Source organism: Anabrus simplex, chromosome X, assembly GCF_040414725.1.
Source record: "Anabrus simplex isolate iqAnaSimp1 chromosome X, ASM4041472v1, whole genome shotgun sequence".
NCBI classification, from domain to species: domain Eukaryota; kingdom Metazoa; phylum Arthropoda; class Insecta; order Orthoptera; family Tettigoniidae; genus Anabrus; species Anabrus simplex.
In genome coordinates, this window is record NC_090279.1 from 7,290,822 (window position 1) to 7,362,910 (window position 72,089).

At 38.4% G+C, this 72,089-nt stretch overlaps 1 protein-coding gene across 1 annotated transcript; it reads left to right on the forward strand.

The window, feature by feature from the left end:
• The first annotated feature begins 7,463 nt into the window (after positions 1-7,463).
• Positions 7,464-60,251, forward strand: LOC137503159 (uncharacterized). Its single transcript, XM_068230634.1, has 4 exons — positions 7,464-7,520; positions 9,311-9,406; positions 16,188-16,283; positions 60,165-60,251. The coding sequence occupies exons 1-4, from the start codon at positions 7,464-7,466 to the stop codon at positions 60,249-60,251; spliced, it is 336 nt and encodes a 111-aa protein (XP_068086735.1).
• Positions 60,252-72,089: the final 11,838 nt, after the last annotated feature.

Sequence of the window (72,089 nt, forward strand, 5' to 3'; positions counted from 1 at the left end):
ATCCAGAAAAAAATACTGCGGGGGCAAGAAACCCTAGCTACCATAGGGGAGGGGATAACATATGATAATAAATAAGAACGACTGATATTAGTGTCGAATCCATTGTTTTTGTGGACGCTGAGAGGAACTGTAACACTCTGGATGCCGTTTAAGTCAAATTTCATTCCCAATCGGAATGTGGATTAGAAGGGGCGAAAAAGAAAATGTCAAAATGACAGAGATTACAGATGTAAGTGTGTATTGTGTCTGTTCCATCACAGCTCTCAACCAAACTTGGTACACATAAGACTTACTATCTGGAAAGAAAGTACTGTGGGGTAAGACACCCCAAGGGGCAGGGGAAGAAAGTGAGTGAAATATAAAAATAATAGAAAACGACCAATATTAATGTAGAATCCATGGTTATCGGGCTCGCTAAGATGAATATGAAACTTCGGATACCGGTATCACTTTAGTCCAAGTTCGGTCCCTATAGTTATGGGAGTGAGAAGGGGTGAAATTATAAATAAAATAATGTACTTCATACAATTTATTTAAAAACGATGTGTATTACTAAATTTACAAAATTAGTACGTGGTTCAAAAACATCTAACGGGTAAATTAATAAACGCAGGCGAAACCTCGGGTACGTGCTAGTAATAATAAAGTGAGGATGCTATTGGTTTTATGTCCCACTAACTACTTGCACGGTTTTCGGAGACGGCATTGACGGCAAGGTGCCCGAATTTTGTCCCGCAGAAGTTATTTTACGTGCCAGTAAATATACTGACACGAGGCTGACGTATTTGAGCACGGAGGTACTCAACACGGAGAGTTTTTTCTTTAAATAACAATTTAAGGAAACCGAATATTATCCGACAAAAATGAATCTCCACCAATGTAGGCCTATATAAAGAGAAACTGTGGATTTTAACAAGTTCATATAGCCTAGGCTACCCCAACTTATAATTTGATTTAATACATAGCATTTTACACATGCATCCTAAAGCAATAATTAGGATTAAAACTTAAACTAAATAGTACTAAGTAATATGTTTATCCGTAGTTATGAGTAAAAGACTTTGCCCATTCGTGACATTTCAAATTAACCTAAATTGTACTGTTTATTCGTTGTTATGAGTTAAAAGACGGGCCCATTCGTGACATTTTGCATATTAGCATCACCCCATAAACGCAGTAATTAAAACTGAGAGGACTTTTCCTATTTGTGAAACTCACAACTTGACTTTATTGATCGGGTTGTTGCATTTTCAGATTAAAGCTCGCAAATCGGCTGTTTTCAATCAGTAATGGCTACTATACCCCACTACATCCAATCCCTCCTTCAACGCCAATAACCGAACACTGCCGAACCTTACCCCCAACACTACCCCGTGTAAAGCGCACCAGGGAAAGGTCTGTATTGATAGTTAATAGTGTTACAGTGTGATTTATTACAATTATTGGAACTGGGTGATATAACAAGCCCATTCACATTTCAAGAGAATAAGAAGTGTCGCATACTCTGCCTTTGTCGCTAGTAATACATCCTTTCCTAAATTCAGCCTGTTTTACTGACTGTTACAAATCAAATTTGTTCTTCAAGAGTTTGTTTTAAGTGATTAAACAACATTCAAATACTTGGTTTTGTTTCGAAGTGGCTGGTATGTAGTTATACAAGGCGCATATTCGCCTATTCTACAGCTAATTCCGTTAAGTGAGTTACGGATTTTCTTCATTGAGGAATTGTGATTTCTATCATTTTACACTGTGTCCACAACCTGTAACATACTTTCGGTAATGTTCAAATTCAATAATTCAATTTTGTATAAATCGCAATATGAGAATATTAGAAGTTAATACTAATCTTTCTCAGTTTCAGCATTCTACATATTTATAATATTTAATGTTATTAATTTTCTTAACCTTTAGATACTCGCGCTCAGTTTTCCCCCTTTATTACTCGCGTGGGGTCTTTAAGGCCTCCGGGAGTGTATACATTGAAAAAATACCCTAATTACAATACAATTACATCTTATTTTACTGCAAATACTGCACCACATTATGAAGTATGTTTACAAGAAATCAATACGCATTAATTATCACAAAGTTCATGACAGTGTTCTTTTTTTCAGATTACACACAATTCTCACATATTCTCCTCGTCTGTTCTCCACAGACATGTTCCTTATATTTTTCAAATCTAATTTTTATTCTCCTGTCCTCTGACCTAGGACAAATCTCGCATCTCTTTCTTGAATTGTCTGGCTCCTCTATATCTTCCCTGTCACCATTATCTGTACGTAGTTTTTTCTTTAGATTCCTACGCTGGCTAGGTATAGCAGCACCCGCCAATAGCCATGGTTTCATGAGTTCTTTCGCCAGCTCTTTCAAAAATACTCTCCTTGGCATGTTTTTCTCGTGGCTGGAATTGAATTTCCATACAACGAAAGCATTGATACGAACCACATTGAAGAGATGATGGAAGACAACGAGTGTCCATCTGTTGGTTTGTCGTGCTACATTGTAAGTTTGGCATAACTTGTTATTTGTATCTACAGTACACCAGCTTTCGTGCTGTTATAAAAATGAACTATTTCCGATTTCTTCTTCTCATCCTCTTCATAGCTACCATGATGTATGCTGGAGATCAGTATTACTGCTTTATGATTGCTGAACATTTCACAGTCTGGATCAGAATCAGAAGCAACTGGGGCATCATCATCATCATCATCGATGTCTTCTTCTTCTACTTCTTCTTCTAAGAGCCACTGTTCAGTATCCTGTACGTGACGACTGTGCCTTCCAGCCATATTCATCTGCAAGCGGAATACAAATAGAAATAACCCAGAAATATGAGAGAAAATCGCTCTATTTGCTGCACTGTATCTCATGTCAAAGTAAAAGCGCCTTATACTGTAGGATATAGGCTTACCTTTGTATGTTAACAATTCCCAGACATCACAAGAGGTTCAGATGCTGGCCAAAATATGTGCATGACACGTTCACATAATCAAAACTAAATAAATAATTAGTTATGCGCAATATGTGCAAGAATATGAAAAGAGTTACCTTAGTTTATTTTCATACGTAATTACTCGCGTGGGGTCTTCCAGGCCTGGTTACTTCTCTCCACTGAGTACCTTAGTTGGCAACAGTGAGCCAACTACTGAACTGAGCTCCCCTTCCCACTACATGAAGCTATTGCATGTGTCAAGGTCACATGTAGTCACTTCGGGAAAATATAACAATTTAAAAAGGGAGTGGGGCCTCAAAGACCCCGCGCGAGTAATTAAAGGTTAAATTTGATTCTTAATTAAGCATGAAAAATGAATACGCATATAATTAGCTTGCTTTATAGAAAACTCCCAGCTTTTGCGTTGCAAGTGCCTGCAAGTTGTGTGTACTAGCCAGGGTGCGAAATCGCGCGCGTGCGCGGGGGGGGATGTCTCCCCCACCGATGATTTTATCTCAGAGGCTCCCCCAACTAAAATATTTCCCGGGGGGTTCCTTTCATTATAAAATAAACAGGAAAATGTAGAAGCCATAATTTATTACTGAAATTAATGATTTTTACTGGGCATATTTTCATAAAAACATCAGAAATAATTCAAATGACTGCCAGACCTAGAGCAATGAAACAACGCAGCAGTGGCAACTCCGCACCTGCAGCCTATTGTTGATGTTTCACGATGGCAAGTCCATCCTCCCTTGTCATTGCTATAAGTAGCTCGAGTTTACACCACTCTTGTACTTCTTGGAGTCGGTGTGTTTCCTATAGGTATCAATAGGACAATATTCACTTGAGCAGGGTACAAACTGACAAATTTGTTCAGTCAACACATAGCCCTGGTAGAGGAAAGTTCCATTGAAAAAGCAATAGACCATGGAAACTCACGCCTTGTCTGGCCTTTCTTAAGATAGCGAGTCTCTCATAAACTTCTCAGCTGATTGGAATAGCGTTCTAATGTTTATCATTCCTGTTATAACAGCAAAATTTGAACAAAAAGATCTCAAATTTACATTTTTCTGGGTGAGAGGGTAATTTAAATACAGGGGAATTTTATACCCCGCCCCCACCAGGTACTGCCTGAAAAAAAATTAGTAGTTAAGCCCTATGTTCCTTCTCCCCCCACCACCACTTCTTTCTGATTTCGCACCCTGTTAGTGGCAATATATCGTATATCTAAATTTAGTGGAATGAGGATTTTTTTTTCTGAAGAGCAACGCAGGTGAAGAAATGCGGATGGTAGTTTCAGAAAGAAATTGCGATATGTAGTGTGTAATTTTAATTATTATTTTGCTGTGTTATTTACCTTTGTGTGCAATTTTCTAGTGACGTTGTGAATGTTGAGTTGTTCTTTACTCTGTATGCTGCGACATATGGTAATAGGGTTAAAAATCTTGAGAGGTTCCCATTTAGGATATCTATATCTTGTTATATCAGTGTTGTTATGGAGATTTTTCTGTATCACATCATTACCCCACAGCAGCTATATCCGGTATTTATTCGTGATGATTTAGGTAACAGTTGGCTTCCTCTCTGATTTATTGGTGTGTAAAAGATTTTCAGGGGTGAGTGACGGTGAGTTTGCATGGGGTCGAATCCTAGGTTCTGCAGTCCTGAAAAGCGTTACCGTGGTATCCCCATTTTATCATTAATTAACCTTAATTAATGCTGCTGCATACCTAATCTTATCCCTTTCCCTTGGAGTTGTTAGTGCAGCATTAAACTGCTAGCAGGAATGGAAGAACAATCTTCAGGAATAAATTCTGGCTGTGGAAACTGTAAAAGGTAGTTGCTGGAAAGTAAAGCAAATAACATATTATTAGAATAACCTGTGATGGCCAGAACAAGTAAACACGGCACTCTTCAGTATTGTCCTCTCCGGTGAAATGTATAACATACAATTGATTGTAGTTACCTGAATAGATGTATGTTTACATAGAAATCTGTTCCCTGGCAATGCATAAGAATCAACTCAATTAGCCACAGGAACGAAGCTTGTATTACCTGTAGGAGAAATTTTAGTATTCATTGTTAGTGCAGTATGTTTACATTTACAGTAAAATATAACAAAGTGACTAGCGAACACTGCTGTTGGGTGAAATGAATTCTCTGAGACACTACTCGAGATATTGAACATAGACAATTTTTGTGCCACCTGGGGAACAATAAAAACTGCTAAACATTTAAACCACTCGTTTGACATGGAACTCCATACAAGGGGCACTCTGGTAAACACCACTCAGTTGTGTCATTAGACAAGACACGCATAGAAAAATAAAGAAAAGGTTGGTGGCATTGTTCAATGAAATGAGCTGATAGAAGTATTGTATAAATTTTTGTCTTTATTTCACCAGAATTTTCTTCATTTTCCATTTCCAGTCTTCTGGGTAGAAATGTGAATCAAGAACCTCCTCAGTTTTTCTCTCTCCACCACTCCATTCCTTCCTCGAATTTTTATTTTTTTCCTACTTTTACTCCACTCTTCTCTGTACTCTCCTTACCTTAGCCATTCACCCCTTTCTAGGCATTCCCCACTGTCTTTCTCCTATGACTTTCTCTGTAAATACTTACTGTGGAACTCTATCCTCTTCCATTCTCATCATTTGTCCATACCATTTCAGCGTATGTGTCTCTATTTTGCCTTTCAGTTCAGGGATTCCAATTCACTCCCTCATTTCTATGTTTCTGACTTTATTCCTTTATGCCCTCCCTATTATTTCTCTAAGGAATTTCATCTTGGTCTCTTGCATTCTGCGTTCATCATGTTTTTTTGTTGTCCATGTGCCTGGTGCATACGTCAAAATTTGTGTGTAATACATTGGGTGCAAAATTTTCCTGCATTCCGTTGGACGACCCAGTTACAGACTATACATCTCACACATTGGTTAAACTCATTGGCTTGTTCAAGTCTCTATCCAATTTCTTATTTTATTTACACATCTTCAATTATTCTCCCTGAATACTTGAAGCTTTCCACAACTTCTAATAGTCTTACAATTACTTCAATATTCCCACTTCCTTCTCTATTACCTCTTGTCACCACTATTATCGTACCCTTTTCCACACTTATTTTCATTCCATATTCCTCCATCTCCTGATTCCTTACATTATCTTGTTCTTGTGCTTCCATTTCATCTTCTCCACATATTATTGTCTCATCAGCCTTTGCCTCCTTGGTTCCCATTTTTGTAGTATACCGGTACTCTTACGGATTTCATCTATGATTGTAATGAAGATTGGAGGGGATAAAACACATCCTTTTTGAAGTCTTGTTTCTACTTTGAACCAGTTTGTTTGTCCTTTCGTAGTATTCATACTACTTACTCACTTTTCTTTCATGGCTTTTATAATTGGTTCTTCACCTCTCCCTGCATCCGAGACCACTTGCCATGGTACACTGACATATGCCTTCTCAATATCGATAAATATCACCACTGAATCCAGCTTAAATTCCCATCTGTTCTCCATCACATTCCTTAGGTTCAACAGATTGAAAACTTTTAAAATTATGTTTACACTAAGTAAGGAGTATGACACTGTATGGAAGTGAAACACAGATAATAACTGGTGCCAAGAAAAACAGAGTTGAAGCCTTTTAAATGCCGTGTTATCAGAAGTTCTTGAAGATCAGATCGATAGAACATGTCTCAAATAAAGAGATAGTGAATAAGCTTAATGAGAGGAGAATGGTTTGAGAGAATTTGATCCAGGGAAGGAAAATTTTGATAGAACATATCTCAAAGAACTGTGAACTTGTTCAGTTAGTTTTGAAGCTGATTGCAAAGGATAAAAGTGGTAGGAAGATTCCAGTATATGGACCCGGGTGATCAGAGTGATATGCAAACCGTACAGTCACTGAATTTTCAAGAAAGGTCATCTTGTTGTGGTTTCAGTTCCATATAAAACTGTATGTTAGATAGCTATTAATACGATATAAGGTGTCATGTAATACTAGGGGTCCTATGACTGTGATCTTGATATCGACAGATAAGTTAAATTATATTATGGAAGTGATCACTGTTTTAGAAATCATGTAAAACTGCAGGTCCTTAGCTTTGATCGAAGTATTAGTCATAGAAAACTTGAGGTCCTATATGTATGATCACAATATCAACAGTCATGTAAAATTTTGGGCTTTTGATATGATCATAATATTGAAGGTCATTTAAAATGAAAATGTTGTTGCTTAGTCTGTTAACAAACATCATAAGTATCAATGACATTAATAAGGTAATATATTTTTCTGGCTTATGTTTTAGTGTAAGGTCACTGGAAGTAATCAACCATTCCAGTACCTTCTAACTACTTCAGTTAGCAGTGCAAAATGGACCTGGAAGCAAAGATCAAAGAGGAACCAGACTGGATTGAAGGAAAAACAACTGCATCACTTGTAAGTCTCATTCCAGATAACTTTATAGGGGTCAGAAATTAACCCTTAATAGCTGAATAAGTTTGGCAGGGGCATAATTTTACTATGTGCTTCCTCAGTATTAACATCAGCAGTCACCAGTTGCTGAATGAGCAGCTATGCGTAGTACAACTCCGTTTTGTTTATTTGTCTGGGAATACACCACAATGCGCTACACAAATCTGCCAACTCTTAGGAACTTAAGGTTAGGCTTGGATTAGTCTGTACTTTTTACTGTCAGTATTAAAATTACTTTGGTTTAGGTTTTGCACCTGTTTTATTTTTCCCCTTTGATTATAATAGTTGATGGTTGGCCAATCTTACTTTAAAAAAACTAATATCCTCCTACACTACTGCACCATCATTAGCACCACATGTTATAATTTATTACTCCTACCATAATTAGTGTAGAAGAAGTTAAATCACAAATCTTTCATTAGTGTTTTTGAGTCTGGATACACCAGTCTGCTAAACGAAATGTCAACACAGGTGTGATTATTCTGGGTTACCCTCACATCCTCAATGTGCTGGAAGATATTATGTGTTTTAAGGAACGAGCAGATTTGCCTATGACATACGAGGTATGAAATAGCTCAAAATCTGAATGTACGTTCTCTCAAAATAAGTATTTTGCTCAGATGCTGAATTCTTCTACAAAGACAGAATAGTGATTGGCTCATTTTATTCCTCAAATACAGGTCAGATTCTATGATATATACAGTAGAGAACCATGTCTAAGGGCTCTAGAATATATGATTTCTGAGCATAATTTCTTTTATATACCGGTACCCCTTCTTAGTGGGCTCTGACACTTTAAGGACTTAAGGCACATTAAACAGAACTTTTCTTTCCTCTTTGTCATTATTTCCTTGTCCTTTTTGTGCATCCTTTTCATCCATTCCTTTGTTCAGCTACTGTTCTCTTCTGTATTGAATTTGTTAAGTTCGTATATTCTAGAACTTGATACTTTAATTCGCTTTTATTAGTTTCTTAACCTACATTAGAATATAAGCTTTTAATCACAGTCCCTCCCCCCTTTAATGCTGACAAGGTTTTATGAATCCAAGAGTGAAATTTAAATGTCTCGTAGTACTCTAGATCATAAAAGATCTTCTGAAACTGCAGATATGCACTCCAACACTGCTGATTCTCCACTGACGGTGTCCTCATCCCCTCAGTTCTTCACAGAACACTACATAACATGCTTATAGTAGTAAAATATTTCATTTCTAGTTGCTTTGACCTTGGGCTACATCACATCTTTCACTGTTATATGACTGTGATAAGTCAGCTTCTTTCATGTTTATGTTTTTTTATTTTACACTTGGAAGCATTGAAATATGCTGTTTGAAACAGAACTGTATTAATGTTTTATGTAGCCCCTGTGATCTCAGCAAAACCATAGTAGAGAATGTGATTCCATTATTTCAAGTAACTTTAATCTGTCTATAAACAAACTCTATGCTGAGAACAAAAAATCATTTAGAAATGTTGTAACGCTTCTAATTGGTTCAGACAACTTTTATGATTTGATTGATATGATTGAACATATGAAAACAGTTCATACAATTTAGTGTTTATGGCTGCTTCCTTCTAAATTCTATGCGAGATGGCCCCAATTCCATCCCTGGTATTATATCTTCTGATATGGCTAGAAAATATTTCGCATTTTATATTTTGTTGTCAGTCTCATCCTTTCTCTGACATAAGGAGTGAGCAAGAATAGTAACACCTTTCTCACCACAGCCTTTGGTTTTAACAATCCTCTGCTTGAAGAAATCTTCCTTAAACATTAGTGAAATTACGAAAGTAACTGTAATACTGGAAATTAATGAATTAACATGCTCATTTGTTAGTGACTGTTTTTGTAGACGTGTGTTATGAGCACACCTAATATATCTTATTTTCCACAGAAAAATTTCGAACATGTATCAGAAGTGATAGCTCTGAAAGAAGAAGTTAAATCAGAGTTAACCGAGCCAGAGTCATCGCAGGAAAACTCTCTTGAGGTAATGTACATAATTTGATAAGCCATCGTCAGATAATGGAAAAGTTTAGAAAGTGGCTCAACAGATACCGGGGTTTGATCCATCTTTTTAGTGCACATGATTGACAGTCCTGCTGATAATATACTTTTTTATGAGATGGCTGTTTACATACCTAGTTTTTACTTTTCCTTCAAGTTGTTCCACAATCTTGCGTTATGAATTGTGCAGCAGTTAGGATTATTCCAAAGACCTCTACTCTATGTCATTTGGTAGCTGGTATCATTTCTACTAATACTTTTGAATTTGTTAATTAGTTTTGAACACAAAGTAGCTGAAAGATACATTCTTTTGTTACTGTTACAGGATATTGTACTAGTTGTTTCCAAATGAAACACCTTTGTTATCTTATTGATTATAGTAATTATTGTTTCCTAAACAATACAGTAATTTGTTGATACAAGTTGCAGGTGATATGCTTATTTACTGTGTTTGCTTGTTTACTACACACATTGTAGCCATCTGTTGGCAAGTGAAAAATTTATTTTTCTCCCTAATCTTGTCTGTGATGTACTAGTCCAATGTGATTTATAATATTTGTACTGGGAGGTGCACCTCAACCCCGCACATTTAAGATGCGCCTTAGGGAACACTATCTATCGAACAAAACTTGAAACTGCTAATGCATAAAGTTGGGACATTGATCGGAAGACGTCACTTCTGAATAACTCAGTAATATGTTATTTTAAAGTTTCCTAAACTGACTGGATTTCTTTGTTTTGTTTTGGTGTACATCAAAAAGTTGGTATTTTTCTCCATAGATATCCCTACAAAAAGCGGAGGTAATGCACTCTGGTGCAAGGTGGAATAATTAATGATTTGAAGAATTTTTGGTTTATAAGTTTTCTCAACTAAATTGACTTTTATTTATTTCGATACTACAATGTTTTTGCAACACTTCCTTCTCATCCTGCCAGCTTTGAAGTCTGGCCAATCACAAATTTTCTGTATTTATTTTTCAGCTAATCATAAGCTTCTTGTAACTTTTTGAGTATCAAATAAAATGGGAGGGTGTGGGTTGATTTAGCCCAGAGCCTTCTTGAACCCTCCCCTTGGGTATAAAAGCCGCGGCCTTTTCTAGTTACCTTGTCTTATTCTCGTCAAATTTCTGAGTGTGTGTGTTAAGACAGGAGGTGGGGTGCCTAATTCTTTGGCAGGCAGAACGTCAGCCCAGGTAATGGCCACCAGTTTTCTATATCTGTAGCTGTCTCCGCAAACTCACAGCTGTTTTCAAAAATGTAAACATTCATTCTGCTAATGTAAAATTTGATACAGTCTTAAACTGTACATTGGGGATAGAGAGTGTGTTTCCCTCTCAAATTCCCCTTCAGTTTATCTTGAGGTAAGTACAATTTTGTAACTGTTTTCTCCTGTAAATCACTCATTAACTTCTCTTTTGCGTCACCTCAGTTGTGTAGAATTTGTCTCTGCATCAAGCCCAAGTAGTGTTTCAAAACTTGGTTTTCAAGGAGTGCAAGTTTATGACTGTATACATTTTGAGTCTGGGCCAGTAATATAACCTGTTGTTCTTTTCCATGAAGGCCCAGTAGTATGGGTAATAGATACCGCTGTGTAAAGGAATTGTAAATTGTAGGTTGTTCCGAGAGATGCCAGAAATTGTAAGGTTTTGTGTAATGTTTCCTTGAGTAGGCTGTAAGGAATTGGGAGCACAGCCTCCTTCGTTGAATTTAAAGAGCTTGTAAACTCTTGTCTGATATTGGTGTCTGATTTTGAGTGGGGCCTTCGGAAGGCTGTATGTGTAACCTTTGGAGCAAGGTGCTCTTGAACTGTGTCTTGGGAGATATCTCTCGTTATCTAACCAAACGCAACATTTATGATGATGTAAACTTGTAAATTGGAGCTGGAAGCTCAAAACATGTAACTTCCAACCCTTGGGTTTCTATTCTTGATTGGTATTTTGTACCTGACATTTTGTTCCTTCACCTAGTGGAGAATTTTGTTAAATTTGAGATCTGAAAAGAAATATAACCTTCGTTTTAAAGTTTAAATTAATCTTTGATATCATAGATAGACCCATTCAAGCTGACACCTTCTTACACCTCTCTGAGTTCCACAGATAATCTCACAACAATATTACTTAAACATGCGATGAAAAAATAAGCCATTCAAGAGTTATCTTGCCTTTCTGTTTCATACTTCGTAAAGGATAGTGTTTGTGAATAGGCCTTGTAAGTTCACCATTACTCACCTGAACATTCATTACATGATTGAATTCCTCATTACCAGGATGCACATTTGATCACTGTCATCGTCCACTTCATAGAATGCGTGTCATCTTCTTTCACTATGACTATGTTGCTATGGGGTATTTCATTGTCCATTTATTGAGATATTCATTTCACCATCTCTTCCAGGAGTTCTGGGTTAGCTGCTGAAAATATAGCTGCGTGGGGAAGGTTGTGATGAGAGAGGAAGTATAATCATGATCAGAGAGTTTAGTAATTGGCTCTCTTATAAGGAAATGGGTTGTAGTTAGGTAAGAAGTGTCAAAAGATTCATCATTTAGCTTTGGTGATAGGATGTATGTGTTTCAAGAATGGTCCATTCTTTGTTGGTGAAGTGAAAAGAATCCATCACTTGTCTGGGGCGTTAAATCAGACTCTTGACAGCTGCTTCCCAGATTCCACCAAAGTATGGTGTTGCAGGAGGGATGAAATGCCACGTCAGTCCCATGCCTGCAGTTGTGCGAAGAGTTGGTTTTCTGAGGGTTGTTTTGCAGGAAGGCCTTGATTTCTGTAGCTGCTCCAAAGAAGTTTGTGCCATTATAGCTGTAAATGTTCAGGGTTGACCTCTATGAGAACTAAGTTGATAAAGTGCAGAGAGAAATGTTGTTGTAATGAGATCAGGTATCATGTCTATATAGACAGCCTTAGTAGCTAGGCAGTCTGGTCTTGTTCAATTTCAAATAATTTTTTTATTAGAACTGGGCCAGCACAGTCTATTCTAGTTTTAAGGAATGGGTATGTCGGGGTTAAAGGCACCATTTGTGTATTTCTCATTAATTATTCCTCTATGTAACCCTTTGACTAGAGTAATCAGGATCCTGATTTTTATCCCCCAGGCATGAGATCACGGCTGATGATGCCCATGCAATAAATTAGTATGGGACGATGTAACACCTGGGACATGTATGAGTGTGGCTTCTTTCCGTTCCCCTTTCTGAAGAGATCCTAAACTTGTCTCTCAGAGTGTTGAGTGCCAGGATGAAGTAGTCCAAGGTGTTCTGCCATCATAATTATATTTGTGAGGTGATACAGAATTTCTAATGTTTCCAGTCCACTAGTATTGGAGTATTGTGCAGTCATCCACTGACAAGAAGATGGCCTTCTTGATCTATGATTGGATTTAATAGTCTTTATACGAGTTGTTAGTTTCCTGCACAATATTATCCCTTTTAGTACCAGTCGCTTATAGGTGGTCTACGCGAAGAGTACCCGGCTTTTTTAAAGAAATCGCAGTGTTTCAGTAAAATCATTATAACTTGATTATTATTGAAGATATGCCTTCAAAATTTTAACTCATCAAAGAAAACGAGTTGCTTTACATGTTTCTAAATTCACAAGCTATGTTATATTAATGCTATAAAATAAAAATAAAAATTATAGTTTAATAATTATCAAAATGAAAATTGAAAAGTCAAAATGTAGATAAAGAAACACAAATCAAATTTAAAATTATGCACTGAAAAATATTATTGTCTGCAAATACATGCTCTTGGTTCACTATTTGCAAAATTTCAATATCTTAAGCACTAAAGTTTCTAATTTAAAAAAAAAAAATTATTTTACTATACAGATGTACACATTTCATGCTTGTTCACTTTTAACACTTGTGATACCCTGCGCAGATGCCATGAAGACCCTTCATACACTTAGAACAGGCAGTTCGTGATCTTTTTTTTGGCCCTCCATCTTTTTTGCTGTATACAACGCATCTTTTCAATAACCTGCCATCTAATTTCACCAAAAGTTCACCTTCCCTAGGTGGATTTAGCTTGGGTGAGGCATTGTTTATTAAGTTCTTCTCTTGGATCCATTCCTTTTCTATTGATTCTATTATGGAGGAAGTGAACTTGAGCCACGTCATAACTTTACTAGAAGTATTCTGTTTATAAATCAAGTAAGAATTCAGCACCATTCGCGCAAAGATACAAAATACCACTTTCTTCCCATATTTTAGTGTTCGGCGCTCGTCAAAGTATGTGTACAGCATCATGTCAGATGCGTCAACTCCCCCCATTGATTTGTTATATTCGAGGACAACATTTGGCTTTCTTACTTCAACCTGCTGTCCTCGACGCCTCTTGACTGTTGTTTTAGTGTGTGCTGTGCAGGATGTAGACAAAAGAAGCACTGGATTTTTCTGTGATTTTTTTTCCCGGTACCCAGCAACAAGAATCTCATTACTCCGAAAATATTTATCTTGTCCTACACCAAACGTTCCTTTCAATCCCTGCAGAATATCTTTTCTCTTGCGTCTGAGGGTGTCTGTTAGATAAGTACCATTTTCAAATAGGTACTTGGCCAAAGGAATTCTGGTAAACAATTTGTCAGTGTACACGTGATAGCCTTTCTTCAAATAGTTTCCCATAGTCAGTAATGTATGAACTACTATGTGTCCCAAGCCAAACTTCTTAATTTTCTCTTTGTCTACATCACTCTTTGCCCCTCTGTAGCAATAAAACCCCAGGCAGTAATTGATGACAGAGTCGCAAATCATCCAAAACTTAATGCCCCACCTATGATGCTTCTTATTGGGAGGTACTGCATCAGAGATGAATGGCATTTAGTGCCCACTAACAATTCATCTACACTTAATTGCTGATGAGGTGTGTAGTGGAACCGGAACAGTCTATTGGCATGGTCAACTATTGGCTGAAATCTCGCACATGGATCATATTTAGGGTGGCCAGGTGGAAAAGATTGTACTATTGTCAATAAGGTGGAAAAATTTCAGAATTAACTGAAATCTATTGCGGGAAAGCATGGTACCGAACCAAGGAATCTGTCTTGAATTAGTCGACCAGTATGAAAGTATAGTTGGCCTTCTTGTAATACCCATTTCCAATAATACTGCCACAAAGGCTTTTATTTCTGTGACAGTAACAGGTCTCCATTGTCGAGCTGTTGAATGGGGCGACAGTGGCTTTAGAGAAGAGAGGAACTGATTTGCGTACCTGTTCGTTTCCTTCACAATTAAATTCAAAATATATACAGTAAAGAACAGGTCAAAATATTGCACAGGCCCTGCATCAGCGGGAGGCACATGTTTAGGACCAGGTGTTTTGAGATACAGCGGGGAGGGCTCGAACCGAGTGTCATATCCAACTGAAACTTCACTGAACACTGTGTTATCAATATAGGCATAGTTGTTATTTCTGCCTGCATCACGGCCTACACTGTCTTCATTTACGTAACTTTCCGAATCAGCATCACTGTCACTTTCGCTAATGACAATACCACGAGTTTTATTGTACTGTTGAATGTCATCGCTACACTCACTTCCTGTCTCTGAAATAACATAACCAACATCATAATTACATTACCCTGATATAGCTACATCTTCATCAGACTCAATATAATCGTCATCGGCACAGACTCTGTTATTATATTCAGCTAAATCGTCATCATTCTGGAACACATCGCGCGCGGCAGAGGCCATTTTCCCGCTCACAAACTTTTACAGTGTACAGAATATAGGTCGCTTTGAAAATATCATATCTCCGTTAATACAGCGATTGGTGTGATAGTTGTGGTAGATTTAGAAACTACAGGTTCCAAAGAATCTAGATCATCTGCATTGTGCTGCTATCTGTCCGAAAACCGAGAACTATAAGCGAATATAAAACTGCTTGCGTAAGGAGCGCTATTGCATTCCCGGCAATTTTCGCTCGCTCGCCAATGAACGCTTTTGCGCTCTCTGGTATTCTAAGAGTTAATGTAATATTTGTGTACAGGGTTCAACTCTGATACAAACAGTGGACTTTAATGTCACTCTGTGGGTTGTTTACAACAATCTCACATAATTATATATTACAAATCTCATGACTGGTCCATATTGAAATGTACATTAATTCAACAATGTTACAAAAGTTTATTAAAATCCTCATATTCAATACACATTGGGTTCTTAAAATTAAGAATTCCTTCTTGTCATACTAATTTAAGGGGACCTGTTTCGCCCATTGCATGTTCATCATCAGCCATGATCTCATGCCTAAGGGATTAAAAGTATGATCCTGATTACTCTAGTCAAAGTGTAACATAGAGGACCGTGTGTTATAAAAAGGAGGAAACTTGTATGTTCACAAACGACAATTTACACAATGAAGACAGATCTAAAAAATATTTGATGAGAGGATGTGAGTATGTGTTATAAGAGTGGTCCATACTTTGTTGGTGAAGTGATAGGTATCCATCACTCTTCTGAGGTAATATATCAGACTCTTGACAGCTGCTTCCCAGATTCCACCAAAGTGTGGTGCTCTCAGGAAGGGTGAAATGCCGTGTCAGTCCCATGCCTGCGGTTGTGTGAAGAGTTGGTTTTCCGAGGGTTGTTTCACAGAAAGGCCTTGATTTCTTTAGCTACTCCAAAGAAGTTTGTGCCATTATCGCTGTAAAGTAACTGTAATACTGGAAATTAATGAATTAACATGCTCATTTGTTAGTGACTGTATTTATAGATGTGTGTTATGAGCATACCTAATATATCTTATTTTCCACAGGAAAATTTTGAACATGTATCAGAAGTGATAGCTCTGAAAGAAGAAATTAAATCAGGGTTAACTGAGCCCGGTTCGATGCAGGAAAACTCTCTTGAGGTAATGTACATAATTTGACAAGCCATCGTCAGGTAATTGAAATGGTTAGAAAATGGCTCAACGGATTCCAGGGTTTGACCCTTCATTTCAGTGCACATGATTGATAGTCCTACAGAAAATATACTTTTTATGAGATTGACTGTTTATTACGTATTTTCACTTTTCCTTCGAGTTGTTCCATGATCTTGCGTTATGAATTGTACAGCAGTTAGGATAATTTTTTTTTTTTTGCTAGGGGCTTTACGTCGCACCGACACAGATAGGTCTTATGGCGACGATGGGATAGGAAAGGCCTAGGAGTTGGAAGGAAGCGGCCGTGGCCTTAATTAAGGTACAGCCCCAGCATTTGCCTGGTGTGAAAATGGGAAACCACGGAAAACCATCTTCAGGGCTGCCGATAGTGGGATTCGAACCTACTATCTCCCGGATGCAAGCTCACAGCCGCGCGCCTCTACGCGCACGGCCAACTCGCCCGGTGTTAGGATTATTCCAAAGACCTCTACTCTCTATCATTTGAGAGCTGGTATCAATCCCACGAATATTTTTGAATTCGTAAATAGTTTTGAACACAAAGTATTTATAAGGTACATTGTTTTGTTACTGTTACATGATATTTTACTAGTTGCTTCCAAATGAAACACCTTAGTTATCTTATTGATTATATTAATTATTGATTTCTAGATAATACAGTAATTTGTTGATACAAGTTGCAGGTGATATGCTTGTTTACTGTGAGCGTTCACTTAATATACTACATACATTTTAGCCATCTCGTGGCAAGTGACCTAATGTGGTCTGTAGTGTTACTTGTCCATTGTGACTGATAATATTACTTAAACATACAATGGAATAAATAAGCCATTCAAGAGTTATCTTGCTTTTCTGTTTCATACTTCATAAGAGATAGCATTTGTGATAGGCCTTATAATTTCACCATTACTCACCTGAAAATTCATTGCATGAATGAATTTGTCATTAGCAGGATGCAGATTTGATCACTGTCTTTGTCCACTTCATAGCATGAGTGTCATCTTCTTTCTGTATGACTATGTTGCTATGGTGTATTTCATTGCCCATTTATCGAGATATTTATTTCATCTCTTCCAGGAGTTCTGGGTTAGCTGCTGAAAATATAGCTATGTGGGCAAGGTTATGATGAGAGGGGAAGTATAATCATGATCAGGGAGTGTAGTAATTGGCTCTCCTATAAGGAAACGGGATGTAGTTAGGTAAGAAGTGTCAAAAGGGTCATCATTTAGCTTTGGTGATAGGATGTGAGTATGTGTTGTAAGAATAGTCCATTCTATGTTGGTGAAGTGATAAGAATCCATCACTCATCTGAGGTGTTATATCAGACTCTTGACGGCTGGTTCCTAGATTCCACCAAAGTGTGATGCTGCACAAGGGATGAAATGCCACGCCAGTTCCATGTCTGTAGTTGTGTGAAAAGATTGTTTCTGAGGGTGGTTTTGCAGAAAGGCCTTGATTTCTGTAGCTGCTCCGAAGAAGTTTGTTCTGTAATTGCTGTAAATGTTCAGGGGTTGACCTCTATGAGAACTAAGTCTATAAAGTGCAGAGAGAAATGTTGTGGTGAGATCAGGTATCATGTCAGTGTAGACAGCCTTGGTAGCTAGGCAGTCTGGTCTCTTTCGATTTCACACGATTTTTCATTAGAATTTGGCCAGCAGTTTTAAGGCATGGGTAATTCTGGGTTACAGGCACCATTTGTGTATTTCAAATTAATTGTTCTGAGGTATCTGCATTCATCTTAGAACACTTGAGACGTGTATGAGTGTGGCTTCTTTCTGTCCACCTTGCTGATGAGTAGAGACGAGAATTATAGGCACTAAACACAGTTAAAATAGGCAGGCATATATGCTCTTAATTTAGCCAAAATGGGCATGTAAATAGGCACTAACGTGTTAAATAGGCAAAAATAGGCATGAAAAAATACTTATAAATCAATAACACGCTCAATTACTATAAAAGAAATTTACAACAAGCAACGTTTCAATGTTTTCCGGTAACAATCTTGTTCTCCAGTCAGGCAGAATGTTGTGTACTGAGAGAAATCCCTCAACATCACAGGAAGTGATTGGATAAAACTTCAATGAAGCCACTTCATCTGGTTTTAGTTCAACTGCTTCATCTACCTCACCTGGATCCTGGATTCTGCTGCAGGACTCTTAAGGAACTTTTTGTTGACAGCGGCTACCTTCCCAGATGTTCGTTCAAAATTTCTCCTAACTTCTTCCACAACCCTAAATGACTCCACCGGGGGAAAGCCACTCGTTTCTTCTCGGTGATTGCTCCCGGCAGCTTGTTGAAGTTTGAAGATGCTCCAGTTTATGCAGGGGGGATATTAGCTCCCTTCATTGCAGTGCACAGGTCTATAGAAAATTGTTGTTGGTCGCTGTTCACAGTGGGCTGGTAGAAATGCTGCGATGACAACGCTTCCTGTACTCGTGTCTAATGCATCGCATTATTTCTGTGTTGATCTATATGGTATTTTTTCACATTTGATCTGAAAAATAATAAAATTTACTTAAATTACAATGTTCTTATATTCCTACAGCTGGGCTAGTTGGCAATAATGCTTAGTATAAACATAATAATGGCGTATGGCCTCCGGAGAGGCCTGGTGCAGGTCTTTTTCTTGTAGACGGCCTATTAGGCGACCTGCATGTCTGTGAAGATGAGGGCCTTACCTAGGATGATTTCTAATGTGGAAAACGCCACACACACACCCAGTCCCTGAGCCATTGGAATTAACCAATTAAGGTTAAAATCCCCTACCCTACCGGAAATCGAACCCGGGACCCTGTGAACCGAAGGCCAGTACGCTGACCATTCAGCCAACGAGTCGGACAGTATAAACATGCATTCGTTTCATTAAAAAAAGAGAAAGACTATTAGAGGTGATGTTTCTAGAAGTACGAATTCATAATTTACATGGAAATGTCCTCAAAAATGTTCAGTTATAATCTGGCAGTTTCCTGTAGAGTTTGCCGGGTGAAAAAATAATGAAAATGACGCGAAACGATACCTGAGTAGCGTAGAGGAGAGAACCTTCCTATATGCTTGCCAGAAACTCACCAAGCTGCCTCTAGCAGGATTCTTACTTGTCTAGAAGAATTAAAACGGAGGCACTATAAATCTCAGATTTTTGAACATTTTATATGTTGCTATTCACCGGCTTTGGTCAGCCAGGTCAGTTGTCATGAAGACTATTTTCTGTTGTCTGCAATAGATACTGCATCATGTGTGCCCAAAGGCTGTCACCCTCGTTAAAAATTAGAAAACCGCGTGATTTGAAATTGTCGTGGCATGCGTCCATAAACTTACTTTTTGTCACAATTTAGCAAAACTCTAGAAGGAATGCTAGAGCTTACACACCCCCGATTCTCTTTGCTTGCCCATTCCCTCCCTCCCAGCACAACGGGTACCAACTAACCGGACCTCACCAATCCAGACCAATGGTCTTTCCACTGGCCTGGTCTTGTAAAGATAGTCTTTGGAGCCTTGTTAAACACGCTGTGACATCGTTCAAGCCATGCCATCTTGTATGTCTAGCCTCTGTGATATCGTCCTAGCTGCACCACATTCGATCTTCAATGTACTGTATGTTTCGCGAAGGCATAGCGGAAGCGTAATAGAGTTCACTAGAGCCTACACATAGCGCTGGTGAAAGTTACTCAAGATTTAAAAAAAATTACAATTCAGTTGTAGACCGCTTCTGTGGTGTAGTAGTTAGCGTGATTATCTGCCACCAACATAGCACCGGGTTCGATTCCCGGCTCTGCCACGAAATTTGAAGTGGCACGAGGGCTGGAACGGCGTCCACTAAGCCTTGGGAGGTCAACTGAATAGAGGTGGGTTAGATCCCCACATCACCGGGCGAGTTGGCCGTGCGGTTAGGAGCACGTACCTGTGAGCTTGCATCCGGGAGATAGAGGGTTCGAATCCCACTGTCGGCAGCCCTGAAGATGGTTTTCCGTGGTTTCCCATTTTCACACCAGGCAAATGCTGGGTCTGTACCTTAATTAAGGCCACGGCCGCTTCCTTCCAAATCCTAGACCTTTCCTTTCCCATCATCGCCATAAGACCTATCTGTGTCAGTGCGACGTAAAGCCGCTAGCCAAAAAAAAAAAAAAAAAAAAAATTTCCCACCTCATCCATCGTCGAAGTGGTTTTCTGTTGTTTCCCACTTCTCCTCAGGAAAATGCCAGGATGGTACCTAAGTTAAAGACGCGGCCACTTCCTTCCCTCTTCTTTACCTGTCCCTTCCAATCTTCCCATGACTTCACAAGGCTCCTGTTCAGCATAAAATGTGAGGTCGTCTGGGACAGGTACTAGCCCTCCTCCCCGGTTGTGTTCCCCGACTCAAAGTCTCACACTCCAGGACACTGCCCTTGACACGGTAGTCGTGGGATCCTTCGCTTAGTCCGAGAGAAAAACCTACCCTGGAGGGTAAACAGATTAAGAAAGAAAGAAAGAAAGAAAGAAGCAAAGAAAGAAAGACAGAAAGAAAATATTTCAGTTGTAAATCACTATTTTCGCGGGAATTGGATCAGAGTTCAAGTTACCGATATTTAATTTTCATCCACTCTGTGACAAGAGACCATCAGCGTTCTAACTCCTCGTTCAGTAATAAAATGATTATTTACATTTTAGCAATATAAATTATTGAAAGTTCGCGACTAATACAGCATTGTGACAAAATAACTTTCCACAATACGTAAATTATTGGCCTATAAATGCTACAATGAAAGGCAATCGTAGTTCAGTCACAAAAAAAGATAAAAGGAACAAACAAACTTACCAAGCTTGGGAGAAGATTATCTTTCCATCCGTAGTAAAACTGGCGTCACCTGTGATGCACCGCTTCAGCCAGTAGGACTTCGACGATTTTTCTTTGCAATTACATTTTTTTACGTCATGCCGATACAGATAGGTCTTATGGGGACGATGGGATGAGAAAGGCCTAGGAGTGGGAAGGAAGCGACTATGGTCTTAATTAAGGTACAGTCCCAGCATTTGCCTGGTTTGAAAATGGGAACCCACTGAAAACCGTCTTCAGGGCTGCCGACAGTGGGGCACGAACCCACTATCTCCCGGATGCAAGCTCACAGCTACGCGCCCCTAAGCGTGCACATCCAACTTGCCCGATGATTTTTCTTCGGGCATCGCCACAGACACCCTTCTTCTTCACAATAAATTACAACACGTTCTGAAGGTAAAGCGTACGTGTACAACAGTTCACATCGAGAAGGAGGTATAAGGGTTCGACGTTGTTTGGTTCTCGCATATATGTTTTAGAAGGTTGGAGGGGTTGAAGGCTTCGAGGTCAAATTGTTCCTTGTTTCTCCTGAGGGAATTTCCCAAGAACTATTTCTGGTGACTTCCAAGAATTCCCATTTTTGTTCGTAGGGTAAACAGATCTTGAGAAATGAGAAGATAATACTGTCGAGTACATCAGTTACGATATAATGCACTGGAAGCAAATCACCTTCTTTAAAATAGATTAAAAAGGCATCAAATAGGCAATAATACTCCAAATAGGCACAAACCCCTGAAATAGGCATTTATAGGCACAATAAAACTGACTAAATCTAGCTTAAGGGAATCTAAAACGGATTTATATCTCAAAAGCCTATGTTTCTGAACACAGGAATAAAATAGGCAAAGCCCACTGTCGGCAGCCCTGAAGATGGTTTTCCGTGGTTTCCCATTTTCACACCAGCCAAATGCCGGGGCTGTACCTTAATTAAGGCCACGGCCACTTCCTTCCACTTCCTAGACCTTTCCTCTCCCATCGTCGCCATAAGACATATCTGTGTCGGTGCGACGTTAAGCAGAATAGCAAAAAAAAAATAGGCAAATAGGCAAATTCCCGTCTCTACTGATGAGGTCCTAAACATGTCTCTCAGAGAGTTGAGTGTCAGGGTGAAATAGTCGAAGGTGTTCCGCCATCATAATTATATTTGTGAGATGATACAGAATTTCTAAATTTTTCACTCCACTAGTATTGGAGTCTTCCGCCAACAAGAAGATGGCCTTCTTGATCTATGATTGTATTTATAGTCTTTATACTGTATGAGTTGATAGTTTCCTACACAACATTAATCTAACATTTGTGTAGAGGGTTCAACTCCTGTACGAACAGTGGACTTTATTTTCATTCCGTGGGTTGTTTACGACAATCTCAGATAATTATATGTTACAAATCTCATGACTGGTCCATATTGAAATGTCCATTAATTTAACAATGTTACAAAAGTTTATTGAAATCCACGTATTCAATACATGTTGGGTTCTAAAAATTAAGATTTATATATTGTAATACTAATTTAACCCGCCATCGGTATCGTTGTTAGGTAGCCCCTAACAAAAACATTCCTTATTAAGAAAAGTTTTTTGGTTTGAATCATCGCGTAACGAAGGAAAACATGTGACTCATAAACTCATTTGAGAATACCTGGAGTTTGAAAAGTTTGAGTCTTAAACCAAAAAACTTTTCTTAATAAGGAATGTTTTTGTTAGGGGCTACCTAACAAAGATACCGATGGCGGGTTAAGGGGACATGTTTCGCCCATTGTTTGGGCATCATCAGCCGTGATCTCATGCCTAAGGGATTAAAAGTATGATCCTGATTACTCTAGTCAAAGTGTTACATAGAGGACCATGTGTTATAAAAATGAGGAAACTTGTAAGTTCACAAATGACAATTTACACAATTAAGACACGTCTAAAAAATATTTGGTGAGAGAATGTATGTGTTATAAGAGTGGTACCTTCTTTGTTGGTGAAGCAATAAGAATCCATCACTCTTCTCAGGTGATATATCAGACTCTTGACAGCTGCTTCCCAGATTCCACCAAAGTGTGGTGCTGCAGGAGGGATGAAATGCCATGTCAGTCCCATGCCTGCAGTTGTGTGAAGAGTAAATTTTCTGAGGGTTGTTTTGCAGAAAGGCCTTGATTTCTCTTGCTGCTTCAAAGAAGGTTGTGGCATTATTACTGTAAATGTTCAGCCTACAGCCAGCAGCGCATAAGCTCTATGTTCCGCCCATCTCCTCTCCTCCGCCACACCCCCTTCCATCAATATCACACAGATATAATACAAGAAGTGCAACTGTCATTGGTTCTGAAGCTGCAAAGACAACTAGTTCCTACCAGAAAGGTCGACGGGGTGAGTAATTTTATACACAGCATTTTTCAAAAATTTTACCCTCTTTGCTCTAATCTTAGAAATCCTTCTAGCCTCCTCTCATTACAGATCCTTCACCACACATCCCTCAGTATTCGATTTCAACATTGAAGCTGTAGCCAACTTCTAGCACAAGCATCCCCATTTGACTAATAGGACAAGAGGAGGCTATCACATCAGCTAGTAAAGACACACACGGCAACACCCAGTTATGAACTTTTTTTTCATGTTTTCAACAAAAATAAGAAGACTGTGGCCTCACCAAACAAATACGGGATTAACAGGGTGTCCACCCATATGGAATACCGGTAACCGGGGAATGTCATGGAATTCCAGAAATAGTGGGAAAACCAGGAAATGTCAGGGAATTCAGAAAATAATCTGGAAATTCGTTTTTCTGCCCGATAAAATGGACATACCCTATTTGTCTGTTACTAGAAGCACATTTTTCAATTTTTGTAAGATTAATTTCGGGCATATCTTTTATGCCAGGAATAAATTGTAAAGAAACCTGAATAAGCATTAACAAAACCAAGTGTGATCACGAATATGAAGTAACCGATATCTTCAATAGCTATATGAATAGCATATAGCAGGCAGTAGCGACTATGTTCGATCAAATCTTCGATGTATTGATCTGCTTACTATTGTATATTCTGTGTTGTTGGGGAATGGTGAGGCCTATATTGCGTTCTCAGTTTTCTAGTCGCTTAAATGTATGGCTTCCACAGCAAAATATGCATATAGACAAAATTCCACTACCCAACAAATGACTGTGTTTGTTTACTATGTAATGACATGTGCGATAGTCACTACCTCATAAAATGTAAAAAGAGAAAAGACACTGACCCAATGCAGGAAAGTGTGAAATTCGCTTAAATTTTACACTCATTCGAGTGCCTATTATTATTATTATTATTATTATTATTATTATTATTAAATGTGCTGATGTAGGTAAACTTTGTGTGAATGTGTAATGCATCGTGACACTGTTCGAGTCACGCGATGTTGAGTTTCTAACCTATCTGATGAAATGGTTGGTGACGGACGTCAGTGAGTGAGGCTCCACAGTAATCAAGTGTTTTGAAGGTGTTATACATCAGTGGAAGTGATAGAAACTTGCAGAAGTGTTACATTTGTATTTACGAATTGATATACCCATTAGTTTTGTAGGTGTTGATCTTTTTCTTCCAAATTAGCAATGTAAAGAAAATGGGGAAACAATGGAGTTGGAAGCCCAGCCTCTCATTAACTCGGACAGCTTCTTTGAAAAACTTTGTGCAGGCCATTTCGACCTGCATGACGGAAGTGGTTATAAGAAAACTTGAAAAGAGCTTAAATTTTAATATCGAAGCATTTCCAGAGTTAACCGAAAAACATGATAAAAGGAGGCAGAAATCTGCAAACTGAAGGAGGATATGGATGCCAAGTGCAATTCATTGGAGGAGTACAGAAGGAGAAATAATGTAAGAAATTTCGGCATCCCTGAATGTTCGAACGAAAAGTGTGATGAACTAGTGCTCAACGTGTGCAAAGTAGTAGGTGCAGATGTTAGACTTAGTGTCACAGAGTAGGACCTTGATTACCAGAGAAAACAAGGCGTATCCTAGTGAAATTTGTGTCTTATCAGTCACAGCAGGATGTCTTCACTAGGAAAACGAATCTGAAAGGCTTCTATCATAATCTATACGCTTCATTTCCGTATTGATTATAGCTGTAACATATAAATGATGATATGGAAGCCTTCACCTTATCAATACAGTTATTTATTTACCATTAAACACAGTAATGCAGTACCGGTTTCGACCCCTTTAGGGTCATCCTCAGGTGTCATATACCAATATAAATATTAAAACATCACATTGAAGGTGTTAAACACACATAAAAATTGACCCAATTTGACAGGCCATTAAAATGAGTTATATAATAAAATAGTAAAATAAACCTTCTTTTCCTTGGTTACAAAAATATTATGTATTATGAGAGGTATCGTCATAAAAGGAAAGAAAAATTCCACCTAATCAATACATTTATTTTCTTGTAAAGTATTACAATCTAGAACCGGTTTCGACCCTTCATAGGTCATCCTCAGCTATATCAGCTATATCAGGATGACCTATGAAGGGTCAAAACCGGTCCTAGATTGTAATACTTTACAAGAAAATAAATGTGTTGATTAGGTGGAATTTTTCTTTCCTTTTATGACGATTGGTAAATGTCAATACGGAAAATGAAATTCATAAATCAAGATTATGAGAGGTATGACACACAATGTACATGTTGATTTGGTAAGCGTAAATTGTACTATTTTGTATACACTGATGTTCATAGATAATCACTATTTTACATTAAAAACTTATAATTAATTACTAAAAACATTTCGATATTTTATTCTTTTTGGTGATTATATTGTTAATGCACAATGTCCCTCTGTTGGTAATACATATATTTTGCCGTGGTGAGGAGCCTGTCTATGATGAAAAGTCGTAGTTTGACGTTCAGTTCATTGCATTATCTATGTACTATATTCATAGTATGTATTAAATGCTGAGTTAATAGTAAAGCGTAAGTTTACGACATGTGCTGTAGTATGGCATTGTATACTAATACAAGTGTCAAATGGTTTACATTTTAATACCTTGAATGATAGCGTGTAGGCTTCATTTATTTGTTATAGGCTGTGATATCTGAAAATAGAAATGAATTGTGTAAGAAGCGGCTTTTAATAAGTTGGTGAAAAGTAAAACGTTACGTATATTGTACTTACATTGGGTGTTGACACAGTGTGTGTTGTGCGGCAGCACGTCGAGCTCTGTTACGTGTTAGTCTGAGGCTGCTGTTTGTGGCAGTAGAGGGGAGGTTATGAGGGGTAGGAGGAGCGGCTGCAGGGGGGGGGGGGTAGGATTAGAGTGGGAGGTATCTTTGGGCGGTTCTTTTATGTGTATGGGATATTGTTTCTTGACTCTTTTTAGATAATTATTTTTTAGAAGAGGGATAACTGTGTCGAAAAGGACATTAGTTTTTTCTGTAGTTTCATTTAAATTAAAGTTTGGATTAACGTATTGCTGCAGGTTTATGTAAAATTCTTCCATGATACTGAGCAAGGGGCTTTTGGGGTTCGTACTTAAGATTTGCATATCATTCTCAGTATTTGTGAATTTATGTTCCTGATCTTCGATATGCTGTCCTGTGGCTGAAAAATGTCTATGTTTTATGGCATTGATGTGTTCGTTGTATCTTATCTGGAAGTTCCTCCCAGTATGTCTTATGTAGCTGGCCTCGCAGTCATTAAGTTGCATGCAATAGACCTCTGAGTGGTTATACCGATTTTTATTGTTCACAGATTTAGAATTATGTAAGATATTGGCATTTGGTTTTATAAGCTATTTTTAGGTCTCGTCTTTTAAAGATATTCGTTATGGGATTTATATGGTTATTGTTATAGGTGAATAGTACGTAGTCCTTTTTGGTTTTCATCAGTTCTGATCAGTTTGGATTTAGGTTGATTTTTTATTTTGTATATGATCTTGTGTATCATTTCTTTTTTGTATACATTCTGTCTGGCTATTTCATGGATTAAATTATGTTCTTTATTTAGCTTTTTTTTTGTTAGTGGTATGTTGTAGGCTCTATATATCATACTGTAATATGCCGCTATCTTGTGTGCATTAGGGTGGATAGAATCTATTTTTATTGTATTAGATGTGTGAGTGGGCTTTCTTTATATTTTGTATGTTAAATGGTCCTTGTGTCTGGTTATAGATATGTCTAGATAATTTATGGTGTTATTGTTTTCTGTTTCCATGGTGAATTTTATGTGGGGATCTATTTCGTTTAATTGTACTAAGATTTTGGTTTCATTAGTGTATCTCTTGTCTATTATAACAAATATATCATCTACAAATCTGCACCAGAAGTTGATATTATCTAGTTTTTTGATTTCTTGGTGTTCCATGTGATCTATATAGATTTCAGCCAGTATACCTGATGTTGGGGATCCCATAGGTAATCCTTTTTGGTGGTATATAGTGTCATGAAATTTGAAATAATTATTGTTGATAGCAAAGTGAAGTAATTTTATAAATTCTTCTATTTCTAGATTACTAAATTTGCTATGGTTTTTTAGATTCAATTCTATAAGTTTTATGGTTTTTGGGTGGGTATATTGAGGTACATGTTTATTATGTCATAAGATGCTAGTCTATGGTGTTGTTCTATTTTGATTTCTTTAGTGATATTGCAGAATTCTGTTGAGTTCCTTATTGATTTTTGGCTAAGAATTTGTAGTGTTTTTTGAGAAATGTTTGGATAAACGGTGATAATTTATAAGTAGGACTAGGTTTGTAGTTTATTATAGGCCTCATTGGAATATTATCTTTATGAATCTTTGGGTATGCTTTGGCAGTAAGTAGTCCTGGGTTCATTGTAATGAGTTTCATAGTTTCCTGTTCGTTCAAAAGAAAATGGGTATTTGTAGTAATGTTTTTAGATTTTTCTGGATGCTGTTAGTAGGGGTCTTTATTTTTTATTTGAAACGTTTCATCTTGGAAACAAGTTTTGGTTATATATTCGTCTTTATCCATGATAACAGTTGTATTGTCTTTATCTGCTTTAGTTATTAGTAAATTGTTCTGTTTGATTTTGTTTTTGAGTTTTTTAAATTGTGTGTAGTTCTTGGTATCTTGATTATTGTTCTCCTTACTGATTCTATTGATTTACTGTGGTAATCTTTTCTTTATTTCATATCTGATTTCATTACGTTGTTCGTGGGGTAGTTTGTTTATGGCGTTCTCGGCTTCAGTAATGATGGTGGTGATATTTTGAAATATTAAATCATTTCCCCAATTATGTTTGGCTCCCTTGCTCAGTATAATGGATTCTGATTCATTAAATACTGTGTGTGTTAGGTTTTTCATTGGTGGATGAAATACATGTTGATCGTTATCGTTAGGTTTGGTCAAATGTTGTCCGTTTGGTGCATTATTCTGTGTGTCTAGACAATTAAAAAAAACTCAATCAATACTGATCTGCATTTAGGGCAGTCGCCCAGGTGGCAGATTCCCTATCTGTTGCTTTCCTAGCCTTTTCCGAAATGATTTCAAAGCAATTGGAAATTTATTGAACATCTCCCTTGGTAAGTTATTCCAATCCCTAACTCCCCTTCCTATAAATGAATGTTTGCCCTAGTTTGTCCTCTTGAATTCCAACTTTATCTTCATATTGTGATCTTTCCTACTTTTATAGACACCATTCAAACCTATTCGTCTACTAATGTCATTCCACGCCATCTCTCCACTGATAGCTCGGAACATACCAGTTAGTCGAGCAGCTCTTCTTCTTTCTCTCAATTCTTCCCAACCCAAACATTGCAACATTTTTGTAGCGCTACTCTTTTGTCGGAAATCACCCAGAACAAATCGAGCTGCTTTTCTTTGGATTTTTTCCAGTTCTTGAATCAGGTAATCCTGGTGAGGGTCCCATACACTGGAACCATACTCTAGTTGGGGTCTTACCAGAGACTTATATGCACTCTCCTTTACATCCTTACTACAACCCCTAAACACCCTCATAACCATGTGCAGAGATCGGTACCCTTTATTTACAATCCCATTTATGTGATTACCCCAGTGAAGATCTTTCCTTATATTAACACCTAGATACTTACAATGATCCCCAAAAGGAACTTTCACCCCATCAATGCAGTAATTAAAACTGAGAGGACTTTTCCTATTTGTGAAACTCACAACCTGACTTTTAGCCCCGTTTATCAACATACCATTGCCTGCTGTCCATCTCACAATATTTTCGAGGTCACGTTGCAGTTGCTCACAATCTTGTAACTTATTTATCACTCTATAGAGAATAACATCATCCGCAAAAAGCCTTACCTCCGATTCCACTCCTTTACTCATTTATACATATAAGAAAACATAAAGGTCCGATAACACTGCCCTGAGGAACTCCCCTCTCAACTATTACAGGGTCAGACAAAGCTTCACCTACTCTAACTCTCTGAGATCTATTTTCTAGAAATATAGCAACCCATTCAGTCACTCTTTTGTCTAGTCCAATTGCACTCATTTTTGCCAGTAGTCTCCTATGATCCACCCTATCAAATGCTTTAGACATGTCAATCGCGATACAGTCCATTTGACCTCCAGAATCCAAGATATCTGCTATATCTTGCTGGAATCCTACAAGTTGAGCTTCAGTGGAATAACCTTTCCTAAAACCGAATTGTCTTCTATTGAACCAGTTATTAATTTCACAAACATGTCTAATATAATCAGAAAGAATGCCTTCCCAAAGTTTACATACAATGCATGTCAAACTTACTGGCCTGTAATTTTCAGCTTTGTGTCTATCACCCTTTCCTTTATACACAGGGGCTACTATAGCAACTCTCCATTCATCTCGTATAGCTCCTTCGGCCAAACAATAATCAAATAAGTACTTCAGATATGGTACTATATCCCAACCCATTGTCTTTAGTATATCCCCAGAAATCTGATCAATTCCAGCCGCTTTTCTAGTTTTCAACTTTTGTATCTTATTGTAAATGTCATTGTTATCATACGTAAATTTTATTACTTCTTTGGCCTTAGTCTCTTCCTCTATCTCGACATTATCCTTGTAACCAACAATCTTTACATACTGCTGACTGAATACTTCTGCCTTTTGAAGATCCTCACATACACACTCCCCTTGTTCATTAATTATTCCTGGAATGTCCTTCTTGGAACCTGTTTCTGCCTTAAAATACCTATACATACCCTTCCATTTTTCACTAAAATTTGTATGACTGCCAATTATGCTTGCCATCATGTTATCCTTAGCTGCCTTCTTTGCTAGATTCAATTTTCTAGTAAGTTCCTTCAATTTCTCCTTACTTCCACAGCCATTTCTAACTCTATTTCTTTCCAGTCTGCACCTCCTTCTTAGTCTTTTTATTTCTCTATTATAATAAGGTGGGTCTTTACCATTCCTTACCACCCTTAAAGGTACAAACCTGTTTTCGCATTCCTCATCAGTTTCTTTAAACCCATCCCAGAGTCTGTTTACATTTTTATTTACCGTTTTCCACCGATCATAGTTACTTTTTAGAAACTGCCTCATACCTGCTTTATCAGCCAGATGGTACTGCCTAACAGTCCTACTTTTAAGACCTTCCTTTCTATCACATTTATTTTTAACTACCACAAAAACAGCTTCATGATCACTAATACCATCTATTACTTCAGTTTCCCTATAGAGCTCATCTGGTTTTATCAGCACCACATCCAAAATATTTTTCCCTCTGGTTGGTTCCATCACTTTCTGAATCAGCTGTCCTTCCCATATTAACTTATTTGCCATTTGTTGGTCATGCTTCCTGTCGTTCGCATTTCTTTCCCAATTGACATCTGGCAAATTCAGATCTCCCGCTACAATCACATTTCTTTCCATGTCGTTTCCCACATAGCTGACTATCCTATCAAATAATTCCGAATCCGCATCAGTGCTACCCTTTCCCGATCTGTACACTCCAAATATATCAAGTTGCCTATTATCTTTAGAAATGAGCCTTACACCTAGAATTTCATGTGTCTCATCTTTAACTTTTTCGTAGCTTACAAATTCTTTCACCAGAATGAAAACTCCCCCTCCCACCTTTCCTATCCTATCTCTACGATACACACGATACGATACACCTCCACGGTATGCACTAGCCAGCGTATTGGTAGGTGTGCTAGGTACCAACTGATGAGCCCACCCTAGCACACGAGGGCGAAACGCTGGCAACCAAGAATGAGCTAGCTGGAAAATTTATAATGTCCAATAACGGACCATTTATATTGGTATTATAAATTTGCTCATTCAGGACAAATATTTCAGATTCCCTATGGGAATCAACATCTATATCACACACTCCAGTGCCGTGAGAAAATTTCTGCATCCATTATATCATTTCTCAGCCATGATTCAACTCCTATTACAATATCTGGTAAATATATATCTATTAAATTACTTAATTCTATTCCTTTCTTTACAATACTTCTACAGTTCAACACTCACAATTTTATGTCATCCCTACTTGATTTCCAGTTCCCTGTTCCCTTATCTCCGCTCCCTAGGCCATCCTGTTTTCCTGAATGTACCTCCCTATTACCCTTCCAAACAAATTTCCTAACTTATACGTACCACTGCGGTTTAAATGAAGGCCATCCAAACGCAGATCACTGTCTCCTACCCACCCATTAGGATCTAGAAATTTCACTCCCAGTTTCCCGCATACCCACTCCATAGTCTCATTTAAATCCCCAATCACCCTCCAGTCAGTATCCCTCCTACACAGTATTCCACTAATAACAATCTCCGCTTTCTTAAACTTCACCCGTGCTGCATTTACCAGATCCCACACATCTCCAACTATGTTGGTACTTATATCAGCTTGCCTTACGTTGTTGGTACCAACGTGAAACACTACCACCTTCTCCTTCCCCTCCTCCCTCTCTTCTACTTTCCTCAACATCTGCCTCAACCTAATTCCTGGATAACATTCTACCCTGTTTCCCTTTCCGCCGCACACTTTCCCCACGTGTCTAACGATGGAATCCCCCATGACCAGAGCCTCAACCCTACCCACCTCATTTGATCCCCTCCCCTCCTGGTCAGCCCTATCTTTCCTGATAGCTGCAGAAGCTACTTCCTCCTCCCTTTTCTCCTTCCCATGACCCTGTTCCACCTGTCTTTTCCTATCCTCTACTCTACATTTCCCTTTCCTACCTTTTCCCTTCCTCCTACTTCCACGCATCTCAGCAACAGTTCCCTGTCCCTCATCTTCCCTCTGTTGTTCTACCTGGAGTGACTCGTACCGATTTCGCACAGACACCTGTCTTGAATTCTGATCCTGAATAGAGCCCTTGGCCTGCAATCTCCTTCCCCTTAGAACATTAGACCACCTGTCTTCTACAACTCCTCCCTTTCCTTCCCCTCCCTCTTGTACACCTACTGTAACCTGTACATTGTTTGAGGGAGTCCTATCTTCCTTCCTGTCTTCTGTGAGAACCAAATTATCTCCCTCAAACTTTCCAACTCCTCCCTCTTACCCCTCAATGCCTCACCACACCCACAATAAGTACACTCACGCTCTTTAGCCATTCTTTACGGGGGGGGGGGGGAATTTTAAATTAAAAAATAAAATAACTTATTTGCAAAAAAATAAATGAACGGAGGGATATATTGTCTGGGATAGTACACAACAATAAAGTAATTAATATACGACTACACTACAATACTACTTAGTCGTGCTCTATTTTTTTATCCTACAACCCCTAACAGGATAAAAGCTGCTGTTAATTACTGAATATCGAAAGTAATACACAAGAACTACACAATTCCAAACTGCAATTAAGCCTATCCTAATTTCAACAATATTTTAGTAAGAGTTTCTACGGATACCTCTACTACACCAGTACTACACAAATCTTTTACAATAATAAAATAAGCACACTAAATTCTAATAGGATATTACTCATATACTACTGTACAGTACACTACAGTAATTTTTAAACTACTTTCAGACGTATCCTAATTACGATACCGGTACCGTACCGTATGTCACTACTAAGCACAACAGAAATGAAATTTGCAAGAACTACTGTACTCAAAGATTACCAACGAAGCTAAATGCTTAGACAAATTATTATTAGTATTACGGTCTAATAGATATACACGAAAGATAACACACGAATATAGCAGGCAAGATACGGCACTATCTAAATGTACTGTATCTATACTACAATGTATCTACACTACACTACACTGCGTTTGGTTAAATGCTTAAGTATTAAAAGGATTGCCGTACACGAAGAAAAACACGAATATAACTGGCAAGATACTATCTAATATATTATACCTTATCTTCACTACAATTCTACTGAAATGTGGTTATGTGATTATTACAGCTGGTGGATTACTATTATTTTCCCTACTCCACGGGACGGAGAAAAAAAAAGTGTCCTTAATTAGGCCTACTGAAAAATACGAGATTGTCTACAATAATTTATCAAATATTTCTATCAAAACTACTACTACTACTCCAGGGACTTGAACTGCAATTACTGGGATATATGAACTTTATTATTATTAGCTAACCGCTCATAAATAGTGAAAGATCAAGGGAGCGAAATATAAATTACGGATACTAACTACCTACTCAGAAGTACAAATGAATGGAATACAAGGTCAGCTGATTTTTATTTATATTTACTTGACTACACTACACCCTTTGTTCACGACTGTAGCCAACAATGCAATATTTGAATATGAGGAGCGACAATAAACAATAACAATACGACTGTTAACTATTACCGTGTAATCTCTTTAACTTCTTTTTAAATGGAAGTTTACAGGTGTATCGTGTTTTTTAATGTAGTAAATTATTACCTTCGCGATAGTTTGAAAGTATATCTATACAAAATACCGGAGAAGTTGCTGCAGAAGTTACGGTACTATTCCTTATGATAATCTGCCTTTGTAAGTACAACCAACGAACCTACAGATATTTACAAATATTTTTAAAGTTAATATTGTTACCTAAAGTATTACCTAAACCTAAATTCGAAACAAGGTGCACCTAGCTAGCCTACTTAACCTAGAAAACGTAATTTACTGAAGACCAACTGAATTACTTGTTACAAAATTTAAATAATTATTACTACTCCCAATTTCTACCAACAGGCACTAAACACCACTATATAAACAGCACTAAATGAATCAGATATACACAAAATTAAGCTATTTCAGTAGGTTTTCACTACTTTATCACTACAATAATGCAAGAGCTCTCTCAACAGCCAACCATTCTCAAGCGCATCCAACAATGATAGGTTAATCTACCACCAGTACTAGAACTCCTAACTGCACCTATCCCGGGGAATCGGATGACATAAATGTGATTGTTTTAATGCATTTAACTTCTTGTTTAATGTGTTCTGCTTTTAGATGGCTATATTTGTTATTTTATCATTAGTTATTTGCTGAAAATTATCCCAATAACTGTCTGGTAGGTCATGAGAGGCTTTCAGATGCATTTCATACAGTTGTGTATTGAGGTGTTGTTTTTTCTTGTACAGAAATTTGATTTCTTCTTTTAGCCAAATTCGGTTAGTCTTTTTCTGTGTGTTACGAGTTTGTTTAGTGTTCCTGTGTTTGTTGTTGTATTTTTTGAGAAACTTTGGTGTTAGACCGTTAGATAGGCATTCTTTTAGAAATGTGATGCTTTTTACTACATTTGTGATCTTGATTTTTAAATTTCGGTATTTATACACCATTCTTTTTGCCTGGTTGGCAATCCTATCATAATCTAAAAGCTTCATTTCCGTATTGATTATAGCTATAACATAAAAATGATGATATGGAAGCCTCCACCTTATCAATACAGTTATTTATTTACCATTAAACACAGTAATCCAGTACCGGTTTTGACCCCTTTAGGGTCATCCTCAGCTGTCATATACCAATATAAATATTAAAACATCACATTGAAGGAGTTAAACATACATAAAAATTTACCCAATTTGACAGGCCGTTAAAATGAGTTGTATAATAAAATAGTAAAATAAACCTTCTTTTCCTTGGTTACAAAAGGATTAGGTATTATGAGGTGTATGTCACACAATGTACATATTGATTTGGTAAGCGTAAATTGTACTATTTCGTATACACTGATGTTCATAGATAATCACTATTTTACATTAAAAACTTATAATTAATTACTAAAAACATTTCGATATTTTATTCTTTTTGGTGATTATGTTGTTAATGCACAATGTCCCTCTGTTGGTAATACATATATTTTGCCGTGGTGAGGAGACTGTCTATGATGAAAAGTCGTAGTTTGACGTTCAGTTCGTTGCATTATCTATGTACTATATTCATAGTATGTATTAAATGCTGAGTTAATAGTAATGCGTAAGTTTACAACATGTGCTCTAGTATGGCGTTTTATACTATTACAAGTGTCAAATGGTTTACATTTTAATATCTTGAATGATATCATGTAGGCTTCTTTTATATTTTATAGGTTGTGATATCTGAAAATAGAAATGAATTGTATAAGAAGCGGCGTTTAATAAGTTGGTGAAAAGTAAAACGTTACGTATATTGTACTTACATTGGGTGTTGACACAGTGTGTGTTGTGCGGCAGCACGTCGAGTTTTGTTACGTGTTAGTCTGGGGCTGCTGTTTGTGGCAGTAGAGGGGAGGTTGGGAGGGGTAGGAGGAGCGGCTGCAGGGGGGGGGGGTAGGATTAGAGTGGGAGGTATCTTTGGGCGGTTCTTTTATGTGTATGGGATGTTGTTTCTTGACTCTTTTTAGATAATTATTTTTTAGAAGAGGGATAACTGTGTCGAAAAGGATATTAGTTTTTTCTGTAATTTCATTTAAATTAAAGTTTGGATTAACGTATTGGTCCAGGTTTATGTAAAATTCTTCCATGATACTGAGCAAGGGGCTTTTGGGGTTCATACTTAAGATTTGCATATCATTCTCAATATTTGTGAATTTATGTTTCTGATCTTTGATATGCTGTTCTATGGCTGAGAAATGTCTATGTTTTATGGCATTGAGGTGTTCATTGTGTCTTATCTGGAAGTTCCTCCCAGTATGTCCTATGTAGCTGGCCTCGCAGTCATTACATTACATGCGATAGACTCCTGTAACCAAGGAATAGGAGGTTTATTTTACTATTTTATTATGCAACTCATTTTAATGGCCTGTGAAATTGGGTCAATTTTTATGTATGTTTAACACCTTCAATGTGATGTTTTAATATTTATATTGGTATATGACAGCTGGGGATGACCCTAAAGGGGTCGAAACTGGTACTGGATTACTGTGTTTAATGGTAAATAAATAACTGTATTGATAAGGTGGGGGCTTCCATATCATCCTTTTTATGTTATTACTGAAAGGCTTATCGACAACAATCTATGAAGATCTTGCGGCTATCAGAATGTCCATCTTGAAGAGAGCAATACAGTGTTTTGTTCTTACAAACATTTGGACTGACTCAGGAGACATCATAATCAAGAAGGCGGACAGGATGGAATTAAGAGTGTGCCAGTTAAAGGAACTTCCTATGGCATAAGCTTCTGTTGCAGTGCTGCTTTATCACTTGACAATGTGAGTCAACTTCCAGCCTTTACCGTAAATCGCAGCTGAGAAGCTAGCTTTTTAATTTTTTTTTTCAAATAACCTTATCTATCTATCTAGGTATCTATCATCTATCTACGTATCTATCCATTTACCAAATTTATTTATCTATATACCTAAATATCTACTTGCTTATCTGTCTTCTTATCCTACCACCTGTCGATCTACTTACTCTTCAATAAAATTTTCCTAACTGGATCTAATTTAAGTCAGGCCCCTGTATTACGTCTACATAGATCTAACATGAACACTACATAGAATAAGCTCCTACTTGAGTATTCCGTATGCCTAATCTGCTGTTGCACGTTATCACTATTATTATTATTATTATTTTTATTATTATTACTGACAATTTAATTATCTAAAATACGTTAATTACTGACCATTCTTAGGATGTAGTCACATGCTGTGTTCTAGTTAGTTTCATTTTAGCAGTTGGTAATGCATACCACAAACAGCCGAAATCCCTGTGACCGTAGCAATACTTACCTTGTCACACTTCTCCTTGTGCACCCATCCCTTCCAGCCTGTCTACCTGCTAGTCCTTTGACCCGAACTCCACCCCTTGAAGCTACAACACACATTCTCCAGTCAGCCCTAAATAGGCATAAAAGCGCACTTGACATATGTCACCTTAATGCCCAGAGTTTAGTTTCTCAAACTCGTATAGATGAACTAAAAGCGATTTTCGTACCACTGTCCTTTGATATAATCTTATGCAGTGAAAGTTGGTTGAAAGTCAAATATCAGGCTAAGAATCTGGAATTACCTGGCTACTGCCTTCTGAGGAATAATAGACTTGGCAAAGGGGGAGGTGGGATCTGTGCTTTTGTCTCTTCGCGCTTGAAACTTCAAATTACCTGTCAGTCGCCTCAACAATATGAGCGAAAACCTGAGTACATGTTCATAGTGATGCAGGTCTCTACTGTGAAATGCTTAGTAGGTGCTGTATACAAGTCGCATAAAGCTCGCCATCTGAATGACTTAGAGACTGATCTTAACAGACTGTTACCTATATGCGAACATGTTATAATGATGGGCGACTTCAATACAAACCTTCTAGATCCAGATTCATCTGAAACCACCCATCTATTGAATACGTTTCAAGAATGCAGGTTGGGCTATCCTGCCACTTTCCCCCACTCAGCACACTAAAACCACACACATTACTGGACCTGATAGTAACGAACCATCCTGACAGAGTATTATATCATGGCCAGACATCTCCTCTTAGACTGTCAGCCCACGACATTATCTTTATATCTTACGCACTGCAGTGCCCCAGACATAAGCCTAAGTAAGTGACTTACAGGGACTATATCCGTATTGACAATGAAAACTTATTGGAAGACTCTTTTTTGATGCCGTGGCAGGATATAACTCATAAAACTAACATTGACGACATGGTCACGACTTTCAATAACATGATACTACATACTTCTGACAAGCATGCCCCTCTGTGAATAGCACTCATCTGTAAAAGACTCTCCCCATGGCTAAATGATGATATTAGAGCAATGATGCCTAAGTGGGATGCAGCTCATAGGAAATATAAACATTACCCGAAGGAGGAATCTTTATCTATTACAAACGACTACATAATAAAATGACTCAGACAGTAAGAAACGCTTGACTACATTACGCCCATGACCTTATGAAACCCTACTAAGATCCGCTACCTTATGGAAGTCAACGCGAATGTTTGGCTTAAATAAACCGGACAAAGTAGACAATTTGGAGATTTCTCTTGATGAATTGAATGATAACTTTGTATCCTCCCATGTTCAATTAATCAAAGAAGCGAAAGAAAATCTTTTGGGGGCAAATAACAACACACCACCCATAGGCAGAGACAAATTTTATTGTAGTTATATCTCACCCCTGCAAGTGAAAGTGGCTATCTTCCAAATTAAAACTAATTCCACAGGGGTGGACAATCTATGTATTATAAAGCTAAAGGAAATTCGATGCCATTATTACAGTATTGACATTCATATTCAACTTCTCCCTTCAAAACAGTGTATTTCCAAATGTCTGGAAAATGGCCCTGGCACATCCTTTACTGAAAATAATATCTCCTACACTAAACTGTAACTTCAGACCTATTAATATTCTGTCTATAACAGCCAACAGACTCGAACACATGGTGCATAATCAAATCACGAACTATCTCAACGACCATGAAATACTTGGCCCACACCAGTGAGGCTTCCGCCAAAATCACAGTTCATGTACTACCTTACTAAGCATGACTGAAAGACAGGCTACTAATGAGCAAAAACTAACAATTCTAGTCTTATTGGACTTCGGCAAAGCATTTGACTCTGTAGACCATGAGTTGGTCCTATCCAAACTTCATCGCCTAGGGTTCACCTACAGTACTCTGACATGAATGGGAGCCTATTTACATGAACTTCAACGTGTCATCAATCAAGGTACCTTTTTTGTCATGGCCGTATGTGAAAACAGGTGTCCCGCAAGGGTCAACCCTAGCAACCTTGCTATTTTCTGTCTATGTCAATGACTTAGCTAAAGAGCTGACACATTGTAAATGCCACATTTATGCTGACGACGTACAATTGTACATCCATGCAAAACATACAAATGTTTTAAAAGCAATTGAGCAAATTAACATGGATCTAGAGGCCATAAGCAAATGGTCTTTCCAGCATGGACTTATTATAAACCCCAAAAAATCCCAAATCATTGCATTTGCCCATCCAAGACTTATTTCCAGTAATTACCGCTTGTCCATCCCCGATGTATCACTTCAGTATGAAGATTTACCCTCTTGCAAGAGGGTAAACAATCTCAGAGTGATCATTAACCAGCACTTCTCTTGGACGGATCAGACAATATCTGTGAGTAGACAATTTTTTGCTATGCTGCACATATTAAACAATTTCCAATTTACTTTCCCGTTCAGTTTAAAGATGAAACTAGCTGAAACCCTTGTTCTTCCAATATTCAATTATTGTGATGTAGTTTACACAGACGTGAAAACTGAGCTTCGAGATAAACTACAATGTGCACAGAATGCCTGTGTAAGATTCATATGTAATCTGTAATTTTCAGATCATGTTACCCAGTCTTATGTCGACCTCGGATGGCTACACCTTGAAAACAGATGCAAGCTGCATACCCTGACTTCATTGCACCTAATCTTTACCGTACAATCCCCATCCTACCTGTATGAATGATTTCATAGTCTCCCTGAACACCATGTTAAAACATCAGAGCGCTGAGCTCGACATTGCTCGCTATTCCTAAGCATAAATTCTCAACCTACAACAATTCCTTCACTGTTGTGGCCAGCTGTGAATGGAACTTCCTTCCACAGAAGGTCAGAGGGATATCAAACCTGGGAAGATTTAAAAGTATGTGCTCAAAATATCTCTATGAAACGAGCTCGTAGTGCGACAGATTTCTTTTTTCTTCATCTTCTTCTCCTTCTCATCCTGGCCTTTCTTCTTCATCTTCTTCTTATTATTATTATAATATCATTTTTCAATAGTATTAGAGAGTATTCAGCTGTGGTTCCCTGCATAGTTAACCTTATCCCGATCCCCATTTTGTAATGTTTTTTTGCCGAGAATAAAAACCCAAAAATTGTAACATTTGTCAGTGTAATATATTTCTGGAATTTGGACAAATTAATTGCAAATGTTAGGTTTGTCTGTATTATTATTATTATTATTATTATTATTGCAATTCGTTTTTTAGCAGTTATTATATTATTATACTTAGGAAATGTAAATTTATATTGTGTTTTATAATAGATACTTTATGTACAGTAGGATAGCACAGTAACATAGTAATTTGTTTGCCTCTTTTTAATTCAGTGTTCAGAAATTTTTATTTTATATTATTTATGCATTTCACTGGTTAAGAGTAAGACAGGGACACGTGTCCCTAACTTTGCCAGTTAAAATAAACCATATCTATCAATCTATTTATCTACCTATCTATCTATTATGCAAGGTGTTCGGAAACTTGAGGCATGACTAGTGGCTTGTAATATCACGTGTAATTTTGTGAATACAGAACAAGATTTAAAATAAAGTGACATCACATTGTAAGATGGAAGTTGTTTTTTGGTTTGGAGTTTTTGATGCATGATTCTGTGTATTCAGTCTTGATCCAACCAGTCCCAAGCTGCCGTTCATATCGATTTATATAGTTTAAGTGCAATCTTGAAACCTGGCTGCCAACTATATTGTCTAGAATACATCGCCATGTGGTTAAGCTACCTGGCTTGGCGTTTACGGAATAGGTTTAATAGTCTTCAGTATAGATGTAGTTTAATTTACATGCGTGTGTTGGTTAGTATATTGTTCGTCTGTGTACCATACCTCAGTATAGTTCATCAAAGACAAGTGAGAAGTATGTGACTCCGCAAAAATTGGCACCATGGTCTCAATCAGCCAAAACATCCTTCCTATGCCAGTCATTAGCTGCAAATAATTTATTTCTTTCATTTGTAATAATAATGTACATATTCTATTTTAGTGTCGGATATTGTTAGGAAGTGTATACACTATGTTAGTGATAGTGAAGTAGATACTCTTTTGAAGCTGTTACAGTTTGGGATTTTTTTGCCTCTGTTTTTCCATTCCACATATTTGTCAACATTAGGTAGGTTATCTATAGCGCATTCAGTGACTTTCGAATTTTCAAGCCATCTTATAGCACAGTATTTCAAAGGAAGTACGTTTGAACCTGAATAATGTCTTGCAGGAACGTATCAAAAGAAGTGAAGTGCACGAAGAAACTCTGCAATATTCCACTGGGTTTCTTTTACTGGCATTTTATATGAATTGTGCACAGTATGCAAGCCACAAGGTCCAATGTTCACTAAAATAGGAGCATGTGGATTATCATTTAATAAATTACCGATATCCTGAAGGAACTTTTTATTAACATGTGGACCATCCATTGAAATTTGTTAGAGTTCTTTAGATTGAGTCCTTGCAGTGCTTGCAAGAAAACATTTAACAAATTCTAGGAGGTAGAGTGACCAAGAAACATGGAATCAATATAAAAAGTGCATACCTCATTAGTATCAGGATTGAAACAGCAAACTACAAAATCGATTTGGCCCATCTGAGAAACTTTATTCTATGACTCGTCAAAACCAACGGTGAAACGTATGCACTTACTACACATCTCAAAAACTTGTTTATGAAAATAGGGAGCCAAACCATGAGTGATTGTATATGCAACTTTTGTTCTGTGCAGTTGAACTTTCGAAGCGATTTCAGAGCCTGGAAACATTACAGGGAACAAACATACACTAGCTTCACTGGCTCGTAAATAATGGTGTTGCATGACAGTATGCATGCACCATATAATCTCAGCTTTGGTTACTTGCTCTCTTGAAAGGTAGTTCTGTAGACATCTATCCGCTGGTGAACCTTCTGTAATGGAAGTAGAAGAAGAAGAAGTGGAGTCATATGTGATAGAGTTCATTGTGGTAGCTGTGGTAGGCAGAGGACAATTTGTGTTTGCAGCCAGGGTATTATGGCCACTTTGTTGCTGAAAGAATTAGAAGAACAGAAGCTCAACAGTCTTTGGTGTCTATAGACAAAGGAATTTCTTCGCTGCAGCAGTAATGGTAATCAATTATTTTAAAATCGTAAATTGAATTTAATTAAAATAAATTCAACTTCCAAGTTGTAAAATTTAATTTGCACATTAATTGCTCATTTATTTTCTTCATGTTAAGCTATCAAAATGTATTTTAATATTGCTGTCATAGCTGGAAACTCCCTTTATAATTTATTTTTGTCATTGTGTGTCAGGGAAAAAACTGATTTTTATGTCTGGAAAACAGGGAAATGTCAGGCAATTTGAAAATCTGGATTTGGTGGTTTAATAACAGTAACAACTCAATCAGTCACACAGCTGTACACTCTCTGATAACACTACAAGCTTCTTACAAGAATATTCAATGTCATCTTTCAATGATAAAACAACTTAAGGTCTATAGTAACCATTCTATGACTTCAAATTGAGTTGCCCTAAACCAGGTTCCATTCATATTTGAAACTTGTAACCTGAGGCCATAATTTTAGCCATAGGCATTCTTATTGTTCATGTAAATATAGACATTGGCTATTTTTTAAATTGTTTAAAATATATCAATGTAAAACTGCACCAACATTAACCATTATTCTCACACATTTTTTAGACATGCATTAATTGTGTAAATTGTCATTTGTGAACTTACAACAAGTTTCCTCATTTTTATAACACACATGTTTCTCTATGTAACACTTTGACTAGAGTAATCAGGATCCTGATTTTTATTCTTTAGGCATGAGATCACAGGTGATGATGCCCATGCAATGGGCGAAACATGTCCTGTTAAATTAGTAAGACAAGATGTAAATCTTAATTATAAGAACGCTATGTGTACTGAATAGGTGGATCTCCAATGAACTTTTGTACCATTGTTGAATTAATGTGAGATAATTCGCAAACAATATACAGCTACTCCCTATACCTTGTTTAATCTTGCAACTTTTATTATGAACAGATCACCATGAATGATTGTAAGAAGCATTAATGGCATTTTTTTGAATTGAGAGATTAATTTGAATATTACGTTTTGGTTTTGGGATAGTCCAGTGATCTTGATTCAACCATCTGGGACCATGGTAACAAACTGTATTGTTGATGATTATGTTCATTTGTAGTCGTCTTGTCACTAAGTCAGCGCGTTTCCCCTATTCTTTTTTACTTCGATATCCTCCCTAATGTTACTTATTTCTTATTGTACAGTTGGTTAGGAATCATCTGTTCTTTTTAATGAGTCTAATTGTAAATGTTGGCGTCACTCTCACTGATCTTTGTAACATTTCCTTTGTGATTAATTTGGAAATATTTTTCAATGTGTTTGTCCAGTACTATTTGTAACTTGTAGTGTCTTGTGTTTCAATACATCCGAAGTAGCCAATCCCTGTTCATACACTAGTGTCCTTTTATTTGCGTGACTGCTTGTGGGTTGTTTTTATCTTCTGTCGCCGTGCTATCATCGTTATGTACGTACGATGCTGAGATAATATAGTTATAGTAATAGTTAATAGATAGATTAGATTAATCATACAAGTAGTGGAAGAAGAAACACAATAATAATAATAGTAATAATAATAATAATAATTGAACAATAACGACAGAGACATGCAGTGAGAAGGAACTAGGCTAAGAGAAAATTATAGGGACAAGAGAAAACCAAAAGTTAACAACGTAAATAAGATCCATATTTAACGATAAGTAAATTAGTAATTAAATATTTCTCAACAAGATAGTAAATACCTGATAAGAGCTTTGCAGACAATAAAGCATATAAAGGAAACCTCAGAAGACAAGGAAATTGCGCCATATTTACAATAAAGAATATCAGAAATACATCAAAAACCGTATGAATGAGTATAAGCGAACAATAAAGAGTGGTAAACTCGAAGAACCTAAAAAAATGAGAAGAAAAGATGCTAAAAGAAGGGAAAAATGGGAATGGAAGTAGGGATCGAATTGGGGAAAGGATTCTCTTCGCCGGGTGTAGTTAGACTTCAGGATGTTTTATTATTATTATTGCAGAATATAGCAATGCTCCTAGGAAGCAGATAATATGAGATCAAAGTTCCATTGTCCGTTGTACAGTTCGTGTTTAAAAATATTTAGTAGGAATAATGACTCGCATACGTAATTTGATGCCGAAATAAGCTGCCGAAAGCAAAGTTCAAACCGGGACAGATGGCCGAAAGAAGAATCTAATGACAAAATAACGTCATGATAAGTCTTGCTCACCAAATAATGCGAAGAATTATAGTCCAGATGGTAATGACAATATAAACGTAGCACAGATGTTCGGTGCTCCACCACTCCGAGACGAAGGCAGGCTCAATTTTAGAGTGGTGGAGGAGAGAATATATAGCGGTATGGAAGCGTCGAGATGAATAGAGAAGCTGAAAGCCAGCATGTTCCAGAAATAAGAACGTCATAATCAGGATAACACAAACGCACGCAGCAAGCGGAGAAGGCGATGCGTGGAGAAGGACGGGAGAGACACGGGATGGACGGAGTAGGCAGACGGCAGGTGAGCAGAGCAGTAGAGCGAGTGAAGCAGCGGCGTTGTGGTCGGAGAAAAGCAGCATGCGAAGGTAGGAATAGCACGGAGCATGTAGCGGAGATCGTAACACTCCCCCCCCCCCCGTACCATCCATGGTATACCCCTTGTTGGCCGGCACTTGCATATGTTTCTTCGACGATCATCTTTTACCTTTCGTATGTAATTATACTAACCTATCCATAACAGATTCACCTCATTTTTTTGAAGAACTGGTTAGGTTTCATGAGTTTTCTGATCTGTTATTAAATGCTGCATGAAAACTTGTGTTTCTGTCAGCCTACTTGTTAGAAACTACAGTAGAATAACCCCTTTTTGTCTCTGACAACTGAATGTGGAACATATCTGTGTTTCAGGATAAGCATTTTGCTTGGTAATGATTGAATATTACAGGAATAATGTGCACGTAGGTGTAATCCAGGCTGATTTAAATATTCTAGATTTTGTAATTCCCAGTTAAGTTGGGGTTTTATTCTTGATAGGGCAATTCTGACAAGATGCAAACTCCTGCAGGACTACATTCCGGCACTAGATTTCTTTTTCTTATTAGGTATGCATGTAGAATATTCAGTACAAATGTGGGTTGGATCCTCTAAATTCTTATTTGTGTGTGTGTGTAATGCAGGCTACTTTAAGTTTATTAAATTTGGTAATTCACAGCTGGGTCAGGGATTTTATTATCTATTACCAGGTAGGTGATTCTGATAAGACGCAGACTCCTGCAGGACAAAATTCCGTCTCCAGCTTTTTTTCTTATTGGGTATGCATCTTAAGTGTTATATATGAAGGTGAGTTGGATCCCCTAAATTATTATTATTATTGTCACCGAGTTTTCGTGGATAACAGAGAGGTGAAAGAAGGTGCTGGTTTGAATGCGTCTATCTACGATAGTCAAGGATTAATTTAAAACTTTAGAATAAAGGTTATATTTCTTTTCTGATATTAAATTTTAACAAACAACAAATTTTCAGGTACAGAGGTAGTTTATACAAAATATAAAAACAGAAAAACCTACAAAAGGTTAATTAAAAAATTCGAGCTCCCAGCTCCCTATTTACAAGGTCCCTACGCCACTACTCTTGCGTTTAGTTAGATAGGCAAGCAGACGAATTTCCCGGTTTGTTTTAGAGGAAATTTTAAATCACAATTTTCAAGAGCGGTTTGCTCCAAAGGTTACCAGTTATCGCCTTCCAAAGGCACCATTCAATATCACATAAATATGTATACATTTGAATAAAAGATCTTCAATGCCCTACAAATTTACTGAGGAGACTAGGCTCCCAAAGCCTTACAGCCTTTAACTTTTACACTAGTGATAAGAGCGTCTTGCTTAATCCTATTTACACTTTCTGGCCTATCTAGGCACAACCTACGTTTAACAAGACCATTTCAATTGATTACAGTGGCCCAAAAATAAAAAAAATATGGAGGCGGAAACTTGTGCTCCTTGAAATCAAAGATTACAACTCTACTTGGGCTAGTGGCCCGACGATGCAGAGGCTAAACCCACACAACTGAGGTGACTATATAGAGGAAATTTAAGTTACAAGGCTACAGATAGAATATGGTTACAAAAACATAGTCACCTCAAAAACAAGTTGATAGGGAACTCGAGAGGGTGTCACACTCTCTATTCCCGAATTTCAGTTAAGTACACTTGATTTACTCGAACTATTACACGAGAGGAAAGAGAAGTACACATACCTGCTGAAATGGAAAATGGTGGCCATTACCTTAGCTGACATTCTGCCTGACGATGGATGAGACCCCCGCCTCCTCTCTTAGCACACACACTCAATAGCACGATGATAAGTAAAACAAGTTAACTCGAAAAAGCGTAAGCTTTTATACCCGATAGGAAGGTTCGAGAAGGCTCTGGGCTAAGACCAAACACACCCCATCATTTTTATTGGACAGTCGAAAAGTTACAAAAAGCCTATTAGTGGCTGAAAAATAAATACAGAAAATTTTTGATTTGCCAGACTTCAAGGCTGGGTGGGATGAGTAAGAAGTGTTGAAAACCTGGTAGTATCAAAAGCAAAGAAAATCCGTTCAGTTCAGGAAACCTATAAACACAAAATTTCTATAAATTTCTAGTTGTTCCACTTTACACCAGAGTGCATGACATCAGTTGTTTAATAGAGACATCTGTGGAGAAATATCCGAACTTCTTGAAATAGCTGTTGACAACTATGATACACCAGAAAGGAACAAAAGAAATGCAGTCTATTTAGGACACCTAAATATAACACATAAGTCTATCACTTTAGTAGTGACATCTGTTGACCAACGTCCCAACTTCTTGCACTAGTTGTTTCAATTTTTATGTGATAGGTAGCGTTCTTCAATGCGCTTCATTTAAATGCACGCGGTTGAGGTGTACCTCCCGGTACAATTATCATTATTAGTGTGTGTGTGTGTGTTTTCGCACTTAATAGTTTAATTGTCTAGCTGAGTAGCTCAGGCGGTTAAAGTGCTAGCCTTATCTTTCTTATTGTGCATGAATGTTGAGTATTCAGTACGACAGCAGCTTGGATCTTCAAAATTATTATTTCAAACTTTTCAAACGTTCGAGTGTAGTTATTAAGACGTAAAGCGAATTTTGTTGTTGTCGACTACCCCGTGAAAGGAAGTCGAACTTGATGTGTTTCAATTAAACACACAAACTTTTAATGTACAGTCATTTAGTTAGCATGCTCGTTTCATGCACGTGTAAAGAAGCCACTGGTTCGATTCCTAGTCTGGTCGGTGGTTTTTTAATTTCTTTTAGCTCGAAGGTTGTGGGTTTTGATTCTTTAGCTGTTATGTTAGTTTGATTCCAAGGCGGCCTGATGATTTTTTATTTGCTCGCTTCTCTAATGTTAGTTACCAACTGATGTAAACAAGCAGGCAATTACACTTCTCCAGTGTTCAAATCTGTAGCCTAGAGCTCAATGCGCGAACAATAAACTTTTTAATCCCTGTCTTACTAAATAAGTTACTTCGAAGTCTAGTCAACTTGCTCGTACCGGCAATGTTCTTTTGCTGAGATGTGCATACTAGGCTAATTGCAAAAACAATGAACTTTGTATTTCATGACACAGCAAATATTTCCAAGTCTAATCAGAATGTTCTTGGAATCAATCTCTTTTTTTGCTAAGACGCACATATGTCACGACCTCAGTACAGAATTTGTTGCATTCTCTTTCCACATTCAAATGACACAGTTTGTGCTAATCGTTCACACTTAGTCTTCCGTGAAAGAAAAGCCCGTCATCGATTCCGGGTCGGGTTGAGAAATTTTAACATTTTTTCTTCTTGTGAACTTAAGACCTTTAGTTCTGACTCGAAGTTAGCTCCAGGTTTGAGAACAAAATTCAGCGATTGTTTTCTTTGCTCAGAATTAAAAGTTTTAATTTTTGGTGTTAGATATTTGAATAGCACTTCGGCTTTGGGTCCAAGCGAGCTCCATGTTCAAATTCTAGTTCTGTTGGTGATTTTTTCCTTTGAATCTTGTAACGCTAAAGCTAGGTGTTTTAGTGAAACACATAAGCTGTTAATGTACAGTCATTTATTTAGCATGCTTGCTTGCTTCCGAAGGAAATGAGTCCCGGGTTCGAATCCTAGTCGGGTCGGCGAATTTTTCATTCCTTGTAGCTCAAAGGTTCTGTGTTTTAGAATTTAATACACAATCATTTAGTTACTATGGTAGTCAGCAGTCCAAGGGAAAGATTGCAGAGTTATATTCCCAGTCGGTGTGGGGATTTTTAATTTCTCTCAGCTCAAACGTTAGGTGTTTTGAATTAAATGGGCACTTTCAGTGTGCAGCCATTTACTTAGCAGGATACTCAGCAGTTCAAAGGGATGTGCTCTGTCTTCAATTCCCGGTCACATGTAGTGCGAACCTTTTTTTTCCAGTTCTGAACACTTAAGTTTTAATCCCTTGAGTGATATCTACAGTATTATAAGCTACTATAAGCCTCCAGAATTCAAATCTTTGAGCTCGAATTGTTACAATAAGAAAATTGGGGTTCCAAGCACTGAATACCAACAGCACATTACGCATCCGTCTACATGCTAGCATCTTTGACTCTGCAGTCGCTCAGCTTGAGGACCTTGAGGTAGCTATATAAAGGTATGTCCCTGTGAATAATGCACATGCATTAAACCTTTCACCCTCTCCGTAGTTCCTTACCAACATCTTGTTCCAAGTTCAGCTCTTGAGCACTAGACCGTAGCTCATTCCCTTTTGCCCTTTAGTTTTAGCCCTTTTGCCATTTTGTCCTTTAGCCATTTAACACTTTTGCACATTTGTCCTTTGCCATGTTGATCTGTATCATTTTTGCGCTTTTGGCCTTTTGCAGTCACTCAGTTCCATGACCTGATGTCACCTTTCAGCGTTATGCCCCTATGAATATAGCACATCTATTGAGCTTTATACCATCTCCTTTGTCCTATTAAAATAATGGGAAAGGCCGCCATCCATTTCCAACCTCAGCTCCTAAAACCCATGGATCATGTCTCATCTTGTCTAGCTAGGTTAAGCCTGGGATCGAATCTCAAACTCGAGTCTATAACGCCCTTGTAAGGTTAAATCGGGGAACAAATCCATGCCTGATAGCTTCAGCCAGTAATCTTGGACATCAAACTTGTCTGTAAAGCCTAGGTTTGGATCCAGGGCCTGCGATGTTAGGCCCCGAGTCGAATCCGTGCCCGTTAGGTTGAGCTTACACTCTTGGCCAAGCCCTACTTTCAAATTCCCCCCCCCCCAAATATAATGTCATGTGAGGTTAATCATTTTAATTAGGCATAATTGTTACATTATGTATCTTCATGATTTTTTGAGAACTTCATGAACATTCGATAACTTATGTCACTCTCGCTATAAGAATCATGGTCGAATAACTGGAAGAATGATCGCTTTAGGACATTAAGAAGATTTGTCAACCTTATCTCCACACATTATAGAAGACAGGCAATAATGGTTTAAAATTTGCATTAATTAGATACGTTTTTTAATTTGACAAGCTCGGGGTTGTTGATTGAGCACAGAAAGTTATTATTACCTTAAACTGCGCTTGTCGCCTCATGTGCTCAATAATATATCTCCATAATGCAGTATTCGTTGCTACTTCCTCACCGAGCTCGATAGCTGCAGTCGCTTAAATGCGGCCAGTATCCAGTATTCGGGAGATAATAGGTTCGAACCCCACTGTCGGCAGCCCTGAAAGTGGTTTTCCCTGGTTTCCCATTTTCACACCAGGCAAATTCTGGGGCTGTACCTTAATTAAGGCCACGGCGGCTTCCTTCCCACTCCCAGCCTTTTCCTGTCCCATCGTCGTCATAAGACCTATCTGTGTCGGTGCGACGTAAAGCAACCAGCGAAAAAAAGCTACTTCCTCAATGATCATAAATATGAGCTATGGTACCATTCTGTCACTTGACAAAGCTAGGCTACTTCCTTTGAGCACTATCTGCCTTCTTAAATAGAGCATCCTATGTCATTAAGGCCTATTATTAACACTCGATCATTTACATCAAATTTCATTACTTTCGACATAACTTATATCATAAGTTTAGTCCCTAATATACATGAATAACATTTAGGTGACAATTTACACTTCATTGATGAAATTATGCAAGATGGGGTGTCATATTCTATAAACATTCACAAATAAATACATCGTATCCATCCCAATTCGTCTTTTAGGTTCTAAGTTAAACAAATTGGTCTATGATTTTTAACACGTGATTGCTGGTACACTACACTGTTAATGAAATTCAAATAATTGAAGACTTACAATATCAACACACTTTATCTGATAGAACTACACTCATGTTCGTAAAAAGCAGAACACCTTGAAAGACTAGAGACAGGAAGTTCATATTCACAGGGCATATTCATTGGTATATTCTGCAGAAACGATTAGCATTTCAGTCACCCAGAGTCGACATGTATCCCGTTGCCTAGTAGGCACTGGGTCCTCAAAGGGCAGTGATAACTTATTCTATGTGTGATGGCATCGACACGTTTAAGGCGCGAATGGTGCCCTGGGGTATAGCCATCCATGCTCCATTCACCTGGTTCCACAGTTCATCTTTGGTGGCTGGTATTGTATCACAGCGCCCCACCCGTCCTTTCACCATATCCCACACATTTTCAATTAGCGACGAGTCCGGTGATTAGGTGGGCCAAGGCAACAGTCTGACATTCTGTGACAACAAGAAGGCACGTGTTCGTACAACGATATGTGGTCGCGCATTGTCCTGCTGAAATAAGGCGTCTGGAGTGTCGTGCAGAAAGGGTATAGCTACGGGCCGCAGGATGTCATTCACGTAGTTCAAACTGGTAACAGTACGCACCAACTGTGATTTGTGGTTGTATCCAATAGCGCCCCACACCATAATGCCTTGAGTTGGCGCTGTATGTCTCGTGTGAATGCGCTCAATATGATCTCTCTCCCCCAGTCTGCGGCGAACCAAAATGCGGCCATCATTTTCAAACAGACAGAACCTGGATTCGTCTGAAAACACTGCCTGCTGCCATTCCTGTCCCCACTGACCTCGTTCCATACACCATTGCAGTGTAGCATGGTAGGCGGAGAAGTGGACGACGGTAACCCAGATCGTAATAAACTGGGACGGACTGTCACTCCTGAAAGTACGATATGTTACACTGTTCCACTGTTGCGCCAGAGACCAGGAGGACGCATATCTCTGCTTCAATGCCATTCGCATGAGGTGTCGACCTTCTCGGGGTTGGGGGTTCTGATTTGTGTTCTACAGCCTTCTGTGAACGTTCTATATACACCTGTTGCACTGCCGACACACTTCTTTGCACACGAGTTGCAATTTCCCAGATGTATCACGTTCTCTCATGCCCCCTTCAGACTCACTCATTTGACAGTACTTTTCTTGCATACGTCTGCGAGGCATTCTGCACGTCTGCTTAAGTCACACTGATCCACTAATATTGGTTTACAGCGAAAACGAGAGCCGCAGGCACAGTTTACCTGTCGATTGTGGTGCGTAGAGATATCGATGTGGACCTTGTGCCTGAGGGTCGACATGGTTCAAATGCTAATCATTTCTTCAGAACATACTAATAATAATGTTATTTGTTTTACGTCCCACTAACTACTTTTTAAGATCTTCGGAGACGCCGAGGTGCCGGAATTTAGTCCCGCAGGAGTTCTTTTACGTGCCAGTAAATCTACCGACACGTGGCTGTCGTATTTGAGCACCTTCGAATACCACCGGACTGAGCCAGGATCGAACCTGCCAAGTTGGGGTTAGAAGGCCAGCGCCTTAACCGCCTGAGTCAGAACATACTAGTCCACATGTACTGTTGATATGAACCTTCCTATCTCTAGTCTTTCAAGCTGTTCTGGCTATTAAGGACATCAGTGTATTTCAATCATTCACAAAATTTGCCAACACCAATAAGTAGATGAGAAGTGATAAGAATCTGTAACAACACAAAGTAATAGATAATATTATTTCAAGAATGAAGTCCTTCTGAAAAGGAAATTCATATTTAAAATAAAAAGGTACTTAAATTTTTACGATTGGAGTTGATTCAGTCCTGGCTGACAAATCTTACGATTGGTCCCTTTAGCACCCTTTAGGATGTGGTGGGATCTCCCTTCATAGTAGCACATTCCGGAAGGAATATACCCTGCAAAGTGCACCGTGATGAAGGTAGAGATTCCTGTTGCAAGCAGCATGATGATTCCCCTTGTTCCTTGTCTTACAGGCTTCTTGTAACAGTAGGCTTCCTCACACACAAACCCCCCCACACACACTGAAACTAAAACAGAACATTAATATGTGCTCCAACCATGCCTATTTAAATGTCAGTCGACACTTAACTTGTGGGTTCAGATGATTTATGCATACCACACGTGTTCTGGGATTAATGTTATAGTGGTCATGTCTTGCAGAAGGCGAAATAAAGTGTTCCCTTTATGAGACATCACGGCTAATAAACATCGCTTGGCGTAGAATATCTTGCAGAATTGTAGTGGGAAAACGAAGTGAAGTAGTGCTCTAAGGTAGTGTAGTATGAAACCAGTAGATTAAGTGCTGAGTAAGTTGAGCGTCGATTACACACTGCCTTTATCAGTTCTCAGTCTAGAATGTGTGATTAGTTGGAAACCAATCATAAATTATCTTCACGTCTTCCTTAAAAATCATGGCTCGAAACTGGTCTTGTGAATATGAAAACCTATGTCCAAATGTGCATGTAAACCTGGGGAAATTAAACACCGAATTTTTAAAATAAGGACTTGCTTTTTAACGTATTCTTTGAAATTACATATTAAGATACTCTCACAATAAGTATTGGAAGGAAAGAAATTCAAGCAATTGCTTCTTTGTGGTACTGAGCAACTGGCCGTTTAGCTATCGGTCTGCATTTGGGAGATGCTGGGTTCGAACCCAATGTCGACGGCCCTGAAGTGCATGTTTTCCATGGTTTCACATTTTCACAGAAAAAATGGTGTTACTGTACATTAATTAAGGCCACAGTTGCTTCCTTCTCACTAGTAGCCATTTTTAGCTCATCACCGCCATACGACCTATCTGTGTCGGTGTGAAAGGGAAATGGTAGAAACCGTCAAGTAAACAAAATGCTGTGGGTTATGTTAAATTAACTTTCAGTAGTAAGGTTTAAATTTATGATTATAACTGGCCACTGTTCTTTGACTGATAATTACATTAAAACTTTCCACCTCTTTGTCTCTTTCATAATACAAGGAAACTAAATATTATGTACATAGTCAATGAAAATTTACATTCTCCGAAGTTCCATAGATTCATACTTTAGGAATGTTTTTATTCAGTTTTGTATTTAGGATACATCTAAATGTGGCTTAGAGTTATTGTAGAATAGTTAGTTTATTAGTAAATATCATTCTATTTTATTACGTCTTAATCTTTTCATGGTATGGGAGATATCTGCTTGGCAATGTAGTTACTTCTATTGTTTCTGTTAACCTGCTGTAATTAGGATAATGTAAGTCTGGTTTAGAATTGAAGAGTATCTATGTTAATTAGTTAGTAAGTTGCTTGCTTTGGAATGGCCAGAAATCTCATGACATCAGAGATGTCTATGAACTTATTTACCAGGTTACATCCGGCAAAAATGGTATTGACTTCATTGTGTGTGCAAGCCTACAAGATAGATTTACTGAGGTTCAGCGCTATTCAGACAGCCTTACGTCAATTACACTCGACAGTGCATCCTCTCGAACTTGTGTTTTCTCTGTCACAATCTGGCTGTGATGACCTGGGTAAGGAACAACGTTGGCAGTAGCTACGAGATCATGTTGCAGCGTGTCCTGAAGATGAGTTTCCACTTCTCTGTGGTGATCATAATGCGCATGTTGGTCACATTAATAATTTTTATACCTGCCATGGTGGTAATACCTTCGGTATCTGATATGATGATGGAACTCATATTTTAGGTTCCACTTGTGGTGATTGCAGCAAGCAAATTGACCTTATCGTTGTTCAGCACCGTGATCTCCAACCTACAAAGGATGTGAATGTCATATCATCTGACTGTGTACCACCTCTGCATAAGGTAGGCATAGCGGATTTAATGACCTCTATGCATCGTAGAGGTGGATTGATAAATGCCCCCGAGAAGATCAAGTGGTGAAAGCTTCAAGACTGGAAGGAGACTCTAGCAGACAGCATAAATTTTCCTCTCGTTGACCTGAATGCAATTGGCAACATTGGACACATTCTACGGATCTTTCATTGCAGCCGTCACAGTAATATTCGGTACGACATAAACTAGCTCCTACTGTATTGAAAATCAAGCGTTCTTACGGATGATTCTAGTCCAAGAAGAGGTGAAGAAAAGACAGAGGCATACTGTATATAAATTGGCTTTCACAAAAGACTCCAGAACTAAGGGAAAGGATTTTCTTTGCCGAACGTATGGCTAAGAAATCTGAATCGAGGCGCACTCACTGTAATTACCTGTGTACAATGTGTATCAGAACTGTACTGACAAGTAAATCAGAGATGCCCTTCGTGTAATGTTTAAGATGATGGTGCAGTTGGATTGCCGTGGAAATGTTTCTTTTTCAGGAAATGAAGTATTTACTCTATTTGCTATACCAGAGAGTCAGCCGCTGCCCGTTGCTGTGCGTCAGAATAGGCAACAGAGGGGAAGTGAAAAGTGGGAGACAGAGGTAATGCTCGGTGAGAATGGACAAGTTTCTCGATCATTTCGCATAGTCGCTTCCGAGCTCCGGTAGCCAGTGTACAGTTTGTTCTACAGAAATGGACTACTATGTGATCCCCATAGAAAGAGAAGACATACTTGTGCCAAGAATACAGACAGCTTTCCAAGTCGTTCGCCACACACTACACATCCTGGACAGAGTCCAGAGGTCACTAACTACTACACCATTGTGAACTATGCACCAAAATAGGAGGGGGTCATATAGAACTTCTATTGTAATCAAACCGTTGGGCGTATTGATTCCTTCGTTTAGTATTTCATTGAATTTACAATGTTGTGAGTGAAGGATCTCACAGTCGCGATGCGGCAGCTTTGCATCTTCGAGCATGTTAATTAATAATGAATATTACTGCGACAAACAGACGGGAGGACAAACAATCTGGTGCTTTCCTTGACTGACAAGTGTGTCGATGTCCATAATCCTGTAGACTGCTCCTTCGGGCGATGGGTGAAACATCCTGGCGAAGATTACCGAACACGTAGAGGTCCTCTTCTCTCTTCACTGGGTAAGAGCTGAAACTGACACAAAGACTTTAGACTGTGTTCTCGCACACAACCACGTGGAAAATATCGAAGAACAGTACGTAACTTGGTTCTGCTTCACTCGACGACTACCAGAAGATAAGAGATGAGAGCGTTTATTCCAAAACACAGGTATTTAAGCATTTACCCGGGTGGGTGTGTCTCCATGTCGTCTCGTAATTGGACATCGTACTTTCACCTGTTAGGTTCTCATAAGTCTAGATAATACTGTCTCTGCTAATTAGAGCGGCCTTGAAAGTTTCCCAGTAGGTCACATGACTCAGCTGGCTGGTCGATTGAATAATCAATACTGCGCTCCCTGCCTGTCCAAACCGGTTCTCTATAAGAAGACACGACTCTATTGGCATAAACTTATAATATATCACCCTTAATGAAAGAATGATAACATCCCATTTCCACATACAAGAAAATGTGCATTGTAGGCCAAAGTTGAAGGGGACAATACGAAAGTCAATTCTTCGAAATACTGATTAGTGTATGTGTGAAGCAGCTATAGCAGATGAATGAATAATTAGTGTAGTAGCACCATGTGTATAAAGAAAATGTGCTAAACTAAAAAAAACAATAATTACACACTAGTCATCTTGTCTGGTGTTGCATGCAAGCACCTTGAATGCATTCTTCCTGATTATATTATACATATCTACGAAATTACCAACTGTTTCGATAGAAGGTTGTTCTGGTTTCAGAAACATTACTCCACTGAAGCTCATCTTGTAGATTACAGCAGGATATAGCAGATATATTGGTTTCACATGGTCAAATGTGTCACGATTGACATATCTAAGGATTTTCATAGGGTAGATCTCGGGAAACTACTGACAAAAAATTAGTGTGGTTGGGATAGATAAAATAGTGGCTAAATGGGTGACTATAAAGACGTGGCCAAATTATTAAACAGTAAAAAATTGTGAATTGGGCACATAAGATGTTACCAATTTTTAAGTTGATGACTTTCGACTTGGTATGCATCCCGTTAGCTTCCGTGGGTGACTTGATTATACTGGGCATACCCTCAAACAGTATTTTACACTGACTCTTTAAATCATCATCATGACACCAGATCTGAACGAGCTTCTCAGTAAAGCCAATTTTTGTCGTTATATTCGTTTGTCGGACTTTTCTTTTCTATTGCCCAAGGATGTTCTATGGGCTTCATATCAGGACTGTTTCTAGGCTTTGTGGCAAGGAGGCCCATCTTGCATAAAAATAAATTCACTTTGGCCAAACCACTCTTGCACCTGAGCTACCAAACGGGTTCTTAATGCTATATTGCTCACGTCTCATAGTTCCTTCTACAATATATAATCGTCCACAGCCGTACCAAGGAAACACACTCCAGACCATCGCTAAAGTTTGATGCTTCACTCTCTGCTTCACTCAATCTGGATGGAATGCTTCTACTCCTTTTCTTCTGACACATTGACTTGTCTCTTCTTTGGGAGGAATTACATATTAGTCACTGAAACAAACCTGAAATAAATAAATAAGCCTAGCATTAAATGCAATAAGCTGTACAATTTGAAAGAATAATTTCATATATTTACTGTACTGTACGGTTACACTACTTAAATTGGGTTAAAATGGAATAATGAATGATAATTTAGAAATTACAGTAATTGTCATGGACTTGCCTGTTTCCATTGATCAGATGACCAATTCTGGAGAGTCTTAGCCCATTGGAACCTCTTTGCAGCCATAGCAGGAGTAATCTTCGCTCTCCTTTGAGGTCGTCTTGCTCTCATTCTAGCATTAAACAGCTCTCGTCTCTCAGTCCTGGCTGGTTCCAATGACCCATGTTCTTCTAATTTCTTACATAAATCCAAACTAGTAACCTTGCAGTTGTTTACTGACAAATTAATCAGTTTTGCTTCCTCCTTGGGGTTAGTTTCTTCTTTCGCCCACAGTTTGCAACACGTTGTTGACAATTTGTCTTCCCCTTATCTTCACATTTTAAAATTCTACTTACAGATTGATGTGATAGATGCAATCTAGAATCGGTATCTTGCTGTGAATAACGTTCCTCAACAAGTAGCTCTCTGACAATGCCTTTCTTGGCGAAAGGTCCTTTCGTCTCCCCACAACCTCAACATTTGACCGTTCTCAAGAACCAATATTAAGAAATATCAACTGAACTCGTGGATAGTATCAATAATGCATGTAACTTACAGAATGCACAGTCTTAACAATAGGTCACATTATTTACTTCCATACAGCAACAATATGCAGATATAGACAATAAACAACAGAACATGTTCACTAATAAAAGTGACACAAAACCATGTGAATAATGAAATTACATTATGGTTCTCACTGTAGCCACTGTATGAAAAAATACAATAGTGTGGACAGGGATATACCAAGTGGTAACTTTACCACCAAAGGCTATAAAGGCCAATAATTTACATAAAGATAGAAATATACCTTTTACCATTAAAATTTGGCCTCGTCTGGTGTATTTCAAAAAAATAGAACTCAGAGCATTAGAGTAGGTTAAGCTTTATTTGATCCTGTAACACTTATGGGATTGGGTCCCATGGGATAGTATTATGAGACCTTTATTTTCTGATATATATAAACAATTTGATTAATGAACTGAAAAAGGTGATGAGGCTCTTTGTAATAAATAAGTTTCAGGATTGTGAGTAACTGCATAAAGGACCTTGACAATATTGTAAGGTGGACATCGGGCAATGCTGTATTGGTAAACGGGGTGAAAAGTCGTTATGTGTTTCACAAATAGAAAAAGTCCTCTGTGGTTTAATTGTTGTTTTGATGGGGTGAAAGTTCTTCATGGGAATCTCTGTAAGTACCTAGTTATTCATAATAAGTATATATCTTCATTGTGGTAATCATATAAACACATACAAAATAAAATTTACAGGTCTCTTAATATGTTCATGAGGTTATTTAGGGGTTATAAAGGAGAGGGCATATAAATCTCCAGCAAAACCACAATGAGAATATGAGGTCATCAGCAGTATTACTTGAGAACGGGAAATAATCCACAGAAATAGTTCCATATCTTGTGGGTGATTTCTAACAAAAGAGTTGTGTTACAGGGATGTTATAAAGCTCCAGCTGGGAAGACTTGGAGAAAGGACTCAAGCTGTTCGATTAAGCAGTATATTCTGAGATGTCATTGGAGAGATGGTTTGGAATAACATTAGCTGATGAATACATTTAAGTCATGTTCTTTTAGTGTAGGAAATGTCACAACATGAAGATAAGTTGGAATTCATGGGGACAAATTTTGGAAAATGTTCACTTATAGGAAGATGATTTAGTGATTGAAATAATTTACTATGGGAGTTGTTTCATATATTTCCACAGTATTTCTCTATACAAACAACCAATAGCCCTAAATGCTGTTGTTTGATTCATTCATTGATTGGGACATTGACTGATTTATGTTTTTTGGTCTTAATGTGATGTACAGAGAGGGATGATGGATATTTCTATGCTTATGATTTAAGCATTGTCCACTTGTTGGGAAAGTAGTGGCAATAATGTGGGATTATTTGATATTACAGTGAAGTGTTTTCGGAAAGAAAGTGTATAGGAACATGGAAATGAACAAAGAAGTTACAAGTCCAGTCGGTATAGAAAGATGGGAACAGGGGAATGTGAACATAAAAGGATGCTAGTTGCTTTACGTCGCACCGACACACATAGGTCTTATGGTGACGGCATAAAAGGATGAAGAAAGTAGCTATTCAGTGTGGAAATAGGGATCAACAGAAAGAGAAACACAAGCACGGGATGTTATTGGGTAATGATTTGGAGATAGTGTTTATTATTATTTATTTTCCTTAAATTGTACATGTACACATACACAAAAGTGCCTCCTCCCACACATGTATGTGTAAACATACTCTGGTAAATATTCACAAATATGTAGGTAATTTTAAATTTACATATTTGCAAATGATCCTCCTTTTCTATGCTACCTTGTCTACTGATATCCTACACTGTGTTCCTTTTCATGTTCTTATCTCTCTTTTAATTTGTCTGAAAAGCAGTGGCAAAAGGGACCAGGTTAAAACGCAGCAGGTCATTATGCAAGTTAGGTTCCAAAAAGGGTAAAAAAAATAAATAAATGCAATGTAAATTTTAATTTAATAGAAGTTGTATACTATTATTTGAACTAATAGCACAAGTTGTGTATGTGTTGATTATGTTTGTAATACAGAAGATGTTATGAGTAAAATTTTGTAAATTATATACATTTATTAAGGATGAGCTGCGTGCTTAATAGTAAAGAAAGCGTATATTGTGTAATACTGTATTTTAGGAAATTGTCTTCTTCTGTGTTCTTTTAAAATTTATTGCTTGATAATAATGTATTTTTGTGTACCATTTGCCACCAAGGTAGACACCTCTCTTGTATTTAGATGGATTTTGAATAGATTGTTCCTTTCCATTCTTATATTTTTAAAATGAGAGGTATATTAATTTAAATCTTTATTGTGTCACTATGAAATTTATTTTCTCAGCTGTTTCTTGCTTAGGCCTATATATTTGTACTCCCTTACTTCTTTACTCTACTTTTCTTATTACTTATAGCATTCCAAAGATACTAAGGAGGAAATATTCATAGAAGAACATACCGATGATCAGCTGTTGCCATACATCAAAGAAGAAACAAAGTAAGTACACTACAAATCCTATATTATAGAATATGTCGTACCTATTCACAGTTGTGTTCAGTGTTGGTTGGTTTATCTCCCAAAAACTGGCCATTTTCGTCAGTTGAATCCTTTCTTTACAAGGTTTCATTTAAATGCAAATATCTTAAAATTCTGTTGGTTAAAATCATCTTAAATATTCAAGAACTTTAAGATCATATTTAATGTACCATCATGTAGTTTTATTGAATACCGGTATATGTCTACAAAAAGAATCTCTGGTAAAGCTAGGTAATTTGAAGTGTATTTGTTTACATTACCTTTAACCAACATTTACTGTCTCTTTTACTGTCTCTGCATCATTAGTTCATCACATTCTTATCATCTGAAATGCCATCTGAAACTATTGTCTCCAGATATTCTGAGTAAGTTTTTGTACGTTCACACCAACAGTGACACACAGAAAAAGTGATGTTTGTAGATTATAAATTAAATCTACAAATTCAGAATTGTTAAGTTTTATGTACATTGTGATATTTCGAACTAACATAATCATTCTCATTAATCAATACAATGATGGCTGAGTTCAATAAAGTTATAACTCAAAGAATGTCATTTTAAACTATTTCGTTAGATTCCTTTTTTTATGATCATTTCTGCTCTCTTGTGTGTTAAGTCAGATTCCTCCAATTTTGGACCCCAAAGCAGATAATGTGTTGTAGAAATGAAACGTTCAGGTCATAATGCTGCATCATCGATATCATAGTTTTCAAATAAAACTTGTGCATTGTTGTATGTGTAAAAATATGTGGTAATGAATTTATGTTCATTCTAGTGTTGTGGTCACACTTGCTGATTCATTTTAGTGTTCATTGTCAGTCAGGGGCTTGTAGTGTGTTGATTGCAAACATACTTACACAATTAGTATAAAGTAATAAAATGGACAGGTACAAGTGGAGTTTTAAATTTGTGCAGCTTGCCTAAAAAATTCAGAATTCTTTAAGTAAGTGAATTTATTATCTCACAAAATTAGATAAATAGGGGGTACATTATTGCTTCACGTCCTTAGGTTTAACCTCAAAGTGCCCTACATGTGACCCCCGAGTGCTACTAAGAAAGCAATAACTTTGGCTGCTTTTGAAAGATCTCCCAACAATGACAAAGTTATTTCATGGAAATGGCTCTTCTCATAGCTACCAGACAAGAAACATTGGACCTTTCATCCATGTCTTCCAGCTTACCGTAGAGAGCAACAGCAGAGCAAAATGTGACTACCTATCCAAGGTTATCCTGGATAATAATATAGATGGTGTGTCTATACAGGAAACCTATACAGCCAATGAAGAAGAGTTTCGGGAAAGGGGCCGCATTAATGGTTACACAGCTCTTGGTGCAACATATCACAATGCACATGGTATAGCCACTTATGTTCGTAATAATATCCAAGATGCATCACTGCTCTTTCAATACGAAGACGAAGACATCCATTGTGTTGCTGTGTGAGTGGCAGATGTTACTATTTTTAACATTTATAAACCCCCAAACGCACAGTGGCCAAGTACAGTACTACCTAATGCTCAACACTCTGCAGTTTATATAGGCGACTTCAACAGCCATCGCGAACTATGGAAGTACTCGAATAACAGTGAATGTGGAACGAAACCCGTAGAATGGACAGAGATGAACAATCTCCATCTGATGTTTGACCCAAAAGATCTTGGTACTTTCCAATCAGCTGCATGGAATAGGGATTCCTATCTTGATCTGTGTTTTGTTAGCTGCAATGAGGGAAGACAGCCCTTACATACCAGTCGTAAAGTGTTAAGACATTTTCCCCACAGTCAACATCGCCCCATTATAGTGGATATTGGCATCAAAATTCCTGTTGTACGGTCAATACCACATGCTCGGTGGAACTTCAGAAAAGCAAATTGGTCAACATTCACCACTGAACTGGATATATTCGTTCGGTGGATTGCTCTCAGCTCAAAAATTACTAGCGTTTCGTAGGTGCAGTTATGATGGCGGCTAAGAAGAGTATGCCTGGAGGCCATAAAAAATAATACATCCCTGGTTGGAATTTTGAGACTGATGCGCTCTATAACGAGTATCTGCAGACTGGTGATGAAGGCAAAGCTGATGAACTTCTTTCCGGCATGGATACTACCCGGAGAGAACGGTGAATTGAAACAGTGGAGAATATCGACTTAACTCATTCCAGTAGAAGAACTAAGGGAGTCCTCAGAAAACTTGGAGGAATGACACTTTGGTGAAGCAAGAGCCTGGAGTTATTCCGGATGAAGTAGCATCTCACATCGTCACAACTCCCCAAACTCCATCAGATAAGAAATATACCAAACACATACGGCGCCAGCTCCAAACTCTGAAATAAAGAACACCACGCACACCGAGGTATTCACTACCGCTTACGGTGCAAGACAGCAATGCTGCTCTCAAAGACATTAAACAAATTACAGCTCCAGATTTTGATGGCATTTATCCTGAATTTCGCATTCATTTAGGGAAGAATGCTAGAAGTTGGCTGGCAAGGTTTTGTACCGACCTTCTACAGAACAGACAACTCTCGCCAGTATTCAAACGAACGGAAGTGATTTCCATCTTGAAACCAGGTAAGCCTGCCAATGACCCAAGCAGTTACAGACCAATTGCGCTTCTTTTAGGGAGGCTAATCTACAACGGAATCAGCGCAACTATTTTCCAGCATATTGCAGTTGATCAAGCCGGATTCAGGCCCAATCGCAGCTGCTGCTGCTGCGATCAAGTGCTTTCACTGGCATTCCACATGGAAGGAGGTTTCCTGAAACAACTCAAGACCTCAGCTGTATTCATTGATCTTACAGCAGCATTTGACGCAGTCTGGAGGGAAGGAATAATTTACAAGCTTCTCCGAATTGTACCCTGTAGGACCATCGTGCAGGTTATAAGCAATATGCTCAATGACAGAAGATTTCAAGTGTTTATGGGAAATAGTATGAGTAGAGAAAGGAAGCTCAAAAATGGATTAGCTCAAGGATCGGTACTGCCTCCCCTACTGTTCAATTTGTATATCTCCGATCTCCCAGAAACATCATCACAAACATTTTGTTATGCTGATATCATAACACTAGCCACTCAACATCGAGACCTTAGTGTGACAGAAGAAGTGCTACAAAGAGACCTGATTTCACTTCAAGAAAAGGCAACTGTGTCCTAACTGTAACAAAACAGAAGTGTCATGTTTTCACCTGAGTAATCGCCAAGCTGGCATTAAACTTCACATACGTTTTTGTCACCAAGAACTTAGGCACAGCAGCTATCCCAAATATTTGGGTATTACACTTGATCGCACACTATCTTACAAACAACATCTTATGAATCTGTCCAAAAAGCTCAAAACACATAATATTATCCTTCAGAAATTGTATGGCTTAAGTTGGGGTTCATCAGCAAAGACTTTATGATCTGCTTTGGGACTGGTTTTCTCGTGTGCTGAGTACTGTGCACCAGTTTGGCTGGATAGCCCATATACAAGACTAATTGATACTCAACTGAATGCTAGCATGCGGTTAATATCTGGTACTGTCCAGTCCACACCCCTTTATTGGCTCCCAATTCTGTCAGGTATAATGCCGCATGATTTAAGAAGATCAAATGCTCCCATTCGAGAGTTCAAGAAGATAGAAATTAACCCTCAACTGTATGTTTTGGATGATATTCCTATTCTCAAGGTAACAAGGTTCAAGTGACAACATCCATCTTTGCATGATGCTGTCGCATTGGCTGATGGGAATTTTCACCGTTTAGAAGAATGGAGAAGTCGCTGAAAAGTTGCCACAGACAGTTCCTTACACAACATCTTTTCTGGTGAACATCTTCCTGGTGAACATCTTCCTAGTGAACATCATCTACCGCGTAAGATTTGGACCACTCTGAATCGGGTGAGAACAAATCATGGACGATGCAGTGATGCCCTTTATAAGTGGAAATATATCTCATCACCAGAGTGCGACTGTGGTGCATCTCGGTAGATGATCCCCATATTGTAAGTGAATGAACACGACGTTCCTACACAGGTAGCCCGTGTGACTTTTTGGAACCAATAGAGGAAGCCATACAGTGGATCACCCAACTGGACATTCTGCTGTAAAACATGTTTCTTGTCTGTGTATATTTGTAAATATTATATTCTTTTACGTGTTATATTCTTTCAGCAGTCTACAAATGTCATGCCACAACTTAAATGACTTCCTTTAAAATGTCTAAAATATTTGCCATGCCAGTTTGGTATTGAATTACATCAGAAAAGATTTTAAGATTCATAAATTTTCCTAATTGCTGACTTGTGGAAATACACGTATTTCTGAGTTTACCAATTAGTGATGAGATTACCTTCCATTTGTGGAGACACACTTGTTGCCCTATGCTAATAATAATATTAATAATAATATTAACAATAATAATAGGTAAATAACGTAGTGATATAATATTCTTTCACAATTGTAATTATTGTCACTGACCTTACAAAGTAAGCACAAGTGTATATCCTGTTTTAAAAGATTTAATGCAGTAGTGTTTCTGAAGTGTAGTTGTGCCATTTCTAATTAATTTCTAGCTGACTCACCTTTATTGGTTACTGTGTGAAATGATCTTTGATAATCCCTGAGAAATGATTGTAGAGTCTCGGATGGGTGCTCTTAACCAAGCCCTTGTATCGGCAGGTCATGCAGTGGCTAGTCATAGCCTAAGGTTTGACTTCAAACCAGATTTGTGATGGAAACCACGAATTCTGAAAGGTTTATTTGATTTTGTGGGTGGTTAGAGTCTTCTCGATTCTTATGTGATGCATTGACTTGTTCCTACTGTACATTCACAACTAGTGGAGAAAAATATTCATATTCATGTTGGTCCTCAGAACTACCCAGTACCTGCTCACACTCTCTTATTTGTCAGAGTAGAACCATGTACACAACTGAAGATCGCCCAAATATTAAATTCTTCGAGGTTTAAATCCTGCTGTTTCTTTTTAATTCATGAGTAACAGGACACAATAAGCTATGCTAGAGAACAATCTTGTAATATGACCACCAGTAAGAATGTTGCTTATGAATGCCTTTCACACACAAAATGCATATTTCTATTTCGTGATAGAGTCTAAATTAGCTTTCTACTTTCTAAGCATATTTTGTGCCAAGGCTCTCTCAGGCCAGCAAAGCGACTTGCATTTTATGTGTCTTCATTTTCCTTGGCATATTTGGCAGAGGACAGTCCATTGTCAACGTAGCTCAGTCCATTTTACTTCATAGATTTTAGATGCTTGTTAAGGATTTAGTCGATCGGAACTTATCTGCTACTTCCCACTTTGTTTTATATCTCACCTCAGGCGCTATTGTTTCCTCACTCTCATTTCAGCGGTCTACAAATATCATGCCACAACTTAAATGACTTCCTTTAAAATGTCTAAAATATTTGCCATGCCAGTTTGGTATTGAATTACATCAGAAAAGATTTTAAGATTCATAAATTTTCCTAATTGCTGACTTTTGTAAATACACGTATTTCTAAGTTTACCAATTAGTGATGAGATTACCTTCCATTTGTGGAGACACACATCGTCCTGAGCTAAATAGTGATGAGGCTTACTTCCGTTTGTGTAGAGACACATGGTCCTGAACTAACCACTTAGTTATGTGGTTTCCTTCCAGCTTTAGAGCGTCGAGTGTCACATGGCCCTGAGCTGACCACTTTGTGCCACTCCTCCATGGTCTTCATATTTGTAGGCGTGATCGGAGTGAAAATAAGAAACTTTTTAACATGATCGTCTGCTCTCTATGACGTATGCAAGCAGAAATATGAATTGCAAAATTCTATCCAGGCTAGAATACACTGAGGGACTCCCCTCTTTTTGGTACTCATAGAATTTCACCGGATATTCAAACTGTCCTTCCCATTTAACGCAGATATACCCAGTTTTTTATTTTGTTGAGTTATAAGTTTTTCTTCACAGTGCATTTATAGGAGTCATTTAAACACGAAATCCAGAAGCGTTCAGCCATTCAAACACTGTTTTGTGAAAATAAGTTTTTAAAGATATCGGACATAGGCTTTAGGGGAGAAAATTTGAACATACAATAAACTAATTTGAATGTTAGGATGTGTATAATATCCATTGCATTCCATTTTTGTAACAGAATATTCATCAGTCTGCATCTGGTGGCAGGGTCCGGTGTTGTGATTCATTGCCTCTCGGGCCATGTCTGCATGTAGTCTTCCAACTTTCAGGCCGTTGTGCACTTTATCAGTCTATGCTGTCTGGTTCGTCCCTAGCGCTTCTTTTCATCGACTTTCTGTGTAATACTCTGACTTTCCCAATGTATCGTCCTCTGCACGGAACACATACCCAAACCAGCGCACACGCCTTTCCCCAATTTTCTTCTGGATCGGTGCAATGCCAGAACGTTTTCTAATAACGTCATTTGAAATATGATCTCGTCTAGTTATGCCAGCCTTCCACCTAAGCAACATCGTATCCATGACGCGTAGTTGGCGTTCTACTTCTAGACCTGGGCAGTATTCGTTGCCGTAGAAAACGACAGGATGGATAACGATAGGACAGATATCAGTGCGGTAGAACTTAGTTTAGAGATGGCCCTTCGTCCAAAGTTCGGAAGGGCGCCTGTAGTCATTCTCCACTTCAGTCAGGCTTTGTATATCCTTAAGTTGACTTCTTCAGTAAGTCGGCCATCATCAGAGATTGTGGAGACATTATGCTTAAATTTCCCTACTCGTGTTATATCTTCAACGTCAACATGCATGGTTCCAAAATCTCGACGATGTAATGCAATGTATTCTGTCTTGTTCTTGTTGAGGCGCGGGGCTTATTGCGCTAGTCGATTGTTTCAGTCTTCTGTTTGACGCTGCTGGTCAAGCTTATTCTCTTCAGCCAAAATGATATCATTAGCTTAGAGAAGTGTCCATGGTATTGGACTGTGCAGGTTTGTGGTAATTGTGTCCATCACAAGAATGAACAGCAGTGGTGATAAGCCGGGGCCTTGATGGACTCATACAGTTATGCGGAAATCATCAGACGCTCCTGCGGCAGCTTGAACACAACTCATTTGTCTTTCTAGAGCAATTATACCCTCTCAGGAAGGTGCTCTGGAATGCCATGTACTTGTAGGGCTGACTGATTAGGTCATGAAGTACCCGATGGATGGCCTTCTCAGGGTCCAGAAATTTGTGATGAAGCCTCTTATTCTTTTTACAGTGTCTCTCAAGTAACAGTCCGGCAGCATGGGTTTCTCCTATTGCGCCACAATTTTATACAAATCCAGCTTGGCTTGTTATATATTTGGCTAAATCGCTAATCCTTTTGTCGAAGATTTGTTCTAAGTCTCTCATTGCGTGGCTCAGAAGTATGATCGGGCGGTGATTAGATAAATCGTCAGGGCTTCCCTTATTTCTGTATGGATATTCCGTCGCCAGTCTGTTTGTTTTTGAACTTCTTTGATGATATGGTTGAAAAGCTTGCATTAGCCACACTGCTGCATTCCCTTATTGAGAGAAACAAAACTCTGCCGGAAGATAATCGGGACAGATGGCTTTCCCTGGTTTCGTTTCCTTCAGCATAGCCTGGACTTAAGTGACGTCATTTTCCTGCATTGGACCTTCAACAGTGGAGGTGATTAGGATTGGTAGATACGAAAATTCCGTGATTGAAATTTAGTCAAAATAGTTCCGCCAGTGTACTCGCGCTTCCCGCCAGTCCAGTAGCAAATCGTCTGTTTCCTCGTTGATGTCGTAAAAACGTTGGGCTTCTGCCGTTTTGCGATGGCTCGATTGGACTAGGCGTTAAAAATTCCGCTCGATTAGCGCATGTCAAGTTTCACATATAGACCTGCCTACCGGTTTGCTTTTATTACGGCAAAGACCCCCTTCACTTTACTAGTGGCTGCTTTGTAGGCATTCCAACGAGCAAGAAACTCGTGGTACAGCTGCTTCTTCAACCGTACTGCATATTTAACATCTTCATTCCTTGGACATATGTCATGTTTAATCCTTCGTTGTCGTCGCCCTGACTTAATTGTTCCAGGGATAAAGCGAAAGGCGTCTTTCAGTTTAGTCCGGCTCACTTCAACTGTGGTGATTTGTGACTCTGTAACTTTTGCAACGACGTTAGTCTCCTTCTTCAGGGGCAACCATTTGATCCCAATTTGTCTATTTCCTGTGAAGTATTGGGCTCTTGGTGACTTTATCCACAGCTTAGATGACTGGTCGTTGTTGCATCGCAAGGATTTAATAAGGGGCAACTGTTATCTCTAGAACATCTTCGAGATTTCACCCTCTCACAAGGATGTAGTCAATGCGGATTGGATGGGAGCCACTGTAGTACAGAGTAGATGAATATCACTCTTTTTGAACCGTGTGTTTGCGATGATCAGTTTCTGCATAATCGCGAATTTGTTGGGCATCGTCGTTCTTTTCTCCATATCCATGAACGCCATGGACTGTTTGTTCTTCTTTCCTCAGTCCGACACGTCCATTCAGATCAGCGGCAGCGGTCTTCTTGTCAGGCAGTGCCCAGAACGCATCTTTGGTTTTCATGCGCACGTCAGTTTGTGGAGCGTTGCGCTGAAAAATTGGAATTTCCTTCTCTCCCCAATGCGGACGAGTTACATCAAGCGATTGTCAAACTTTTGCACCTCGGAGACTGAACCGTCAAATTTAGCTGATATGACAATATCAACACCATGAGCTGTTCTTCGGTTTCTGTTGTAAACCAGTTAGTAACCACACCTCTTTTCACATGACTTTTCTCTATTCCATCTTTTTATCCGCACCTCTCAGATGCCTACAAGCCTTCTCTCAAGCGCAGTGGCTTATTCGCTGCTTCACCCAGGCATAATTCAATGATGGGATACAAAATGGGGGTACTAGAATGGTTAGCCGTCACAGCCCGTGCGACGGTAACCCTAGCATACTTTTCCTGCTGACTGGGCACTGGCAATGCGCGTCCCTTCCAGGGGCTGCACTAACCTTGGCTCCGATACCATGAGACATATTTCTGTAATGATGTAACGGTATTATTTTACGGCCGGCTTGTCTTGAAGCATTTAAGGGCTCATGACGGAAGGTAGTAACGCAGCTGCGGACATGGAGAACAGATGCCTTTTGCAGCCACTCCTCTAGAGAAGAAACGCTACCCACTTTTCTGCATTATCTTCCAGAAATTTAGTGTACCTCTTCCGCCATCTGGTCCCTAGTGAACGTCTCCATCTCCGCCAAAGTTGCCATTAAATACTTTGTACATGTTTGGTACGCGAGAGCTTTTATATTTTGCTCATGTTCATCGGCAGGCCAGCGGGGAACCCGTATCCGTCACCTGGGAAGCGCCACGTGTCACAGCAATATAGCTGGTTCGTGTAGAATATTTATCAATGCAAAATGAAACATTATTTTACTGAAAACTAATTGTGAACCTGATAAATTACTTGTCACAGGAATCACGTATTCGCGTAAAGAAGAAGGGTTACAGGCTTTTGCACCTTTGCTTGGTGTGATATGCCACAGGACGCATGACATACAATCCAGTGTCGTATTTTCTGCCCCCTGTTGTCTAGTGGTGTCAACATCAATATCTTGTTTGATGATCAAGAGATTTAGTCTGTCATATCTGGAATCAATGCCCCCCTTTCATTTGTCCACTTATTTTCTCCAAAGAGTGCAGTAACAATGCATGGTCGAGCCTCCCATTACTTTGCTTGTGAGCTAGTCATGCATTCGACTGGGCCATGTGAATTCAGTTCATACAGCATGAATTGGAAAGTACCAGTTCATGTTACGATATATTTTAGCCTGCGTGATCGATTTTCCCATGTGGCAGTTGTAAGCGGATCTCACCTTTAACCAAGATATTTTCATTTCCCGCCCTTCTTCCGTAGAATATGTAGAACTACTCTGTCGTGGGGAGACAGGCTCAGAACGTCTTGTCATCTCGAATTTTGGCTCAAGCCTTGATTTTCAAGCTCCTTCTATCTGTATTGTTAAAGTAATACGTGTAAGATTAATCAAGGGCATGATAAGTTGCTTTAGGTTTCAAAATCAGAATATTAGAGCATTGTAATAAAACGCTACCACCAATGCGATATTCTGTGTTGCCTTCATAATGTCTTTAGCAGCAGTGTCTTGAGGACAAAAGACAGTATCAATGCTAGCGAGAGAGCCGTCGTATACTTGTTATATTTCAGCTTTTCCAGGATTTCATCAGGATTAGTGGCTTCCGTGTTAAATACAAGAATTAAGACGTAGACTGATGTAGTACATGGTAGTAAGTATGAACGTCCTTGTATAAACCTACCGTCCTATATATAGGTTGGCTATGTTTGATTGCACATCAAAGATACATATTTCGGAAAAGCGACACGGTGACATAATAAAATGGTATAGTGATATGATAACAATGCACAAATACAATATGTATATTTGTGTGACAAAATAACATTCATAAAAGATTAGCCATGTTTCAACAGATCTTGCTGAATGTCGACAAACGTTCTCAACTTTATTAATATCTACAACACAGACATTTTCTCAAACAACCTCAAGAACAAGGTCCTTTACAAAAAGGACAAAGCGCAGAGTGCTTCAACAAGATCAAAACTCCAAAGCATATGCCGTTCTTTATGTAGGAGAACAGACTACGAATTTCGATATAATTATATGTGCTGGATTAAAGAGCTTGTACGATTATTTACCCTTTTAGGCTGGACCACTTCTCATGCTTTCTTCAAAATTAACTCGTGCATTTCTGAACCGTGACAAGTTTCTTGCGCGTGATATCGTGATTAAGAAACGACGCAACATATTCTCGTAACAAGTGAGAGCTTTTGAAATTTAACCCCAGATGATGTTTACTCTCAGGAATGTAATGTTTATGAGAAATGAGCTCTCTGCACTGGATATCAGTGATTGGAATGTCCAGTAGCAAATCCCCTGTGTGAGAGTTGTAGTGGATTTGGCTGTTGAACTATTGGTCACATGGTTTTAATTTGTCACTGTAGATCGAGGCCCGAGGTGAGCTACAGAGATCATCAACCTCAGGACGGCGGATCATCTCGTTTTAGGTGTAGTGTGTGCAGTGAAGTCCTGGCTAGGAAGTTGGACCTATTGCGACATCTGAAGAGACACAAGGAAAATCGACCCCTCAATTGCAAATCATTCACAAGCAAAGGCACTCTGACCGATCACATGCGGACCCATACAGGCGAGAAGCCATGCAAGTGCAATGTTTGTGGCAAATCATTCACATGGAAAGGTAGTCTGACCGATCATATGCGGACCCATACAGGCGAGAAGCCATACAAGTGCAATGTTTGTGGCAAATCATTCACATGGAAAGTTAGTCTGACCAATCATATGCGGACCCATACAGGAGACAAGCCATACAGTTGCAAGGTCTGTGGCAAATCATTCATAAAGAGAGGTGAACTAACCGAACATATGCGGACCCATACAGGCGAGAAGCCAAACACGTGCAATATCTGTGACAAATCATTCGCAAAGAAAGGCATCCTGACCGTTCATATGTGGACCCATACAGACAAGAAGCCACTCAGCTGCAATGTCTGTTGCAAATCATTCATACACAAGGGCATTCTAACCGGTCATATGCGGACCCATACAGGGAAGAAGCCACACAGCTGCAATGTCTGTGGCAAATCATTCACATGGAAATGTGCTCTGACCGTTCATATGCGGATCCATACAGGCGAGAAGCCATTTAGCTGCAATGTCTGTGGCAAATCATTCACATGGAAATGTGGTCTGACCGTTCAAATGCGGACTCATACAGGCGAGAAGCCATACA

Coding starts and splice junctions, on each gene's coding strand:
- LOC137503159 (XM_068230634.1), top strand. CDS start 7,464: ATGTGCTTCCTCAGTATTAACATCAGCAGTCACCAGTTGCTGAATGAG. Junction 7,521..9,310: donor TGCTGAATGAGCAGCTATGC/GTAGTACAACTC, acceptor TATTTTCCACAG/AAAAATTTCGAACATGTATC. Junction 9,407..16,187: donor CGCAGGAAAACTCTCTTGAG/GTAATGTACATA, acceptor TATTTTCCACAG/GAAAATTTTGAACATGTATC.